At 49.9% G+C, this 64276-nt stretch overlaps 7 protein-coding genes and 1 pseudogene across 13 annotated transcripts; 3 read left to right on the top strand and 5 right to left on the bottom strand.

The window, feature by feature from the left end:
- Positions 1 to 789: 789 nt before the first annotated feature.
- LOC114431271 (phosphatidylinositol 4,5-bisphosphate 3-kinase catalytic subunit alpha isoform) lies at positions 790 to 11774 on the bottom strand. Of its 4 annotated transcripts, none has more exons than XM_028398854.1 (28): positions 11500 to 11774; positions 10211 to 10332; positions 9066 to 9169; positions 8828 to 8879; positions 8516 to 8725; positions 8291 to 8358; positions 7812 to 7940; positions 7691 to 7744; positions 7467 to 7576; positions 7245 to 7386; positions 6970 to 7055; positions 6786 to 6891; positions 6486 to 6638; positions 6268 to 6399; positions 6043 to 6167; positions 5862 to 5943; positions 5616 to 5780; positions 5152 to 5255; positions 4724 to 4823; positions 4585 to 4656; positions 4395 to 4501; positions 3857 to 3978; positions 3680 to 3758; positions 3413 to 3583; positions 3222 to 3339; positions 2620 to 2771; positions 2383 to 2531; positions 790 to 2279 (listed from the first exon to the last, which is right to left on the bottom strand). In XM_028398854.1, exons 2-28 carry the CDS (start codon positions 10293 to 10295, stop codon positions 2155 to 2157), a joined length of 3102 nt encoding a protein of 1033 aa, XP_028254655.1. In that variant the 5' UTR covers positions 10296 to 10332; positions 11500 to 11774; the 3' UTR covers positions 790 to 2154. The 4 variants fall into 4 exon arrangements, with proteins under 4 accessions (XP_028254655.1, XP_028254653.1, XP_028254654.1 ...); XM_028398852.1 differs by having other exon boundaries at positions 8828 to 8990; XM_028398853.1 differs by having other exon boundaries at positions 8828 to 8990; positions 10211 to 10380.
- Positions 11775 to 14315: 2541 nt separating this feature from the next.
- Positions 14316 to 24092, bottom strand: LOC114431261 (TSC22 domain family protein 4-like). 3 transcript variants are annotated; one of them, XM_028398837.1, is made up of 9 exons: positions 23782 to 24090; positions 20763 to 20838; positions 20482 to 20672; positions 18203 to 18780; positions 17217 to 17467; positions 16325 to 16986; positions 16124 to 16200; positions 14921 to 14972; positions 14316 to 14796 (listed from the first exon to the last, which is right to left on the bottom strand). In XM_028398837.1, exons 6-9 carry the CDS (start codon positions 16973 to 16975, stop codon positions 14641 to 14643), a joined length of 936 nt encoding a protein of 311 aa, XP_028254638.1. In that variant the 5' UTR covers positions 16976 to 16986; positions 17217 to 17467; positions 18203 to 18780; positions 20482 to 20672; positions 20763 to 20838; positions 23782 to 24090; the 3' UTR covers positions 14316 to 14640. The 3 variants fall into 3 exon arrangements, with proteins under 3 accessions (XP_028254638.1, XP_028254639.1, XP_028254641.1); XM_028398840.1 differs by lacking the exons at positions 14316 to 14796; positions 14921 to 14972 and adding an exon at positions 15468 to 15697 and having other exon boundaries at positions 18203 to 20672; positions 23782 to 24092; XM_028398838.1 differs by lacking the exons at positions 18203 to 18780; positions 20482 to 20672; positions 20763 to 20838; positions 23782 to 24090 and having other exon boundaries at positions 17217 to 17649.
- On the top strand, positions 22949 to 26567 carry LOC114431262 (high mobility group protein B3-like). The gene is made up of 5 exons (XM_028398841.1): positions 22949 to 23105; positions 24460 to 24618; positions 24996 to 25147; positions 25441 to 25615; positions 25688 to 26567. Exons 2-5 carry the CDS (start codon positions 24469 to 24471, stop codon positions 25811 to 25813), a joined length of 603 nt encoding a protein of 200 aa, XP_028254642.1. The 5' UTR covers positions 22949 to 23105; positions 24460 to 24468; the 3' UTR covers positions 25814 to 26567.
- Positions 26568 to 28136: 1569 nt separating this feature from the next.
- On the bottom strand, positions 28137 to 34562 carry atp1b2a (ATPase Na+/K+ transporting subunit beta 2a). Its single transcript, XM_028398857.1, has 8 exons — positions 34243 to 34562; positions 32222 to 32350; positions 32031 to 32135; positions 30194 to 30273; positions 29998 to 30123; positions 29768 to 29827; positions 29416 to 29511; positions 28137 to 29338 (listed from the first exon to the last, which is right to left on the bottom strand). Exons 1-8 carry the CDS (start codon positions 34346 to 34348, stop codon positions 29177 to 29179), a joined length of 864 nt encoding a protein of 287 aa, XP_028254658.1. The 5' UTR covers positions 34349 to 34562; the 3' UTR covers positions 28137 to 29176.
- A 549-nt stretch (positions 34563 to 35111) lies between these two features.
- LOC114431278 (uncharacterized) lies at positions 35112 to 40118 on the bottom strand. 2 transcript variants are annotated; one of them, XM_028398859.1, is made up of 7 exons: positions 39928 to 40118; positions 38351 to 38803; positions 37760 to 38272; positions 37281 to 37680; positions 37139 to 37213; positions 36623 to 36697; positions 35112 to 36528 (listed from the first exon to the last, which is right to left on the bottom strand). In XM_028398859.1, exons 2-7 carry the CDS (start codon positions 38795 to 38797, stop codon positions 35633 to 35635), a joined length of 2406 nt encoding a protein of 801 aa, XP_028254660.1. In that variant the 5' UTR covers positions 38798 to 38803; positions 39928 to 40118; the 3' UTR covers positions 35112 to 35632. The 2 variants fall into 2 exon arrangements, with proteins under 2 accessions (XP_028254660.1, XP_028254659.1); XM_028398858.1 differs by having other exon boundaries at positions 38351 to 38846; positions 39928 to 40117.
- A 10226-nt stretch (positions 40119 to 50344) lies between these two features.
- On the top strand, positions 50345 to 53450 carry LOC114431256 (uncharacterized). Its single transcript, XM_028398834.1, has 7 exons — positions 50345 to 50768; positions 50843 to 50938; positions 51036 to 51362; positions 51539 to 51871; positions 52551 to 52880; positions 52984 to 53307; positions 53383 to 53450. Exons 1-7 carry the CDS (start codon positions 50345 to 50347, stop codon positions 53448 to 53450), a joined length of 1902 nt encoding a protein of 633 aa, XP_028254635.1.
- Positions 53451 to 53794: 344 nt separating this feature from the next.
- On the top strand, positions 53795 to 56246 carry LOC114431257 (uncharacterized). The gene is made up of 8 exons (XM_028398835.1): positions 53795 to 54261; positions 54357 to 54410; positions 54527 to 54619; positions 54699 to 54740; positions 54937 to 54966; positions 55109 to 55216; positions 55386 to 55666; positions 56174 to 56246. The coding sequence occupies exons 1-8, from the start codon at positions 54208 to 54210 to the stop codon at positions 56244 to 56246; spliced, it is 735 nt and encodes a 244-aa protein (XP_028254636.1). The 5' UTR covers positions 53795 to 54207.
- Positions 56247 to 57647: 1401 nt separating this feature from the next.
- LOC114431258 (7SK snRNA methylphosphate capping enzyme-like) lies at positions 57648 to 63284 on the bottom strand (annotated as a pseudogene).
- Positions 63285 to 64276: the final 992 nt, after the last annotated feature.

Genomic DNA, 64276 nt, shown 5'->3' on the forward strand with positions numbered 1-64276 from the left:
GGAGCGTCCCGGAGCCTCCCGGAGCGTCCCGGAGCCTGGACGGAGCGTCCCGGAGCGTCCCGGAGCGTCCTGGAGCCTCCCGGAGCGTCCTGGAGCCTCGTACGGCTCTTCAGAAACAAACAGGTGACGTCACGGAAGCTTTGTCCATAGTTTTTACTGTCAATGGGCGGAACTAAAAATCAGAAATCCCAAATTTCCCTGAGGGACCTTCCCAAAGGGATTAATAAAGTATATTCTAACTACACTTGTTTTTACAAGGGGCCCATATACTAATAAAGCATTCTGTTTCTCCACCCTGGTACATAAGGAACATGCCTTCATGACAACAACCCAGATGCATCTGTGTCTTTGATGAAACTGAAATAAATATTGATTCAGCAATATAATTACATCAGTGAGTCAAAGCTAAGCTGGTCCTGATGGTACACATTAGACTGCCAGACAAAGCTCCACTAGCACATGATGCGAGTGAAATGATTTATTAAAATGATTTATCCTGTATTTTAACTCATGACTAGCTGACAGCATGCAGCTTTCCTTCTTTAGTTCAATGATAATCAGCCCCTCGTTGATGGACTGATGTTAGCGGACCGAAGCTAACTGGTTACTTCACTTATGTGAAACTCATGATTGAAGAACATGATGAAGAACATGATGAAGAGTGGGAACCACCATCAGACCGGCAGCATGCAGCTGTCTGTCCAGTTTGTTGTTACTAACTACGAGGCTCTCATGGACATCAGACACCTTTTAAAATAAAACCAGACAGGTAAGATACTAGAACACACCACAGTTTGAGCTTTTATTTTGAAATAATATTCCATGACAACACTGACAGTTAGAGATCAATAAGTGCTTTTCCACCTGTATTTGTGGTATTAAGAACACACATCAGACTGCTCTTCTTGGGTGGTGTGTCTGGGCCCTCTGATTGGCTGGGCCAGCCGTAGGTAAGCACAGACTTTGTAGAGTCAGTATCACATGTGAATATTCATCATTAATCATCACCTTGCCTGGTAAATACAATAATCAATGGCTATAAATAAGGTTAGAAAACAATCAATAATACTGGTTACCTGGAAAGAGGATACATCATATCTGTTCACTTTATGGTCAAAATGGCAACACAACTGATGATGTCATAAATCAACGAGTGATCAACATGCAGGAGAGATCGCCTCACCTGCTGACGACTAGCAGCCAATGACAAACTGCCACAAATGCTACATTACACAAGCTAGACCTACCCACAATTCATTGTTCCAGTGCAACAGCTGAGCTACAGGCTAAAAATGCTAACTACCCTACTGGTCCTACGCAGTGCACCGAAGGCCATCAAGCCTTGATTCAGCTAACAGCTACCAGGCAGCTGTTCCGATTGTCTTAAGGACTTTAATCCCTGATAAAACGGATGATATGTGGACTCAGCAGAAATCAGTTCAACTGACTTTAGATCACTTCATAAATCTCACTGCAGCACTCAACAAACCTCTGAAATACTAACGGCAGCACTCTGAAATATCACAGAATTCTAGAATAACGGACAGATACGGCAGATGCTTACTCTTTACAGATGTTTACAGTATCAAGAACACCACAAGCATGTAAACATCTGTGATTTTAATGACAGATGTCAGTCCATTGGCTCCGCCCACAGCTGGTCAGGACTGCCTTCTTCATTTTGGTCAGGATTCCTGATTGTCATAATAAAAGTATTGATTGTTTCTTGGAGGTTTTATTGCTCTCACAGTGACTACTGTTCACTCTGCTGGTTTCAGTAAAGCTGGTTTGATTCAAATTCTTCCCACAAATAACAGTTCATAAACTCACAGCTGCTTCTCAATAACCTTCAAATCAATCAAGTCTGATTCCTTGCTAACAACCTCACTCTTTCAGCAGCTAGCAGGGCTAACAGGCTAACAGTAGCACAGATTGGAAGACATTTACAACATCACACCACATCATCACCCTATCATATCCCAGCATGCCTTTGGCACGTTTACATTTTCTTCTGATATTATGACCCTGAGATCCTTTGTGCTGTGACCACTGGCCCACCATCTTAACAACATTAGAAGACATCATCATCGTCATCATCAAAGTAGTGCAGTAAACATACACACGTGATATACTGTGTGCGTTTGTCAGTGTGTGTCAGTGTTCGTTGGGCATGTGTCTGATGGTGTGGAAGATCCAGTCCATCTTGGTACTCCAGCCTCCATGATGAGCGTCGTTCATCTGTTTAGTGAAATACTCCAACGCCTCCTGCTGGCTCTTCTCTGCAACACAGACGATGAATGTTTTATTTGTAATAGTTTCATACTTTAGATATATTTAAGTATAAGATGGATATTCTCTGCTCTTTATGAGTATCTCTCTCACCCAGAGCCAGTGTCTTTCTCAGATAGGCAATGTCATCAAAGCTCTGCAGTTCGGGCATGCCACAGCCCAGCAGGAGGGAGAAGAGGTTGATGAAGAGGCTGGCATGCTGTCGAATTGCCAAGTAGGCTTTATAACACATCTCCTGGAACCTGGAAGAAAGTGAGCAGAGAGTGAGAAAGGCAGAGAGCCGAACAACAACAGGACAGCAGCTTTAGATAAGGAGGGTGCAGCGGAGACCTCTCAAACTCTTTCGTCTTTGTGGACTCCTGGATGCCTTTACTGATGACAATGAGGAAGTCCTGAGTCAGGACAAAAGGCACTCGCTCCCTCTTGTACCCAAACTTCTTCTTCTTGTGATCCAGGAAGTGACCAAAGTCGATGTGGAACAGCTGGAGGAACAGTAAAGGTCATTACGTACATCATGAAAACACAGAAATGAAATCCCTCTCTCAGCGACCCCAGAAGAAAATGACATCGCTTTCTTCTCGGAGCGCTGGTTTGGAAGGTTTTGCAGCTTGTTTTCAACACGTCTGAACAGAACTTTTTTCTTCATCGTATCTGACAGCTATTGTGTGACTGGTCAGAATTTTGGAGTGGGCTTGGGGAATTAAGAAAAGCTGAAGAGCTTCTCCACTAGTGCCAGAATCCACACAGGTCACATATGTTTCTCATGACGTATGAAAAGTCCTGGCCAAAACAAAAGTTGTTTTTGTTCTTGCCCCCTCCTGAACACGTCCAGCTTGATCTGTTCTACCTATACCTGCGGAGTATGTAACCAGGTTAAGAGTAAGGAGGGGTCTGGAAGAGGACTCGCCCGGAGGGCAGGGTTAACAGCTCACCTGTCCATTCTCTTTCACCATAATGTTGGAATTGTGTCGGTCTCCGATTCCTAAGATGAACGTTGCAACACAGTAGCCAGCACACGACCGGGTGAACAGGTCTATGGCTCGGTCGTACCTGAGAGACAGGCGAGTGGTGAGACAGGCAGAGAGTCACAGACAGACAGACGGACAGACAGACAGGTACTGACGCCTCTCCGCGGTTCTTGTCTTTGAGCCAGTGGTGCAGAGTGTTGGAGTTGAACTGCAGTGCCCCCTTCAGGCCTCCTTTGCACTGAATCTGCATGATGGTGAAACTGTTCTTCACTACCTCGATCAGACCCACACAGTCTCCGATGGATAAGCAGCCATATGGCAGCATGCTGACACACACACACATTCATGCTCTGTTAGCCAGGTGTGACATAATGTTTCAGCCCCAGTCCGACATGATGTTACTGGTTCTCATCAGGTCTTACCGCAGGTCCAGGCCCTGGTTCTGCCAAATATTCTCCATGATCCTAATTATCTGCAGTGTCAGCATGTCCTGACGCAGGTCTGCAATGCACATGCAGATGCCACATTACCCACAATCCCCCAGCACAGCTCTACAATTCTCAACTGATCCTCATGCTGTGGATAGCGCTCATATTTACCATCCCCGTTCTTGAAGATGATCTCATTGTTGGTGAAGAGCAGCTCAGACATGATATCAGGGTTTTCCCAGTTCAACCACAGGGGGCGCTTTGCTGATGACATGATTCTGCACTCCTCCAGTCTAAAAAACACACGATTTTGGGAATATGAATGTTTATTATTTCCTTTTCACCGTATGTGTGAAACATACAGAGGAATCAAAATTCTCTCTCATCTTAGTTTAATAGAGCATGCAGTGAAATCAAAGTGAAGAAACACAGTAGTCTAAAATAGAGTGAGTGAGAGAACTCAGACAAACATGTCTGCAACAGCAGCAGCAGTGTACAAGGTGAAAATGTATGTACACACCAGCATTTAAGTTAATTAACTTAAACACGCTGCACTTTACAAGAAGGGCCAAAACAGACTCCACCTCCTGAGGAGACTCAGGTCCTTTGGAGTACTGAGGACTGTTTATGACTCTGTGGTGGTATCTTATCTTATCTTATCTTATCTTAGTTTATCTTATCTTATCTAGTTATCTAGTTAATTACTCACCGCAGGTTTCCCAGTTGATGAACTGGGTTGAGAGGAGAGACAAATCCTTGCAGAGCCTCCATATAATCTGGACGAGACATGTGTTCCACCAGGAATTTCATCTGAGTCTGACAACCAATCACAACAATGCAATACATCACCATCAACCAATCACAGTGCAGGATCAGTTGTGTCAAATTTGTTTTCATACTTTCTGGGTCTCATCCTTCTTCTCCTGCTTGAGTGTGTCGGTCAGGTTCACCAGTTTATCCATGGCCTCCACCTGCACACACATTCACACAGTTTTCAGTCAGTCAATGGGTGTGACTGACAAGTCATCAGGTACTCACCTGTCTGTTCAGGTGCTTCAGATACATGCCACAGGCTCTGCAGAAAGCTTCCAGCAAAAGACCAAACCGCCGGGAGACTGTCTTGTTGTGCATCTCTGACCTGTAGAAACAGGGTTTTAGAACCGATAGGTGGTACACGACCTATGAGAGGTGGTAGCCAAGAAGACAAGATGGCAGCACGAGCACATTCCAAGGCTCAGCATCATACTGGCTCTGAGCAGCAAAGTAAGAATTTCATTGTACAGGGAAACCAGTTTCCTTACTGTGCACATGACAATAGCTTTGAATCTTGAATCTTTGGGCTTATTGCATTTCTGGTTAGATGCCAAACTGCATCTGTTGCTGTGTGCTGCTACATGTGTAATGACAACAGAGTTGAATCTATATATGACAGATACACACACATTAAGTATAGAATTTACACTCACTTTAAATGCCAGAAAAAGAAGTGTCCTATTCGCTGATTGGTCAAAGATTTTTTGATCAGGAAACGGGCCAGAGGATTGTCCAGGTACATTTCATACTTCAACACCTGTAAAGACACAGTGCAGCGTCTCACACACAGAATATATGTGCTCAAATAAACATTAAACAGAGTGAAAAAGACATTCTCCTTTTTGTCTCAAAAAACACTTGACATGGAAGACTGATACAAAAAGTAACAGACATGGGAGCATGTGCTTCATTTATCAGTAAGACCATAATAATGGTTTATTTAAATGAAATTTGTGTCATGTGACCTGTTTGTGTGTGTAAAGAAAGCTGAAACATAACCCATTAACTGCTGCTGATCAAATGGTGGACAATCTCCTCATGTATTTGTAAATCTGATTCTAATGGAGTCAGGGCCTCACCAGCCATGAACCTCACCGCACGTCACTGGTTCACACACCTGTACCAGCTGCAGCAGGTACTGCGATAGCTTGTCATCCGTCAACCCTTGTACCAGGCAGCGCAGGGCGAACTCTCTGACCATAGGATCAGGGAAGTTACAGTCCAACAGCTCCAAAGCTGACTCTGGCTCCATCAGAGGCCACTCCTTCAACAAACAGTACATCTGCCACAGAGGAAGCAGACAGATGAGCCACACTGAAACGTTACTGAAGCCATCTGCAAGCTGTGACGACAACTTCTGTACCTGTGACACTTCGTCTCGGGAGTTCCATTTGACAGACAGAAGCAGCTTGGGGAGAGACTCTGGCATGTTCACACAGTAATGTCTGCAGGGGGACAGAAGAGACGAAACATGAACACTTACAGTTAAGCATGCAGTGACACTATAGGCCACTAAAAGTTTGTTCATTTGTGTGGCCACTCACCTATGTCTCCAGAGGAAGTCCTTCTCCTGCTCTGAGAGCTCATACAGAGGATCTCTGGAGCAGAGAGACCGAAGCTGCTCTGCATCTCCTGCAGAAACACTGCTGTCACAGGCCAGGCGGCTGCTCTGAGGGGGAGACAGGTCAGTGCCTCATGTTTACATGTAACCACAGACTGTGGACAGCTTCTGTCCATTTCAAAATGATAAGCAATCAGGATTATGTTACCAGTCCATGGCAGTAGTTGTAGCCCAACTCTCTGCTGATGGTCCAGTTGGCATGTTCTTCGATCTGCTGCTCATCAGGAAACACAACAGTCTGGTTGAACCAAGAGAACTCCAGCTCCACACAGGGCGTCTCCTACAAGCCATCAAGACACCGTCAGTGTCAGTCATTGACTGACCACTAAACTAAGATCAATAACATGTCTTCGGGGAGACAAGTACCTTGTTGGGATTTGAACCAGCAACGCCAATGGGATTGAGCAGGTCCTCAAGGCCATGAGGGACAGGCCACAGACTGAGAGCCACTTTTCCAGAGACCAGAATGTCCTTATAGTCAAAGAGGTTCACATTTCCCCAGGCCAGAGGACAGTGCTCCTGATGAACAGGTGGAGAGGGACACAGGAACAGAGACAGACTCAGTCCAACATTCTCTTATTGAGCCCCGTGTTGCAGATTCTCTTCATCTAAGGACTTTTCTTTGCCATCATGTCCCTTGTGTATGTCCTCGACTGTATTTCTCACCTCTTTGGCTCCTTTCCTTCCCTTCACAGAGCATATAGACAAGCAAAGTCTGGCTGAGCGAGGGAGATCTGCCAGGTAGATGTCATAGGTCAGCCACTCGTTCCACCTGCAGACAGAGGGACAGCAAGGTGCTCAGTGTGTGTGATTGTGTGTGTTTGTGCAGGCATGCGTCTGTGCACAGTACCTGGGGTTGGAGCAGGGAACTCTCTGTGTGTTGACATTGTCGCAGAGTGGCTCTCCTCCATGATAGATTCCCGTCCTTACATAAATCTACACACACACAAACATGTACGTGGTGACACACAGAGAAGTATTCAGACAGCTGAAGGTTTGGTCAAAGAAACACAGCCCACAAGAAGAATAAAAGCAGAAGCTGTCTGCATGAGACAGAAAACACTGTGAAGGACACAGACAGAGGACGAAACATGGTGTGTCCACAGGGCAGAGATGGACTCAGACCTTGTCAATGTCCCTGATGTTGACGTTGACATAGGTTGCACAGAGCAATCGGACCCTGAGCAAAGTGTTGAAGGCCCACAGGGAGCGAGGAGGAGAACCATCACCTCCTCCCGGACAAGGAGACGGCTGAGGAGTCCGACGACTGAAATACAAACAACAGATGTCACCTGTGTGCCCAAAGTGGACCCGAACATCTTGGATGTGAACGAGCTGCTGCTGCACCTGTAGGAAGGCGTGACAAAACCCGAGCCAGGAAGCTGAGAATAGAGACTGTCTTTGGACACAAGCATCAGGTGAGGAAGACGTCCCACTGTGATACAGGAGCGGATGTACTGTCAACAGATGATGAAAGAGACAAGCAAAAAAGGGGTGCAGACAGATGGGTGAGACAGGTAAAAGCAGTGAGACAGGGGGCATCTGAATCTAATCGGAATCAGAATTGTTACCTTGTACTGACTGAGAGGAAACTTCTCCAGCAGGTACTCATCACAGCCACACACCTGAGAGACAGACATGTGAGTCAGATGGACAGGTAAGACAGACAGACAGAGAGACAGACAGGTGTACCTTCAGAATGTACTGGCCCTGGTACTCCTGGACACAGAGGCGGAGCTGCTGAGGTGAAAGGTGCATTGATCTGCTTTTCTTCCTGATGGACTCTGCAATCAGCTGCTCGGGTAAACTGTCATGATTCACCTACACACACACAGACACACACAGACACACACAGACACACACACAGAGATGCATGATAAACAGTCACAGCAATATGTCACTAATGCCACTGGAAAACTGGATGGGACACAGACTAGTTGGGACAGAGAAGGGACAGATGCTCAAAGAGAAAGAGATTTGATAGGACACCGACTAGAAGTGACTTATGGTACATAGAACCGAGACTTCATGGGACAGAGCCCCTCCCATGAAATGAAAGTTGAAATGAATGATTGGGTTAGTCCTATTTTGTGTCCCACAACTTGGACCCATTCATACTGTGTCATTCCACAGGATGGAGCTGAGACAGACCAACCCTTGTCCAGGTTTACCTTCAAAGTGTACTTCTGTTTGGAGTTAGATGGAGACACAATCACCCAGATGGTCACAATCAGCCGCCCTGTAGACAGACACACAGACAGGTATAGACAGGCACACAAAGAGATGGGTACGGAGACAGACAGGTACAAAGACAGACAAGTGGACAGAGAGAGAGAGTCAGGTAGAGTCAGAAAGCATCGGGTTGATACAGGACTGGACAGAGGACTTTTTCATACCTTTGTCCAGCTTGCTGTAGATGTGCTGTGGGAGCTGTGGACTGGACTCCACGTTGGGGGGGTAAACATAGAGCGCCTGGCTGTGGGCTCCGCCCCCCTCTCTCTCCTCCATGGCCTCTCTGCACACGCTCAGTATGGAGCGGCGAAAGTCCTGGATTTCTGGATCCTTCATCATCTCAAACTCACAGACCGGCATCCCAATGGCAAACCCTGCAGGAGGGACACTCTTGACCTGAGTCTGGAAGACCTGAGATCATTCATGAACACACGGACCATCATGTGATGACATCAGGTCCAGAAGGCGCATCTCACCTATCTCCCGGTTCAGGATCTTCTCCTCCCGGTTCCCCAGTGGCTCAATGACCTTCAGGATTGGGTGAAACAGTCGCAGATCACACAGCCTCCTCGTCTCATCATAAAACTCCTCCCTCTCCGCCTCTTGAGTCACACCCACAAAAATGTAACACGACTCCTCCTGGCCGTCAAAAGCAGACTTTGAAGCTGCAGCTAGTGACTGGGGAAGCTGGCTTTAAGACTAAACAGGATTTACCTGGAGCAGGTGGTACAGTGGGTACTTCCTGGCTTCAGTGAAGAGCTGCTGCTTGATGTTGATGAGAGGAGTTTCCCTGAGACATTCCAGACTCACCATCATCCCTGAAACACAGAGGAAACAGAAGAACAGAAAATACTACAGAACAGAACGGACAGAACGGACAGGACAGAAGAAGAAAGGAAAGAACAGGACAGGACAGAACAGAACAGAACAGAACAGGACAGGACAGGACTGGACAGGACAGGGGAGAACAGGACAGGACAGAAGAGGAAAGGAAAGGAAAGAACAGGACAGGACAGAAGAGGAAAGGAAAGAACAGGACAGGACAGGACAGGACAGAGGAGGAAAGAACAGAACAGGACAGAACAGAACAGAACAGAACAGGACAGGACTGGACAGGACAGAAGAGGAAAGGAAAGAACAGGACAGGACAGGACAGGACAGGACAGGACAGGACAGGACAGGACAGGACAGGACTGGACAGGACAGGGGAGAACAGGACAGAACAGAACAGAACTGAAGAGAACAGGACAGGACAGGACTGGACTGGACAGGGGAGAACAGGACAGAACAGAACAGAACAGAACAGAACAGAACAGAACAGAACAGAACAGGACTGGACTGGACAGGGGAGAACAGGACAGAACAGAACAGAACAGGACAGGACAGGACAGGACAGGACAGGACAGAACAGAACAGAAAAGAACAGAACTGAACAGAACAGGACAGGACAGAACAGAACAGAACAGAACAGAACAGAACAGAACAGAACAGAACAGGACTGGACAGAACAGAACAGAACAGAACAGAACAGGACTGGACAGGACAGAGGAGAACAGAACAGAACAGGACTGAACAGAACAGGACAGAACAGAACAGAACAGAACAGAACAGAACAGAACAGAACAGAACAGAACAGAACAGAACAGAACAGAACAGGACTGGACAGAACAGAACAGAACAGAACAGAACAGGACTGTTCAGGACAGAGGAGAACAGAACAGAACTGAAGAGAACAGGACACAACAGAATAGAATAGAATAGAATAGAATAGAATAGAATAGAATAGAATAGAATAGAATAGGACATGACAGGACAGAGGAGAACAGAACAGAACTGAAGAGAACAGGACAGGACAGAACCATTGGGGAGGCAACAGTCCACCAGGATCCGGGGGGGCATCAGATGGAGTCCCCATAGTTCCCCTGATGATGGCCTGGGTGCCATGGTAACCTCTGATTACAAGGTGCCAGCACCGGGCTACCTGTTGGGACAGATCGACATCTCTTGAATGATAGCTGGGTTGTCAACACTGTATAAAGGTGAAAGAATGCATTAATCAATATGATAATCAATATTACAAACTCGGATCCATTCATGCAAACATGTGGTGATAAAACATCAATACATTTAATCTGCTAAATAAAACATTTGACTGTAAGTCATTAACAGGGTTAAACTGCAGGTCATGTGATCCACCATCTACACGTGATGAATGTGATGCACATGTAACTGATCTTTACATGGATCTACTCCCTTCATGTCTGACCACATGTTTTCAGGCTCACACGTCTTATTGTCTGTGTTCCTCCAATGAAGCCGTCAAACAAAGAAAGTAGGACACACACACACACACACACACACACAGTCACCGCGCTGCTGCTTTGTCTGTCCCTGTGTGTGTGTGTGTTTCCTGTGTGAGGAAGCTGACTTCCTTCAGTTATTTTCATGGTGACCTGCTGATTTAAAGGACCAGTCTGTGTTTTCATTGTCTGCACAAGCTGTTAATTAATAAGTTAATGATAAATTAAAATTTTCTTTCTTATTGCTGTTATTATTCAGGACCACAGATGAACAGAGTAGATGACGATGTGATGAAGGTCAGTAAACTTCCTGTACTAACAAAAGTTACAAAAAGACAATTGCGAAAACAAAACGGTTCCAGGTCTCAGACTGAGCCTCTGTGTCGGAACAGGAAGCGATGTGGGGCTATCCAGCTTAATTCAGAGAGGTTCTTCTAATGGAGGTAGGTTCATCCGAGGTTCAGAAACCCGTCATCAACCTGCACACCCGTCCGTCCCCCCTTTCCCTGTTTGCCAGCCTCCTGTTCACACACTGATGTGGTCATCAAGCTCGGAGGCTGCTACCTGTCATGCAGCTCCATCCATCATCCTCCTCTTTCATAAATAATAATGATCCCTGGCTAGTGGAATGTGTATTGATTAATTATGACATCACCCAGGTAAACAGGAAAGGTGTTTGTTACAGAGCTGAACCTTCAGCAGCTGAGGAATACATCAATAATATATGTATACTCCTCCTTCTCATGACTTCAGACTATGATATGGTTGCCATGACAACAGGAGACAGAGCATCAGTTAAAGATGGAAAGAAAGCCGGGCTCTCTTTGTTCTGCTGGCATGTCACCCACCTGAGCTTGTGCCAGCCGCTTGGTCCTCCAGTCATCACGTCTGTCCGTCTGACTTCCTACCCGTCCTCCCCACTGTCCTCCTGTCTGTCCTGTCCTGCCTTTGTTCACATATCGGCCGGTGGATCCGTCACATCACCCTCCACCATTCTGTTCCACACAAACAGATACAGTCCTGCTACAATCCGTTACTGCCGGAGACCCGTCTGTCAGGCCGTCTGTCACGGTCTGTCAGAATCAGTGTGAGCAGCAGCAAGAGGAGGAAAACTGCTGTTTGCCGGGAGCCACAGAACAATGTGTTGGAGGAGGGGGGAGGAAAAGGAGGAGCATGGAGGAAGGGGGGCTGTTAGGTGTCGGTTCATCCTGTCCTCTTCTTCTCTTAAAGGGCCAGCAGCCTCACCAGATCCAAAGGAATCCTGCTCTATAGAGAAAAGGTTCTGATTCTTTTTGTCTGTGATCATGCCCTACCCATAATCCCCTGCTGTTGTTTCCTTAGACACACTGTATGGAAAAAGCACTGAGATACCTGACCATACACCAGCAGGGACTTTGACATGACTTTATATTCAAACACATAACCTTTAATATGGAGTTAGTCCCCCTTTTGGGGGGAGGGTTTCACTCATTCTCTAGAGTAGTTATGAGGTGGGCACTGATGTTGTATGAGAAGGCCTGCCGCGCAATCATTCCAGGTCATCCTAAAGCAGCTCGATGGGGTCTGGGTTCTGTGAGGTCCATGTTCTGGCATGCTGAAGAATTGTCCTTCACTCAGACTCTTACCATTATTCATCCTCTACAAACCTCTGGATCAACATAATCAGGAAGACGACGCTCTACTGCTTCAGCAGCTTCATGTTAAACTTCCTCTGAGTTCTGCTGTGTTGCAGTCTGAAGGGTTAAACCTTCCTTTAAACCTTTTGTTTTGCTGTGTTTTATTAAAAAACAGCTTGCAACGAATCATGGGATGTTTTAGGGCATCCACCTGCTCCAGAGAGAAAACGGATCATTTAAAAGAGGCTATGAGATATCAAATCATGTTTTCTATACAGCCAGCAGACACACAGTTAATGAATCATCACCTGCAGCACGTTCATTTCAGTCTCTGAAACAAACTCACATGTTCCCGTTTCAAGAACCAGCCTGAGCTGCTGTGCTCCATCAGGGTGAATACAGCATCTGTCCTGTTGATATGGTCATTTGCTCTGTTAGCCAATCGGAAACCAGAATTTTAAAAATAACAAAATACACACGCTAATCTTAATCCTGTTTTTGTTTCTGGCTTCTATGCAGTTTAAGGGGCGGAGCTGGTGGGCACGGGGTCAATGTGAGCTGTGGCAGGAAGGTTTGCTGTGTCTTTCAGCACAGTGTCCAGAGCATGGAGGAGATACCAGGAGACAGACCAGTCCACCAGGAGACAGATCAGTCCACCAGGAGACAGGCCAGTCCACCAGGAGACAGGCCAGTCCACCAGGAGACAGATCAGTCCACCAGGAGACAGGCCAGTCCACCAGAAGACAGAGCAGCACACCAGGAGACAGGCCAGTCCACCAGGAGACAGACCAGTCCACCAGAAGACAGAGCAGCACACCAGGAGACAGACCAGTCCACCAGGAGACAGACCAGTCCACCAGGAGACAGAGCAGCACACCAGGAGACAGACCAGTCCACCAGGAGACAGACCAGTCCACCAGGAGACAGAGCAGCACACCAGGAGACAGACCAGTCCACCAGGAGACAGGCCAGTCCACCAGGAGACAGGCCAGTCCACCAGGAGACAGACCAGCACACCAGGAGACAGACCAGTCCACCAGGAGACAAGCCAGTCCACCAGGAGACGTGGAGGGGGCCGTAGGAGGGCAACAACCCAGCAGCAGGACCGCTACCTCCTCCTTTGTGCAAGGAGGAGCAGGAGGAGCACTGTCAGAGCCCTGCAACATGACCTCCAGCAGGCCACTGATATGCACACAAGTGGGGCTTGTTCCTATGGCGCAACAACATAAAAAGTGAGGGAGTGGGTCAGTGATGGCGTGGGGAGGTACCCTGACTGCCATCAGGTACCAGGATCAGCTCCTCAGACCCACTGTGAGACCACATGCTGGTGCAGTGAAGTGATTTTACACTTTTATCTTGAGTATGGTTCCAAATCCAGACCTCCATGGGTTAAAATGTTTGAATACATTGATCATTTATTCTTTATAGTCTTTATTTCATTGGTTATTTTTGCATACTCAGGATGCTGCTCCAACTAAAAATGAGTGCGCTGCTATCCTCACAACTGCTCTATGTCTCCATGGTAACGGGATGCACCAACATATGGAACACAGAGTAACTGGACATTACCGCCCTATCCTCGGCTATCTCAGCTATCTACAGGTGAGAGGCGGGGTACACCCTGGACAGGTCACCGGTCCATCACAGGGCAAAATACAGACAAACAACCATTCACACGTATGTGGATTTTCAAAATAAAAGCCCCTAAATAACAGAGTTTTAATAAAAACACTTTAATCACATTTTAACATATAAAGTGTTTCCTAACTTGACCCGATGGCGATTCCTCTGTTCAGATATAAGAAGCCTGAGGTCTATTAAACCTTATATTAAACCAATCAGAAACACAGTAAAACCATAAAGGCGGAACTTGGTGCTGGTGCTGATCCATGGGGTCGTAGAGTCCCGGTGAGTGCGCATCAGCCCACTCAAATTTTCTGTGGAAAATGATCCAGTTTTTATTTAGTATTCTACAATGTCCCCCTGCTGGATCAATAAAGTATATCTATTTATGAGAGTGTAGGGTGATTATTGTATGTAATGTTTAAATCATGTTTGTTTGTGTGGTACAAAGAATGAAAGTTATGTGATGGCAGCCTCTGAATCAAACACATCCACATCTTAAATGAATCATTTAAAGACCGATCAGTTCGTCTGTCAGCTGCATTGATCCGTGTGTCAAAAACAAAGAGGCCGTCTACAAACTGCGTTAGTTTATTAGACTCTTCATCATCTTCATCATCATCACACAGAACATCTAGACCATAAAGGAGTCAGAGCTTACACAAACAGTCCTGTTCTCATGGTGACGAGGGTCTGTTACCACCCTCAGGTTAAGTTGTGTTACGTTGTGTTACCGCGTTGCATGCTGTGTTATGTGTTATGCTGTGTTACGTTGTGTGTCAGGGCTCTCAGGATGTGGTTCTCTCTCTCCAGCTGCTGGTTTTTCTCCTGCAGCTCTTTGATTTGCTCCTTCAGAAGCTCCACCTCCTCCCTCACCGCCAGCATCAGGTGACTCTTCACCAGGTCCTACACACAGACACAGACAGTGTTTCCTAAGATCCTATAGAAATCCTATAGGGTGCAGTCACGATCAATCAATCACAGAGTGTTCTGATGGAATGATTTATCAGGTTTTCTGCAGAGGACTCACCATAGCCTGTTCAATTTTATTGTCGATAGCGATCAGACTAGAGCTGGAAGTACTGCAAGACACAGAGACAGATGGGTAAGACTCTAGGTGCTCTGGGAAGTCCAGCAAGTTCCAGGAAGTCCAGTCGCCCTGGTTTAAAATCTTGAATGAAAAATAACCTGGACCACAGTATTCTTTATATTTACCAACACAGGATCAATGAGTACTCTGTCGGGTCACCTGGGAATGGAGGAGGAGCCCTTTTCTACAAAGTTGTCATGGTTACCTGTGGAAAAATAGCAGCAGTGACGTCAAGTTGGTCTCCGAGCCCCACCCTGGAGCTCTAGGCCTGACTTCTGTGACTGGCTGAGCTCTGGTAGGTGGGGTCAGTGACCTCAGAGTCATCCTGGGTTTGTATTCAGGGGTCATCATCCTGGAACCCGGCCAAGACTCCCTGACATTTGAACTCTGACCTTTGACCTTTCTATGCTCCCGTAACACAACAGGTGTCTCTAGTTGCTTAGCAACAAGCTGCAGAGTCCTGGGAGGAAGAGGCGGCGTCGATGGAGGACGTCGTTGATGTCGAGGATGGCTGGAGGAGTCGGAGACAGGAGAGGACTGCTGCTGTCGCCCCGGGATCATTTTAATCTCTAATCAAGCCTGACAAACGACATCCTGCCCAATCACTTCAGATTGAAGTGTGCTGTTCAGGCCGGTTTCACCTGCTGTCCCTCTTTCCAGAGTGTCTCTGCTCTTGTGTTCGGGGAGCAGTCAGTCCATCCAGTCCACTTTCTGGTGCTACATGTCAGAAAATCGTCCAATCAGCGGCTGCCTCGAGATGTCCAGATGCTGAGTTCAAGCTTGGTTTGAGATATCAGGGTTTCATGCAGCCCCGCCCTCTCTCTCCCACACATGCTCTCACGCTCTGCTCTCTGATTGGCTACTGCCCCATTTCAATTTCCACCCACTTCTGTCTCAGCCAATAGGAGAGATTCAGTTGAATTCTCCCCGACCCACTCGCAGACAAAGCCCCATTCATTCACATCTGAACTGTGTGGTTTACTCAGCTGACAGAAACAATGAGATTATAAATCAGATTCTTGTACTGATCAATAATCACAGAGCAGTAAAAACAATCGGCTGATAACACAAATACAGGAAATGCCTCAGTGTCTCACTGATCAGGTTATTGATCCTGGTTATTACCGAGTATAAACCACTAACCTAGAGTCTCCAGGCAGGCTGAAGATGGCCTGGTCCAGACTGAAGGGGGCCTGGTCCAGACTGAAGGTAGCAGGAGTCTGAGAGCAGTTACGTCCAGACAGAGACAGAGGGACAGAAAGACAGACAAGCGCTCGTGTCTCAGATGTTCAGACACATTAGCATACTTCATGTAAACTTGGTAGGTACGTGTGGCTGGCCTACCTGTCCTGCAGTGACCAATCGTATGGGAGGCGGGACCTGTCGTTGCCTTGGTGAAAGTGGGGCTTTCTTTGCCTCCTCGTGGTCCAGGAGCTGACTGTTGATTGGCTCTTGGGGTGTAGGGGAGGGCGGTCCGCTGTGTGACGCAGGCCTTGCCCCCTCTCTGCCTTTTATTGGCAGAGTCAGCAGGTGTGCAGTGTCTCCTCTGATTCTAGAGAAATACCCTCGTCCTCTGTCTTTGTCCTGGCCAATCATTTCCAGGGACTCCAGAGAGTGGGCGTGTCTCATGCTGTCCATCACCCGCCTAAACCCCATCCCTTCCTGTCGTTCAGTAAAGTCCATACACATCCATCGGCCACGGCGGTAAGACTCGCCCCGCCCTCTGCCACCTGAACCACCCGCTGCCAGCCTGACCACCCTGAACCTAGAGGACGACCCTGCCCCTTGCCCTGGGGCATCATGGGAGATGTGCTTCCTCTTCAGAGAGGGCGAGGTTGGCTGGGAGGAGCTTCCATGACGGCTGTAAGAGGAGGAAGCTTCTGATTGGAAGGTGGTCAGAAGCACGCTGGGAGATGATCGGCTGGCTGGAGCTTGGTTTAAATCTGAGGTCACACTGGTGATCTGAAAGCCACTCCTCTTTTTACCAGTATTCATCCTCACACACGCTGCAAAGTCACCGACACACACACACACACACACACACACACACAGGACAAAGGGACGGTTACCTGCTCAGTCCGTCCAGACGTTTACAGATAAGCACTAAACCACCACCAGCCTGAGGTCAGCTCTGTCCCTAAACATGACACCTCATATGTGCTTAGCAGTGGGTCCCTCTAATCCAGATCAACACACACACTCAGAGTCAGCATGTAAACTGCATTGAGCTTCTCACCTCTCTCCTGGTCAGCAGGTCAGCTCGCCCTGCAGCTTTCACCTCAGACTCATGTTCGTCTGTACTTCCTGTTTCCTCTGACTTGTTCTGTTGACGGTTGCTTCAGTCCGCTGCCTCTTGCACAACATGGATTACTGTGTGTGTGTGTGTGTGTGTGTGTGTGTGTGCTGGACTTTAGCTGTTCAGACCACAGTGTATGCACAACAGTGGTGATTTAAATCTGTCCACATACTTTTGGTCAGGAGTCCTCTCTGTACAAAAGGACATAGACATGTCAGTCAATTCTCTCATCTGTGTGATCACTGAACTGTAGAGTACACAGAGACACACAGAGACACAGAGACACACACACACAGACACACACAGAGAGACACACACACAGAGACAGAGACACACAGAGACACACAGAGACACACAGAGACACACAGAGACACACAGAGACACACACAGACAGACACACACAGAGAGACACACACAGAGACAGAGAGACACACACACACAGAGACACACACACACAGAGACACACACACAGAGACAGAGACACACACACAGACACACACAGAGACACACACACAGAGACACACACACACAGACACACACACACAGACACACACAGAGACACACACACACACAGACACACACACAGAGACAGAGACACACACACACACACACAGACACACACACAGAGACACACAGACACACACACAGACACACACACAAGAGACACACACACAGACACACACAGAGACACACACAGACACACACACACAGAGACACACACACAGAGACACACACAGACACACACACAGAGAGACAGAGACACACACACAGAGACACACACAGACACACACACACAGAGACAGAGACACACACAGACACACACACACAGAGACAGAGACACACACAGAGACACACACACAGAGACACACACAGACAGACACACACAGAGAGACACACACAGAGACACATTGCAGAAAGTTGATGACCTTTCTGACACTAGTCACGTGACTTCTCCTGGTATCAGCCCGTCAGGTCAGCCTGGTAAACACTCACACGTTCAGGCGCTGAGCCGAGGCGCGCTCCCGCTGCTCATGGTCATGATCCAGATCAGAAGCCGGTGACGTCACCACCGAGTCCAGGGACACAATCGGTCCATTATACACAACATGGGGGAAAATGTGCAAAGCGCGTGCGCGTCTGTGCCTGTGAGGAGCCACGGGCAGAAGGAGCGCGCACAGAGTTCACGAGTAAAAGTTTAGAAACTTTTCTTTACAGTTTGGCTCGGTCCAGCGCCGCAGGGGTCCGGGTCGCTTCTTCTTCTTCTTCTTCCCCTCTTAAAGCGCTCTTCCTCCGTCACCCTCTCCTCACCCTCTCCTCACCCTTTGCGTCCCAAACTGCACGAGTTTCTGAACACTGCAGCCAATGAACGCGCAGTAAACACCTTCATCCTCCTCGTCCTCCTCCCTCTCGGATCCGGGTCTGATCCGGATCATCGCTCTGTAGGTTCCGAATTCAGTCAGGGACTGCACGGACGTGCGCGTGCGACAGCACGGACGAGAGGCGCCTGCGCAGTGAGGACAGAGGAGGAGTCGCTGTGCTGTGGTTTGTATTGGAATGAAACGAACACACACATAACACATGTGACGTATTATAATGACGTAAAGCCAAAGTGACCTGCGGCCGCTCCCCCGTCCTGTGAGGACCATGATGCCTGTGTGAAAATAGTTCATAAAGTTTGTTGAAGACTCATCATCCTTCTTGGTTCTACAAGAAGTTTAAGAATCAGAACCAGAAGCACACCGGAAGTTGGTTCAGTCACTCTAACATCTAGTACAATAGGTTTACTAGAGGGACAATGTTCTGGCTGAGCTGTAAGTACTAGTGTATACATCTCTGTGCGTTTATTTCCTGACATGAAGCTGCAGCTCCTAGTGGTTCAGTGAAGTTACTGCACTGACAGTGTGTGACGGCTCACCTCTGAGATGAAGCTGCAGCTCCTAGTGGTTCAGTGATGTTACTGCACTCTGACAGTGTGTGTGTGTGACGGCTCACCTCTGACCTGAAGCTGCAGCTCCTAGTGGTTCAGTGAAGTTACTGCACGCTGACAGTGTGTGACGGCTCACCTCTGACATGAAGCTGCAGCTCCTAGTGGTTCAGTGATGTTACTGCACGCTGACAGTGTGTGACGGCTCACCTCTGACATGAAGCTGCAGCTCCTAGTGGTTCAGTGAAGTTACTGCACTGACAGTGTGTGTGTGACGGCTCACCTCTGACATGAAGCTGCAGCTCCTAGTGGTTCAGTGATGTTACTGCACTCTGACAGTGTGTGTGTGACGGCTCACCTCTGACCTGAAGCTGCAGCTCCTAGTGGTTCAGTGAAGTTACTGCACTCTGACAGTGTGTGACGGCTCACCTCTGACATGAAGCTGCAGCTCCTAGTGGTTCAGTGAAGTTACTGCACTCTGACATTGTGTGACGGCTCACCTCTGAGATGAAGCTGCAGCTCCTAGTGGTTCAGTGAAGTTACTGCACTCTGACAGTGTGTGACGGCTCACCTCTGACATGAAGCTGCAGCTCCTAGTGGTTCAGTGAAGTTACTGCACTCTGACAGTGTGTGACGGCTCACCTCTGACATGAAGCTGCAGCTCCTAGTGGTTCAGTGAAGTTACTGCACTCTGACAGTGTGTGACGGCTCACCTCTGACCTGAAGCTGCAGCTCCTAGTGGTTCAGTGAAGTTACTGCACGCTGACAGTGTGTGACGGCTCACCTCTGACCTGAAGCTGCAGCTCCTAGTGGTTCAGTGATGTTACTGCACTCTGACAGTGTGTGACGGCTCACCTCTGACATGAAGCTGCAGCTCCTAGTGGTTCAGTGATGTTACTGCACTCTGACAGTGTGTGTGTGACGGCTCACCTCTGAGATGAAGCTGCAGCTCCTAGTGGTTCAGTGAAGTAACTGCACTGACAGTGTGTGATGGCTCACCTCTGAGATGAAGCTGCAGCTCCTAGTGGTTCAGTGAAGTAACTGCACTGACAGTGTGTGATGGCTCACCTCTGAGATGAAGCTGCAGCTCCTAGTGGTTCAGTGAAGTTACTGCACTCTGACAGTGTGTGATGGCTCACCTCTGACCTGAAGCTGCAGCTCCTAGTGGTTCAGTGAAGTTACTGCACGCTGACAGTGTGTGACGGCTCACCTCTGACATGAAGCTGCAGCTCCTAGTGGTTCAGTGAAGTTACTGCACGCTGACAGTGTGTGACGGCTCACCTCTGACATGAAGCTGCAGCTGTCCTCATCAGATCCTGTCAGACATGCTGAGGATTATGAAGTCATCACCACACACACCTTTGAAGAAACGCTGCTGATCAGTGCCCCTCACACAGGCCCGTAGCCAGTTCTAGAAATACCGGGGTCCAAAAGATCTCCAGGAAAACGGGCCAGAATAACCACAGATCCTCCTAAAATTACACACAGTGAAAACACATTGAACCTGAGGCTCCCATAGTATAATTAAATGCTTACATGCTGATTTTGTTTGGACCACCTACTGTGAAGAAGGCTGTACTCCTCTTCATCAGTTATCTGTAGGTGTGGTTCATCACCCCTGTAATAAATCATCTGACCCTAACAAATGAAATGTAAACTTTTTTAATGTCAGCATATTCTCAAAGTAAGACAATAAAAGCAGAATCAAACCTGGAACAATAAAACTACTAATTAAATAACTTCAGAAAAGTGTGCACTAAAAACACTACAAACAATATAAATGTACAAATGTCACCTTCTCTTCTTAAAGTTCTCGTGGGAAGCTAAAGGCTTTGCTGTTATAGCATTAACACTTCCCAAATGTTCTTCAGCATTTATATTAGAATATACAAGGACGGGTCCAATACAGAACCATGTTCTGAAGATGGATCAGAACAAAGATTTGTAATCATTACACTGTTTCCCCTGAGGAGGACTAATAGAGGACTAATAGAGGACTAAGAGGATGGTGTTATCTTACAGACACAGTCACCTCCATCAGTGCAGCTTAGGACGGGCTGAATGCTACCATTTAGCATTCTTAGCTGGACACTGTTACCGTCAGCCTCAGACTGTCACATCAGGACCAGCCGAGCAGGACTCACTCACTGCTAAACTAACGACTCTACAGGTGCCAGTAAAAGGAGGAGGACATGGAAGAGGGGAAGGACCACAACGATGAAGAAGAGGCTGAACAGAGAGGAGGAAGAAGGGAAGGACCACAAAAATGAAGAAGAGGCTGAACAGAGAGGAGGAAGAAGGGAAGGACCACAAAGATGAAGAAGAGGCTGAACAGTGAGGAGGAAGAAGGGAAGGACCACAACGATGAAGAAGAGGCTGAACAGAGAGGAGGAAGAAGGGAAGGACCACAAAGATGAAGAAGAGGCTGTAAGGGTGAGGAGAAGAAGGGAAGGACCACAACGATGAAGAAGAGGCTGTAAGGGTGAGGAGAAGAAGGGAAGGACCACAACGATGAAGAAGAGGCTGAACAGTGAGGAGGAAGAAGGGAAGGACCACAAAGATGAAGAAGAGGCTGAACAGAGAGGAGGAAGAAGGGAAGGACCACAAAGATGAAGAAGAGGATGAACAGTGAGGAGGAAGAAGGGAAGGACCACAACGATGAAGAAGAGGCTGTAAGGGTGAGGAGAAGAAGGGAAGGACCACAAAGATGAAGAAGAGGCTGTAAGGGTGAGGAGGAAGAAGGGAAGGACCACAACGATGAAGAAGAGGCTGAACAGAGAGGAGGAAGAAGGGAAGGACCACAAAGATGAAGAAGAGGATGAACAGTGAGGAGGAAGAAGGGAAGGACCACAACGATGAAGAAGAGGCTGTAAGGGTGAGGAGGAAGAAGGGAAGGACCACAAAGATGAAGAAGAGGCTGTAAGGGTGAGGAGGAAGAAGGGAAGGACCACAAAGATGAAGAAGAGGCTGAACAGAGAGGAGGAAGAAGGGAAGGACCACAACGATGAAGAAGAGGCTGAACAGAGAGGAGGAAGAAGGGAAGGACCACAAAGATGAAGAAGAGGCTGAACAGAGAGGAGGAAGAAGGGAAGGACCACAACGATGAAGAAGAGGCTGAACAGAGAGGAGGAAGAAGGGAAGGACCACAAGATGAAGAAGAGGCTGAACAGAGAGGAGGAAGAAGGGAAGGACCACAACGATGAAGAAGAGGCTGAACAGAGAGGAGGAAGAAGGGAAGGACCACAACGATGAAGAAGAGGCTGAACAGAGAGGAGGAAGAAGGAAGGACCACAACGATGAAGAAGAGGCTGAACAGAGAGGAGGAAGAAGGGAAGGACCACAAAGATGAAGAAGAGGCTGAACAGTGAGGAGGAAGAAGGGAAGGACCACAAAGATGAAGAAGAGGCTGAACAGTGAGGAGGAAGAAGGGAAGGACCACAACGATGAAGAAGAGGCTGAACAGAGAGGAGGACATGGAGGACACGGAGGAGATGGGGGAGATGGGGAGGTGGAGGACACGGAGGAGATGGGGGAGATGGAGGAGATGGGGGAGATGGGGGAGAGCAGACACGGAGCAGAACTCCAGGATTCGCGCCCTGGTGGCGTCGCTAAAAGGGCGGAGTCACAGGGCGATGGGCTTAAAAACGCGGTCCCTCTGACCAATCAGACACGAGGGTTGGACTGCACCCCGCCCACCCTGGCCGGCGAAGCCCCGCCCTCTGAATAGAGTCGACCAACGGGGGCGTTACTGGTGGGCGGGGCCCGAGTCGAGCTCGACCCAGTTTGAAAGTGAACCAACGGCTCCAGTCGCTGCTTCAGCCCCCCAAACAACAACAACAACCCGAGACCCCCAAACCCGAGACCCGGTCCAAGCCTACTTCAGCCGTAGCCGGCCCTCCTGACGAGTGAGTACCGTCGCCCGAGCTCCCGCTGCGGGACCCGGGTCAGAGCGCTGTGTGTTGGGGATGTTGGCTGTGATTTGCCGGGTGTCTTTTACTGACGATCAGCGATAAAAGGTCCATGAAGGAGGCATAAAAGAGGAGTAAAATGGCCGCTCTGACGGTCACCGTGTGGCGCGGACACATCTGTCCGCCGCCCCGGGCCGTGCTGTGTTTACACTCCGACACCGACCGAGATGTGTTGTTGTAAACACGAAACGCCCATTTGGAGTCTCAATGCCAGGAATTACCCTGATCCCGTCCATGCAACGCTGACCTCCCCGAGCCATAGCCCGAGCCCTTATTGAAAATGCGCAGCTGGTGTACGGGGTCTGTGTTTCCGTTGCAGATGCGCCCGTTTCATACAAAACCGTTCGAGCTAAACGCGGCTCGGTACCAGAGAGCGCGGCGCGGTGCTTTCCGACGCCTCCGTACTTTCAACGTCTTTTTATGTTAGCCGTTAGCCTGCTGCTAGCAGAGGGGGATGGGGAGGCTAGCTCTGCAGAGGGCGGGAAGCAAATGGTGGCCCATTGTTCTGTCAGCTAGCCCGTTAGCACAGCTAGGCTAACTGCAGCAAACTCCGACCTCCGAAGAAGAGGCGGCTAACTGCGACTTCCTCCATCGGCTCGGCTCACCGACTCACAGGGGGGACCGGGCTCCAGCGGACAGGGGGACCGCGCTCCAGCGGGACAGTGCGACACGAGAGCGGGCAGAGGGAGCGTCCGATGCGGTCTGCGGGCCTCCGCACTCCCTGGCTGAGAAAATGGATCCCAGGCTGCTTCTTTGTTTTTCGCCATCACACTTAGGCCGTTAACCCAACAGATAAAGTCCGGCGGTCCGATGGGTCCGTCCCCCAGAACCCACCGCACAGATCACCGTTCACACATGTTCACATTATTTTACATTTCAGCAGTCATTAGCCCGCTGCCTGTATCGATGACCTCACCGAGGTTTAAGACTTTTGCTCCTCTATTGATCAGTAGTGGGCGTGTCAAAGGTCAGTGACCCCCCCCCCCCTGATACTGATCAGGTGTTTCCTATTGTTCACTGATGGAGACGCTGCACTGCTCCTTTAGGAGCCCCTGCTGTGACACAAGGTTCAGGGATGCCTGGCTGGACACATGAATCTCATTTAATTAAGAGTTATTTAATGCACAGTTGAACACCAGATTGATCCCTGCCAGGACATTAATGTTACTGATGTTTTCTCTAAAACTCCCCCAGCAGAATCAGCCCATGATGTGGCTCCAACAGATCCCACTGCAGCTCCTCCATGTGTTTGATTGACTGTTAAACCCCTTTCTGTGCCTCCTCCCTTCAGGCCGCCAGTATGATGCGTAAAGACGTCAACAAGCCAAAGGGGAAGACGTCGGCATACGCGTTCTTTGTCCAAACGTGTCGAGAAGAGCACAGGAAGAAGAACCCTGAGCAGTCTGTCAACTTTGCAGAGTTCTCTAAGAAGTGCTCTGAGAGATGGAAGGTGGGAGAGAGCACAATAAAGAGCATGTCACCAGCACACATGCAGCGTAAAGTCAGATGTAACTTACCAGAGTAAAGATTAATCGAGGGAACAGAGGGAGTCTGCTAGCATCCTACATTATATTGATGTACAGAGGCACTTAAGAATTAACACGCCGGCATGCTGCACACACCCACCGACACGGCCTGCCTGTTCAGACATCCTGTCCGTCACAGCACAGGTGAATACCTGTCTGCAGCTGCACTTCATGTTGTTATCAGCAGAGGGAGACAGGACGTCAGCTGCAGCCTCCTGTGTGAACATGTAGGGAGTAGCCACACAGACTGTATCTGTCAGGGTTATGACACCAAGGAGTCTGAGCGTCTCTGTGATTTCAGGCTCTGTCTCCCAGCGACAAGAAGTGTTTCGAGGACATGGCCAAGGCAGACAAGGTGCGCTACAACAGGGAGATGAAAGACTATGTGCCACCTAAGGGCTTTGGGAAGAGAGGCCGCAAGAGGAAAGACCCCAACGCTCCCAAAAGACCCCCGTAAGTGTCCAAACACAGTTTATATTTGTACTGAGAAAAACACGAGGTCCATTATATGGCTGATTTTTGGATAAGTAAAAGATAATGAGTATAAAAAATAAGATATGAGGGATGCTATAAGATGCACTTAATAAAGCCAGCGTGTCGGCTGCTGGAATTGGCATCGATCCATTGGTTAGATTTCCACAGTCTGTAAAACCTCTGTTCCTGTTGCACTACACAGGGATTTGGACCCTGGTTTTCAACATAACGCTGCTACTCATCAGGCCATAACACTTTCACTGTGTGTGCAGGTCCGCCTTCTTCGTGTTTTGCAGCGAGTACCGTCCCAGCGTGAAGCAACAGTACCCTGGACTGTCCATAGGAGACTGTGCTAAAAAGCTGGGAGAGATGTGGAGCAAACTGTCCCAGTCTGAGAAGCAGCCGTACGAAGAGAAAGCCCAGAAACTACGAGAGAAATATGACCGGGTGAGCGCTGTGTGTTGACAGGTGGTGTAACTGACGGGAACCTGCTTTATTGATCCTTTTTCTGTCTGTCAGGACATGGTGGCATACCGTGGCGGCGGCACGTATGCCAGGAACCCCAGCTCTTCAGCTCAGGGAGGAGAGGAAGAGGAGGATGATGAGGGGGAGGAAGAAGACGATGAAGAGGAAGACGACGAGTAGAAACAACAAGCTGCGGCTGAGAGAGAGAGACTGTGTTAGAGAGAAGTGTGTGTGTGTGTTTGTGTGTGTTTCGGAGGTCAGACAGTTCAGAGTGATAAAGGGGTGGAGCCTCATGACAGACCGGCCTGAGCAGAGTGTGCATCAGATGTGTGTTCACAGCAGAATCTTTACCACAGGTCACTGCTGTTCAAAGCTGAAAACACCTCAGCATTCATCACGTCTTCTTCTTTCATGCTGATGGTGATGGAGGTCTCCACCCTAATCAATAATCAGTGTCTGATGTGGACTCAAAGCTCCAACATGTGCAGTCAGAGATGGTTCTTCAGTCTGTAGGAAGACCTAGAAAGAGGCCACCACTGACCTGGTCACATGACCCAGCAGGTCAGCAGTGCTCAAACAGATCATGTGACGATGTTCATCTGAAGTCAGGTTGCTCTGAAGCACACTGTGTGTGTGTGTGCGCGTAACGTGTGCGTGTTTGCTTTCAGTACTGTGTGTGTGTGTGTTGGAATTCGTCAGATGTTAAACTGTCCGACACGTAGGGATAGTAGAATAAACCCACCCTCACTGTTACCATGGTTACCCCTGCACCCTCCCCTCCCTACCATCAACACTGTGTTTCCATGGACCCCCCCCCCCATCTTGTTGTTTTTATTTTCTTACTGGAGGTTTATTGGAGTGTTTCTGTTCCTCATTCACTGTCAGAGTAGAAATGTCAACTTTTATAATAAAACGACCAACTGAGGGGAAAAAACTGCGTCCTGTAGTCTGTTCCTACACACACGTACACAAAGACACACTGTTACTGCATGGATACCAGAGGCAGCTCCTGATCCACCTCACAGAGGATACACCTCACTGTTCTGTTACTGCATGGATACCAGAGGCAGCTCCTGATCCACCTCACAGAGGATACACCTCACTGTTACTGCATGCATACCAGAGGCAGCTCCTGATCCACCTCACAGAGGACACACTTCACAGAGAGGATCCACCTCACTGTTCTGTTACTGCATGGATACCAGAGGCAGCTCCTGATCCACCTCACTGGGAGGATCCACCTCTCTTGATGGTGGAGAAACATCTTTTAGCTACAGCCGTTGTCATGGGAGCAGTCTTTAGGATGTTCACAGTGCAGCCGTCTCAGAAAGGTCTCCTGGAGGTTGGACTGCAGAAGGACCGGGTACAGGGCTCCACAGCAGCGCCTGGACTCATGGACGAGGGCTTCATCACATGTGAAGTCAAGGCGACTGGTCAGTGTGTACTTGGGCACAGGAACAACAGCTTCTTCTCCAAAGTACTGTGATCAGGCGAATCAGCAGTAATAAAAACGCCTTCTATCAGTCTATTAGACATATGTGATCGCTGTATGGGAGAAACGTCCATGATACACCAACACACACGCTGTGCTTCATTCCTGCCGAGCAGCCTGAGACAAGAGGCCCCTTGTGTTAAAAATGGCAGTTCACACCACGGCCACTAGGGGCTGGCTGCAAAACTGAGTCATGTCAATGATCAGGGCCGCGTATGTTAAAGTGCTTACAGGGGGTTCAAGGTACAAGTTCATACATGACAATAAACACTTATGGCTTCTGCACAACACACCTGATAATACCAGGTTTTACTGTCTGTGAGCGTTCATAGCGCCCTCTCCTGGAGGTTTGGGTGGAGAAGCCGACACACACCACAGGCAGTCATCAAGGAGGGAAAATACAGGAGCAAGTAAAACACACAGAGACACAGGAAGGAGCAGAGCTTATCAGAATAAAGCAGGAAACATGAAACCCTAAATACTGTCCTACCAGGTACAGGTAGAGCCGACTACAAAAACCCTGAGCACAAGTACAAGGAACAGCCAAGAACTCAGGGCAGCAAACAAGAGAACAGCTAGAACCATAATATCCGAGAGACAGCAGGTCAGTAGGTGTGACCCAAACCCAGCCGGACCATCATGTGAACACAGGTAACCCTACATGGTACCTAGTGACATGGTGGCAGCATTGTGCGGATGCCTGTTATTCAGCCCGGTTGTGATACACCTATGTGACCAGCAGAGGTCTCACTCTTTCTAAATTCCTGCTCTTATCTGACTGACTGCCAGCTGATGGACGTAATCCTCCATCAGTCTGCATCAAACATCTGTTTATCTGAAGGACAAGGCGATGTCCCAAAGCACGTTCAGCAGTCCAAATAAAACCTCCAGACAGGAAGTACGTTTGTAGTTCTAAAATCAGGAAGTGACCATTTGTAGTCCTAAAAGTTGGACATTTGTATCATGGCACAGGTGTTGGTTTTTAAATGAGTTTATTCTTTGTTCGTTTTGTTACACAAGGACATTTCAGGCAGGAAAAACCATCAAGTAACAGTATATAGACAGCATACAGCAGGATCGTCTGATTGGCTGGCCACTCTTTAAAGGAAGACCATTAGTGAAGAGCAGTACAGGGGAGGGAGCGTGTCCACGTGGCACGACAGCGATCAACAGTTGAGACTGTGTGTGTGTGTGTGTTGTCATGCTCAGCCCCTGGAGGACAACAGTAAACAAAAGTGACACATCAACAGAAAATTAAAATAAATGTGGCTCATCAACTAACCTGTCCGCTAACTCTACACTAACTCATCACTGTATTCAACAACTAACGACTGTAGAGCCACGACAAAAGAGGAACACAACGAAACGCCACAAAGACAAATGTCGCCATGAGTACTAAAGCTACGGCTGGCTGTGGACACAGCTGCTTCAGGCGATGAGGGGTAAACATGGCCGACTGGACACCAACCCACGGAGTGCGTGGAGATGTTTTTGTTGTCGGTGGGTTCTGCTCCGGTAATATTAAACATGATAAACCCTACAGTTTCTTGTGTGAACCCAGCTGCTGAGGGACCGGTGTGGTTTGTAGTCTGGACTGGACCAGTTTCTGTCAGTTTTTATTGTAACAGTAGTGTTGTCATAAATAAAGATAAATACACAAACATAAATAAATACAGACATGGATAAATAAGCAAACTAAAGGTCGTCATGAAACGAGTTTTCTGTGTGATCAGTAATTTGTTTTTGATTCATGCAGTTTCATCAGAGATGGACGTGACGACTGTTGTGTTGTCTGTCCACTCTGCGACACAGGAACATGTGTGTGTGCTGATTGGTTGGTTGTAGGTGGGTGTGTTTGAGTTAAAGCTGCAGTAAGGAACAGATATGGAGCATCCAAACAAATAAAATACAAAATGATGTGTGTACACAGCGGCTCGGAGACAACGAACACGGCATTCATCTGAAACCAACACAGCTGTTTGAGGCAGGGACAGGGAGGCGTGTGGGAGCGTCTGACTGCAGCTTTAATGTGTGTGTTTGTGTGTGTGTATCTATTTGTCAATTCGTAGTTTGAAGGAAACCCGTCCGGCGAACTTGTCCCTCTCACTGCCGGCAGCAAGAGTGTTAGAGTTGACTTTACACTCCACGTTGATGTCGGTGTTCAGAGAGGCGTTCAGGAACTTCACGGCCACCAGCGGCTGAGTGTAGTTCACCTGAGGTCAACACAGTGCTCGTCAGTGTACCAAGTACACCCTGTATGTAAAGTGTGCTTATGTTGTGTGTGTGTTACCTGGGCCTTCTTTCCATAGTATGGGTAGTACATAAGGTTAAAGGTTCCATTAGGAGGGTAGTAAGCCAGGGGTCCAATCTTCTCACTGTCCTCCCTCTGCACACACACACACACATTGATTAGTACCTCTGATCACTCATCCATAACCTTCAGTAACCTTCTGTAACTATTTACATTCACTACACTGTATCTGCACTATGGTCCTCCTGTTCTACGGATCTTACCCACTCATCTTTCCCCACTTTGTAACTCTGAGGATGGAGACACACCACATGTGATGAAGACAAGGTGCACACACATTCAGAGACACACAGACTCACACACAGACAGATTATATATCACAGATACAGACCTTGGCCCCACAGGTGACATACGGAGACTGACCGTCCTTTCCTGGTAACACACCGATCACCTGGACAGATGGCAGAAGAGGCCGGTTGTTGTCACACTGTTGTCAGTGTAGTATTAACACACTGCTGCAGCTGCTCTTTGTGTTCATTAGCACACACCACAATGCTGTGAGTCCAGCTGCAGTAATGCTACCTTACCACACAGCACCACAGGGGTCAAAGGTCAACCTACTCGGTTTAGTTTGATGAGAATGCACGGCTGTCCACTGCTGTAACCATAGAAACGATCAATAAGCCCAGAACACTCCTCCAGCATCGTCCGATTGAACTGACAGGAACGTTTAGGGTTGTTCCTCACCTGCAGAACGACAGACGGGTTAGAGACGGGACACATGCAAGGGAGACAGGTGTCAGACAGACAGGTTTACCTCTCCACTGTCCTCTTGAATAAAGTATTGATCAGGAGGGCAGTTATCATTAGCCTGGGCCTGATAGCTGTCGTTATATGCTGCAATCAGACAGGCAGAGACAGAGACAGACAAGCACAGGCAGAGACAGAGACAGACAGGGACAGACAGAGACAGAGACAGACAGGCACAGACAGAGACAGACAGGTACACGCAGAGACAGGTACAGGCAGAGACAGGTACAGGCAGGTACAGACAGAGACAGACAGGTACAGACAGAGAAAGACAGGTAGAGACAGAGACAGACAGGTACAGACAGTGACAGAGACAGACAGGTACAGACAGGTACAGACAGAGAAAGACAGGTAGAGACAGACAGGTACAGACAGTGACAGAGACAGACAGGTACAGACAGAGACAGACAGGTACAGACAGAGACAGACAGGTACAGACAGTGACAGAGACAGACAGGTACAGACAGAGAAAGACAGGTAGAGACAGAGACAGACGGGTACAGAGACAGAGACAGACAGGTACAGACAGAGAAAGACAGGTAGAGACAGACAGGTACAGACAGTGACAGAGACAGACAGGTACAGACAGAGACAGACAGGTACAGACAGGTACAGACAGAGAAAGACAGGTAGAGACAGAGACAGACGGGTACAGACAGAGACAGAGACAGACAGGTACAGGCAGAGACAGAGAGGTACAGACAGGCAGAGACAGACAGGTACAGGCAGAAAAAGACAGGTACAGACAGTGACAGAGACAGACAGGTACAGACAGAGAAAGACAGGTAGAGACAGAGAGGTACAGACAGGCAGAGACAGACAGGTACAGGCAGAGACAGAGAGGTACAGACAGGCAGAGACAGACAGGTACAGACAGAGACAGAGACAGACAGGTACAGACAGAGACAGACAGGTACAGGCAGAGACAGAGAGGTACAGACAGGCAGAGACAGACAGGTACAGGCAGAGACAGAGACAGACAGGTACAGACAGAGACAGACAAGTACAGGCAGAGACAGGTACAGACAAAGACAGAGACAGGTACAGAGACAGGTACAGGCAGAGACAGACAGAGACAGACGGGTACAGGCAGAGACAGAAAAAGAGACAGGCAGGTACAGACAGAGACAGACGGGTACAGGCAGAGACAGACAGGTACAGGCAGAGACAGACAGAGACATAGACAGACAGGTACAGACAGAGACAGACAGGTACAAACAGAGACAGGTACAGGTAGAGACAGAGACAGGAACAGACAGATACAGACAGAAACAGAGACAGGTACAAACAGAGACAGGTACAGGTAGAGACAGAGACAGGAACAGACAGAGACAGACAGAGACAGACAGGTACAGGCAGATACAGACAGAAACAGAGACAGGTACAAACAGAGACAGACAGACAGGCAGGTACAGGTAGAGAGAGAGAGGCACAGACAGAGACAGACAGGTACAAACAGAGACAGGTACAGGTACAGACAGACAGAGACAGGTACAGGTGAAACAGAGAGGCACAGGCAGGGACAGGTACAGGTAGAGACAGACAGAAACGGAGACAGAGACAGGCAGGTACAGGTAGAGACAGAGACAGAGACAGGTACAGACAGAGACAGACAGGTACAGGCAGAGACAGACAGACACACAGGTACAGGCAGAGACAGAGACAGGTACAGACAGAGACAGGCAGGTACAGGTAGAGACAGACAGACATGGACAGACAGGGACATGTTGGGGTCAGGACGTTGAGATAAGAGAGTTTTATTTTAGCCAGAATCAAACATCAAACTGTGCAAATGACTGAACGTTTTTCATCCTAAATAACTGATCAATAATCGATCATCTTACGGGACAGGAAGGTGTTGATGTTGAGGACAAAGCCGTCCCAGCTCTCAGTGTCTGACACAGAGAAGCTGATGTCCAGCTGATCACCCTTAGGACGAATCATCATGCCTGCAACATGAAGAAACATTTTCACCAATCACAGCCTCGTCCCGACACTGGGACACAGGACACTCAGGCGGGTCAGGTCGTCTCACCTGGAGTGGCCAGCCGGTCCTGCCAGGTGGGTTTGTAATCGTCAAGCGTCAGCAGCATGATGTACATGGTGAGAGCAAACATTCCCGCCAGAAACAGGTAGAAGATCAGGTAGAAGAGCAGGATCAGGCCTGTGGGGGGAGGTACTCTGATTACATTGCATCCTGTCCTCCCCCCTCTTCATGTCATCTTCATAATCCTCTTGTGTTTGACTACGCCCACTACGGATGACCTACATTTATGACTGGGGGGTGGGGGCGTAATCTGCTCAGTGCTTTCTCTCTCCTCCTTTCTCTCTTCCCTTGTTATTGATCATCCCAGGTTCAGCAGTTCGACCAGCGCTAAGCAATAACAAGGAGTCACACTCTAACAGATAGGAAGTGATGCCATGACGGGACCTCCGTTACCTCCGGAACAAAGACTGGCTGGATTTATTCTGTCCACGAAACACCTCTAAGAATCCCTAAATTTGGACTTAACCGCGTTATGTCTTTAGAACCTTCCCTCCCTGACTCATCCAGAATCACTTGAGCTACCGTCTTGTTTGAAGGATTGCAGGAACGAGACCCCTGAAGGAGGCCTCGTCGAGGTTTGTGACCCCTCACAGGTCACACACCCTGCTCCCCTGATGACCATGTGACCTGGTCTGACACTTGAACCTGTTAAAGGTTTGCTCCTGCAGAGTTAATGTCATCAAACGTGTCCTGAGCCACAGATTAAACTAACAGGATCACACCTGTGTGTTAGTGGGTCTGCAGTGTATGAGGATTGTGTTATTCTGTGCGTTGGTTTTTCTCTCAGTGCAGTGAACACACACATTCAACATTAGTAAAATGTCGTACTGTCCCTTTAAGAAGCTTGCTGTCCTCACCAGTGTGTGTGTGTTCAGATTATTGTCCAATCAAACTCGTCTGTCTGCTTAATCCAGATTAACACACTCTTCAGTTTATTGTGTGTACATGAGTGTGTGCCCTTCACTCTTATCAAGGCCAAACATTCAGAGCACCGGTGCATGATGGGAGGTATGACATCATCAGAGAGTTATGTAAAGCCTGAGTCAGACCAGTCGGGATGGTTTTGTACCAGTGTGACACAGACTGCACAGGATATGGAAGCAGAACGCCTCCATCACTGTCTGCATGTCCCAGCACTGTCTGTCCCAGCACTGTCTGTCCCAGCACTGTCTGTCCCAGTCTGCACAGACCTGTGATCCCCTTTAAAGAACAAGCTCAGAACAACTAGAGCGCCCCCTGGGTTCACTGTGAGAACCGCATCACAAACTGTTGTATCCTCCATTATCTCGGCCCAGTGGTCCGGATGAATACTCCGTATTGGCTGCAGTGAAACCAGGTGACCACATGTTCACACCGGCACACTTGCTGTTTAATGCACCGGGTCTCCTTTAAGAGAGCCACAGATTATAAATAGAGAAATAGAGAGTGACCTTCATGGCTGACAGGATGAGCCAGCATCACGGAGACATCATGACATCATCGGTTCTTAAAGACGTCTGTCAATAAAGTCTCAGCTTAAATATCAATATGTTCAGTCTGCTGCTGTCAGCGTGTCCACCTGAGACAAACACCTGTGTGGGGTCCCCCAGCTCTGCCAGCAGTCATGTGACTCAAACAGAAATCAGCATGGTGGAGGACACGGCCGACCCCGTCCAACACCAAGGACACCCCAGATGTCCTCTGACAGACAGAAGACCCCAGCTGTCCTCTCAAACGGCCCATCATGGGACAGCACTTCGAGACAGACTGTGGACCTGCAGGCCTGACAGTCAGGGACAGTGGACACCAGAGAGGACACCACCCAAAGCTGAAGGACGCAGGACATCTTCAACCAATCAGAGCCAGGCTGAGGACCAACAGCCCGATCAGGAGCTATTGATCATTGATGGTAACTGAGAGGTCCTGTTGATCAATCACTCCAATCAGCTGTTTAAGCCTGACACTACTCAGCAATAATCACAACAATCAATCACAGCGTCGTTCAGTGACCACGCGGGACACACACTCACCCCAACTTGTGGCGGTTCGGCCCAATAGCTCGTGCGTTCGCGGGTTCCAGAAGAATTCCCGCCACTCGCTCGAGCCTTTGCGGTCCTCCTCCTTAGTGCCGGACATGATGGTGATGGTGGCGGTGAGGATGAAGAGGATGAAGATGGAGGTCTGTCCGTGTGCTCAAACGCACGCGATAATCTCGATATGACAGCACGAGACTGCGGTCACGCGCGCGGCTGCACTCCCCGATTTACAATCGATCCGCGGCGGAGAATCGATCCGAGGATCGATGATGACGGCGGAGAGGTGGAGAGAGGCAGACGGACGGAGAGACAGGACGGTGTCACTGCAGTAGCCCGCCCCCCCGAGGACGGTGTGACGTCACTGCTGCTCCACCAGGCCAATCGCAGAGGCGCTCCATCCGCCCGGCCCCGCCCCCTAAGTGTGTGTGTGTGTGTGTGTGTGTGTGAGATGACCAAAGAAGACATTTTACATTTTTACACACGAGATACACGTGAGGATGACGTCATGCACGTGTCTCACAGCAGCACCGTTTAATATTCTGATCAAACTGTTCATCTGAAGAGCAGCATGTCCGACTCTGAGCAGTGGACACACAGAAATGAGACATGAGGACTCATCAGAAGCTGTGGTCTGGACCTGATCCAGACCCTAGCTACACAGCCTTTGTGTCCAGGGTTCCGGCTCTCTATCAGCCATTTCAATACAAACCACCAGAGCTGGACTCAGAACTGTAACGGACCCACAGAACCCTTCATCAGGGTGAGGCGACCCTGACCCAGCACTGACAGCCACAGAGCGGACAGGGCCCACTCTGAGGGGCAGGATGTGGTTCAGGTCGGGTCAATAAATGTGAGATGAAATGTGATCAGAAAAACAAGCTACTTTTATACAAACGCATCAGAACCTGACAGAACACGAAGCCAAGGACAGGACGGTTACTATGACGACAACATTAACACTGAATGGTGATCTGTTTAATACAGGAGTAAATTAAAGAGCAGACCCATCACTGGACATTTTGTTTACAGCTGAGGACATGGACCGCTGGCTGGTTCTGCTGTGTTTCAGTTCATTTCCAGAACAGAACCTCTGACATCCACATCCTGCTTTGTTTACAATACTGAAATACTCGAAGCCCTCATCGTATGTCAGCCCGGGTTTGTTCAGCAGAGCAGGTTCAGGAAACAAAGGAGAACTAGGACAGTTCTGACCTGAAAGTCTAACCCAACCGGGTCAGAACCGCCCTGAAATGAACCGATTTTATTTGTATATTATCTTTAAAGTCAACGTTCTGTAAGCTTCCTGATAGTCAGGAGTGCTCAGGGGCTGTTACAGGAGGGCATGTCCAACATCAGTGAGCTTCTGTAAGACCGGACCTGTCTATCAGAAGGACACATGTCCAGAGAGTGGATCAGGTGGTGGTCCTCCTGACGGGACGTCTTGAAGCATGTTACGGCCTAGCTGTCTGCTGAGTGGGTAGTTCGGGGCCAAAGACTCTTCTGTCCACTCTGCTCTGGAAATCAGCTGGTCCATGTGGTGCCCGGGGGGCCGGTGCAGGAGAGGGTACGGACTGACTGTGGGTTCTCGCTCTAGCAGAGAGTGTCCAGGACCTCGATGAGGTCCTTCATGTACATAGGGTGTAATTGTCATTATTGAACTGTCCTGGTCCAGGGTCTGCAGGTCCTGCGTCTGCTGGTCCATTTGGTACAGGTCCTTTTTATGGACCTGGCTATGATCTGGGTGGTCTGGTTTAGAGTGGCACAGCTTCTTCTTGAGAATGTGAACGTTGTCCTGGTGGTCCAACTGCATGTGCTCATACAGTTTCTTCGGATTTTGGTTGTTGTCCTGGTCTTGGTGGTCCATCTGGATGTGGTACTGTTGTCTCTTTTGATTTTGAGGATTGTCCTGTTCATGCTGGTCCATCTGAGAGTGGTAATGCTGTTTCTTCTGGTTCTGAATGTGGTCTTTTTCCTGCTGACCTATTTGAGCCTGATACTGCTCCTTTTTCTGGATTTGCTCTTGGTGGTCCAGGTTCTCCTCAAGATCCATCTGGGCATGGAACTGTTGCTTCTTTTGGCTTTGGATCTGGTTGTGGACCTGGTTCTTGATGTCTTTCCAGTGTCGCCCCCTGAGGGCTGGCTCCAAGTCTAAACAGCGTTGACAGACCTCCTTCCCTGGTACTGACTGGACCAGCACATGGACTCCTAACTGCCTCCAGATGGCCTCCTTCTCCGCAGATGACCATGGACGGCGTCGGACCTTCCTTGGAGACAAAGGAACTAAAAAACAGGGCAGATCAAGACCATAGAGAGGAGAGTATTAGTCTGACCTGCAGAAATCACCTGATGGACTTGCAAACCGAGGAGACCTCACCTGTAACAGGAGGCTGCAGTCTGGACTCTGGTGGGACCGCTGAGGTCACAGGTCTGTTGGTGGTCTTGGACAGAGCTACAATGACGAAAGAAGGTTAAACAGCACCATCTAGTGCTCCACTTGGGTTTGTGCATGTTCACAACAATAGAGTTCATATTCTGATCCAGTTCTCATGACTTAAGTAAAAATGTGACGTATTATTGATCCACACGTGGAATTTATCGGTTTCACTGGATGTATTTATTGATTTCTGAACTATTTACAAACTACCAACAGTGCTAGCAGGACACACAAATCTAAGCTAATGGAGGATTGTGTAATGTTAGCATTACATTCAAAAGCTAGCTGCTAGTGCTAATGCTCAGAGTCTGAACTAGTTTTACAGAATACTGTAACCACGGTAACCACACACAAATGTGCAGACTGAAAACATGTTAAAACACAACAGAGACATGGAGTGTGACTGACTTTAGGAGGGTGTGATCAGCACGGACAGGACCGTGGGTCAGGACTCACCCTCTGGTCTTAGGTCCTTCTCGTCCATCAGCTGGACTGGTCTCTTTTTCAGTTTAGCGTCTCTTTCTGGAGCAGCTACAGAAACAGGTGATGTGAACAATGAAGACCTCCTGACACACGATGGCAATAAACATTGTGTTACCTGCGTCTGGACCAGGACTTTGCAGCCCCAGGGTGTCCCACTCTCTCCCCAGCATGTGGTAGAAGTCGGTGGTCTTAGCTGCAGTCTCCCAGTCTCCGTCCTGCAGACTCTCTCCAATGGCAATCTCACAGACTGTCTTCAGAGTCGTCTTCACTGCCAGCGGGGGCCGGCTCCAACGGTACCCAGAGGCCTTTCTGGCAGCAGCCAGCGCCAGGCTGAGGTGACCTGGAGCCAGAAGGTCTTGCAAGGTCTGAACACCAGAGTCTAGAGATTTAGCTGCCAGGAGCAACCTGCCAAGCTCCCGCAATTTCTGGCTGATGTAATCATACCGCTTCTGACAGGCATCTTGGTTTCCCATCAGCTTGTTTCCATATTTACAGATCAACCAATCAGATTTCACCTGGACAAAGTGAGGAGAAGCAGAGCTTACACACAGATCGATGGACAGAAGAGACAGACAAGTACACAGGAGCACGGACCTGGTGTGACACGTTGTCCTGGTTCATGCGATGCAGGATTTCACTGCAGCTCTCAGACGCTCCACTAGAAATAGGAAGGAGGCGTGACGCTGCAGCCTGGACCCGGGTGCGTTTCCTTGGTGGATTCATTGCCGGATCAGTAGTCAAGTTCTGATCTACCCCAGCGTCAGAGGTGAGGGACCGCTTCGTCCCAGTTTCAGACATCCCTGTTGGATCTGTGCTGGCCATGTCTGTTGTGGGATCAGGGGGCGTGTCCTCTACCATGATGTTCTGTAGCTGATCACATGCCGACTCACCTGTAGAATCTGAGGCGACGACGCTCACAGGGTCAGACGTTGTCTTTGCTGCAGAGGGATCTATGGCCAGCTTCTTACGGCAGGAGACCTGATGTTTCCAGAGATCAGCTCGAAGGAAAAACCCCAGACAGAGCGGACAGGGCAGGTAGTTCCTCGCATCAACTTCCTCTGAAGGCTGACGCCATGGGACAATCTCTCCGCTGCCCTGTCTGATCACCTGGGGACAGAGAGACAGATGGACTCAAGACAGGTTCAGCTGGTTCCTGCATTAACGGGGCGGCACAGGTAAACAAACCTCGATGTTGTGCAGGTAGTTTCCCCTGCAGCGCAGATGTTCCAGCAGCAGATGGCGTTGTTTGGAGCCCGTGGGTAAGGCACTGGCAGCCAACACTTCCTGCTCGTCAGCGTGTTTTCTCAGCAGGTGTCGGGCGATCTTCACCTGCGGCCGCCTGCAGAACACGCAGTAATGTTTCTTATCCCACCGCCGCTTCCCGCCACTCCATGTCCTCTTCACCGTCACGCCCTCCTTCTTCTCCTCCTGACCCCTCCTCTTCTGCTTCGGACCACGCCTCTTTTCACCAGAGCCTCTAAGTTTCTCTGCAGGGCCACGCCTCTTCCCCCTCTGAGCTCGCCTCCCTACCGCTCGTCTGCAGGGCTGGCGAGCAGAGGACTTCAGCAGATCTTTCTTTCCATCCTCCGTCTTGGCGTCAGCGCTGTCCTCTACAGTAACGGCAATCTCCATGGCGACCTGATGATCACATGGACACAGGGGTTGCTTCTGACAGGGCTGACTGTAAACAGCAAACACAGAATCCTCCTGAGTCACAGACAGTATGCTGCAGGGGGCACTGCAGACTCCACAGAGGAAGCAGTCATTGTGTCCTCACACAGTTCTGTTAATTCAAACAGTCTTCATCACTTTCAGGAATGACCCTTTATAACCCCCAAAACACTCATGCAGGTCCCCAGCCATGATGCTGGCCCAAAATGCTTCACCCTGAAAGGGTGTGAAAAAGGTTTTTTACAAGCCTGCCCAGGTGGACAGGTTTTTAAAAGGAACAGCCAGGAGGACTCAGGTGATGGACCAGGGTCAGACCAAGTGATGGACCAGGGTCAGACCAAGTGATGGACCAGGTTCAGACCATGTGACTTCCACCCCAACAGTCCCAACCAGCTGTGAGGAACACACAACTCTCCAGCCCTGAGTTTCACTCAGTACAATGTATTTGTGTAGGATTGTCAGTGCCAAGGGAGAGAGGTGGAGAAGGAGGGGGAGAGAGGTGAAGGAGGGGGAGAGAACCGGGTGAGGAAACGACGACGACAACAGCAACAACAACAACAACAACAACAACAACAACAACTCTTGAAGTGAGGCGACAGCTTCCCCTAAACAGAGGATTACATATAGTAGAGCCAACGGGGCTCAGGGGAAGCTGTTAAAATATCTAAAATAGATAAAACTCCTGTCTTTGAATCAAACAGGGTGAGGCGGAGGTCGGGCTCACTCAGTGCTCAGACCCCTAGACTACGATCCTAGAATGGCCCTGTCCACAGCCGAGCGCTCGCTCCAAGCCGGGCCCCACGTCTCGCTGCACCGGACTAAACCCAGTAAAGGACCGCAGCCAGGACCACCTGTGATGAGGCCGCTTCTGGAGGCCACACGAGCCTGTGTCCGATAATGGAAGCTTATTTACCGCCACCCTGAAAGCTAGCGGCTAGCTGGACTGGGGCTAACTGCAGCGTCCCTGTTGTTAGCATGTCAGGACAAAGTCTACAGCTAGCTGGACAGTTACACCGGCACACAGAACCGGAAGTGGACCGAACACACAGACCCACACAGAAATCCACCCGAAAACCCCGAAGTATGCTCACCCTGCTAACTCCTCTTCTTCTTCTTCTTCTTCTTCTTCTTCTTCGGTTCAGTTGCAGAACTTTGAAATGGCGCGTTACCGCCACCAGTCGGCAAAGGAGGATAATGCCACAGACATGGCTGAAGAGGAGTGGCCTGATGGAGAGCCGAGGTTTAACATGACTGGACCCGGAGCAAAGCAACCAACAGAGGCTGAATAAATCCACCGCACACAGCACCACAACCTCTGGAACTCAATTCAATTTATACCTTTCTACAAGGTGCTTCACACAGACCCAGAGCCTGAACCTCTTTAAGAGCAACAGTGTCAGGAAGGCTGCCTTTAACAGGGAGAGAGAGAGAGTGGGGGAGAGAGGGGGGGAGAGAGGGAGAGAGGGAGTGGGGGAGAGAGGGGGAGAAAGAGAGGGGGAGAGAGAGAGGGAGGGGGGGAGAGAGGGAGGGAGAGAGAGAGGGAAAGAGAGGGGGGAGAGAGGGAGGGAGAGAGAGAGGGAGGGGGGAGAGGGAGAGGGGGAGGGGATAGAGGGAAAGAGAGGGGGAGAGAGAGAGGGAGGGAGAGAGGGGGGGGAGAGAGAGGGGATAGAGGGAAAGAGAGGGGGAGAGAAAGGGGGAGGGGGGAGGGAGGGGGGAGGGAGGGAGAGAGAGAGGGGATAGAGGGAAAGAGAGGAGGAGAGAAAGGGGTAGGGGGGAGGGAGGGAGGGAGAGAGAGAGAGAGAGAGAGGGAGGGGGGGGGGGAGGGAGAGGGGGGGTGGAGAGAGGGAGGAAGAGAGAGAGGGGAGAGAGAGAGGGAGAGAGAGAGGGGGGAGAGAGAGGGAGAGAGAGAGAGGGAGGGAGAGAGAGGGGGGAGAGAGAGAGGGAGGGGGGGGAGAGGGAGAGGGGGGGGTGGAGAGAGGGAGGGAGAGAGAGAGGGAAAGAGAGAGGGGGGAGAGGGAGAGGGGGGGTGGAGAGAGGGAGGGAGAGAGAGGGGGGAGAGAGAGAGGGTGGAGAGAGGGAGGGAGAGAGAGAGGGAGAGAGAGAGTGGGAGGGAGAGAGAGAGGGAAAGAGAGGGGGAGAGAAAGGGGGAGGGGGGAGGGAGGGAAAGAGAGAGAGGGGGGGAGAGAGAGGGGGAGAGAGAGGGAGGGGGGGGGGGGGGGGGAGAGGGGGGGGGGAGAGAGGGAGAGAGAGGGGGGAGAGAGAGAGGGAGGGGGGGAGAGGGAGAGGGGGGGTGGAGAGGGAGAGGGAGGGAGAGAGAGAGGGAAAGAGAGGGGGGAGAGAGAGGGAGAGAGAGAGGGGGGAGAGAGAGAGGGAGAGAGAGAGAGGGAGGGAGAGAGAGGGGGGAGAGAGAGAGGGAGGGGGGGAGAGGGAGAGGGGGGGGGGAGAGAGGGAGGGAGAGAGAGGGGGGAGAGAGAGGGTGGAGAGAGGGAGGGAGAGAGAGAGGGAGAGAGAGAGGGGGGGTGGAGAGTGGGAGGGAGAGAGAGAGGGAAAGAGAGGGGGAGAGAAAGGGGGAGGGGGGAGGGAGGGAAAGAGAGAGAGGGGGGAGAGAGAGAGGGAGGGGGGGTGGAGAGAGGGAGGGAGAGAGAGAGGGGGGATAGAGGGAAAGAGAGGCGGGAGAGAGAGAGAGGGGGAGAGAAAGGGGGAGGAGGGAGAGGGGGGGGGTGGAGTGAGGGAAAGAGAGGGGGGGTGGAGAGAGGGAGGGAGAGAGAGAGAGGGAGGGAGAAGGGGAGAGAGGGAGAGGGAGAGAGAGAGGGGGGAGAGAAAGGGAGAGAGAGAGAGGGAGGGTGGAGAGAGAGAGAGAGAGGGAGTGGGGGAGAGAGGCGGAAAAAGAGAGAGAGGGAGGGAGAGAGAGATTAGTAGTAGTCCATGAAGAGCCTTGTAGGTGAGGAGAAGGATCTAGAAGTGTATGCTTCTGTTCTTTCAGGGGTTAAACTCAGTCAGGTCCTCAGCTCACCTGTTGGGACTCGTTTAGTTATTTTCAGCTGCAGACAAACAGGTCTGACAAACATCAGGTTTCATCAGGGATTCAGGTTATAAGCTGCTCTTTTGTGACCTGTATGCTGTGATTAGTGGTTATAGTTAGTAGAATTAGTAGTATTAGTAGAATTGGTAGTATTAGTAGCATTAGTAGTATTAGTAATTGGTAGTATTAGTAGTTTAGTAGTATTAGTAGTATTAGTAGTATTGGTAGTTTAGTAGTATTAGTAGTATTAATAGTATCAGTAGTATTTACAGGACGTCCGGTCAGGACTACTACCCTCTGAGGTTTGGTAGCGATCGGACAAACGGTGTTTGAAGAAATCCAGAAAAACTGCGACCGACCCTCCCCACAGGCATCAAATCACTGTCAAACACTAAAACCATGAAATGTCATCAGTAGCGTCGCTGAGATGTGGCAGTGATGGCGGTGGCGCCCCCATACATTTATAGGGGGCAGGCGGGCGGCAGAGTGTGGGCGAGCGCGCATTGGCCCACTCCAAATTTCTTGTGAAATTTTCTAGTTTATACTGTTATTGATCACTGATCATCATTAGTGATCAATGAATCATAAACAGTAAACAATGCCAATACCAGAGGTGCATCATGGGAGGAAGGAAGCTCCTCCAGGAGGACCATGTTCCCTCTGCAGCTGTAAGCGTCAGACGGCAGGTTCAGACAGGTCCAGGTGTGGCAGACACACACAAGCTTTGGCCCGCCCACTGCTGCTGACACCAGACTGGTGACGCCATGGTGACTCCTCCCCCTCAGCTCGTACAGGGTTACCGGTAAAGGTGGGCGGCTTGTGGCGTTAAAAGCCTCCGTGGTCTCCTCCTGTCACCAATTGATCTGTGTGAGCGTGAGGACATCATGGACAGACTGCATGTGAGTGAAGTGTGTGTGTGTGTGGATCAGACTGGACTTTAAACAGCTGTCAGGTAGATAATCTGGTTTGAAGGTTTGACTGTTTTTGTCAGGAGGCAGAAATCTGAAAACATTTTGAACTTTAAGGATCTGTGACACATGTTATAGAAGTTAAGACTCAAATTGTTCCTCTGGGTCCAGGTTTTAGAGGTCAGCTTAGTTCGGTGTATGTGAGGTAAAAGGTGTGCTGACAGTTGTGTGTGCACTGTGCAGAGGGGGCGGGGCATCCTCAGGTATGCAGTTGACAGGTTTCAGTGTACTGCAGTTGCTAGGAGACAGAAACAAACAGAGAGCGATGACGAAACCGGCACGGTTCAAAGAGTGTTTAGAGTTCAGAGCAGCAGGAACTAGGACCAGAAGCCACGGGCTGACCTGACTGACTGTGTTCCAGGTGAGCGTCGTGTGCCTGCTGCTGGAGATGACCGCCGAGCCGACCAGAGCGCTGGCAGACTGCCCACCGTGTGCGGAAGGTGACATCATCATTAACAGTAGACGTGTCTTGATGGTGAAACAGCATGGCAGCTTCAGAGTTTGTGTGTTTCATCCTCAGGGTACTTCTTGGTGAAGACCTGCTCCGTCAGTAATGGGCGGCGAGTGTCTGTCCAGTGTCAGCCGTGCACCAACTGCTCTGGTAAGAACTGCTTCCTGCCAGCAGGTGGAACCACAGAGCTGCTGCGGCATTGATCACTGTGTATTGATCCTAATGAATTTCAGTGTCATTTTGATATATTAGTAGGATTATTATATGTAAGGGTGTTTGATTCAGATTGATTGATCGATTGATTGATTGATTCTCCAGCGGTCTATCAGGAAACTCTGGTTCCATGCTCCTCTTTGACCGACGCTGTGTGTGGAAATATTACCACGACCAGTCCAACAGCGACCTCTGCTGGTGCGCCAGGTAAAGCAGCTGACTGTGCATCATCACAGGAATTACCTCATATCTTTGCAGCACCTCATAATTCTTCATCTTGTTCTCCTCCTCTTCCTCCTCTTCCTCCTGCTTCTCCTCCACAGTTCCTTCTGGATCACTGTTCCTCCTCCCTGTGATGTAAGCATCAGCTGCCATTCCTGACTGGGTGAAAGTAGAGTGTGGAGGGTCTCTGGGTGTCAGTTGGCTGTGTGCATGCCTGCTAATGTTGTTGATGTGTGAGTCTGTGTGCGACGCAGAGGTTGACCGTGTGTGTCTTTGCAGATCTGCGTCCGTGTTGACGGTCATCCTGCTCAGCCTGTTCCTCGCCTTCCTGTCCTGCAGGAAACCGCAGAGTTACAAAGGTAACAAGCTCCTCCCACCCATCACCAAACGTCAGGAGAAGCCCCTCCCCTCCGGTGACACACCTGTTTTCTCTGCAGGTCTGCCCTGATTCACGTGAAAATGAGAACTGAATCAGGTGTGGATGCCCTCAGGACAAACACACATCGGGACCTCTTCAGAACCAGAGAGCCAGCAGAGCTGCCCGCTGAGCCCGGGTGCAGCTCAGGGTTAGGTTAGGTTAGGTTAGGGTTAGAGGTTTAGGTCAGGATAGTTCAGATCTTTCCCCTCTGTTAGCCAAGCAGATGTAGGAGCAGCTCCTTCCCTGTGTGACATCACTTCCTGTTTAGCTTTAGCATGTATTAGGGCAGTGTTTCCCTACCAGTGTGCCGCGGCACATCAGTGTGATCATCAGGAGTGGGATACTGTTCACTGAGATGGTCTGAGTGGTTCTTAATGTATGGACACAGCCTCTGTGTCAGCGCTGCATTGTGTAGGTCTGGCAGCGCGACCGCTAACTTAGTGCACTCAGTGTGTGTGTGGGCAAACTCCACCGTGCACACAGAGAGCAGAGAAGACCCACGACCATGCAGAGACAGAAAAGACGGAAGAGACGGAAGAGACGGAAGAGACGGACAAGACGGACGAGACGGACAAGACGGACGAGACAGACGAGACAGAAGAGACGGACGAGACGGACGAGACAGACGAGACAGATGAGACGGCAGAGACAGAAGAGACGGACGAGACAGACGAGACAGATGAGACGGCAGAGACAGAAGAGACGGACGAGACGGACGAGGGTTTAAAGAGGGTTTAAATGTAAAACGTGCCGTGGCTCAGTGAATGTTGGGAAACACTCCATAATGTGGAGAGATGAGCGACATGGTGTCTCCTCTGCTGGTGGACTCTGGTACTGCAGATGTCCACATGTTAGAATGCAGACTCGCCATCTACAGGCTCCTCCTACACTGGCCAATCAGCTCAGTCATAGTCGGAACCATCCCGGTTCAGTGTACTGACCTGTAAACCACGTACAGTATTGATTATGGATCAGAACTGAAACAGATGTCCTTTGGTCTTATTGGACCTGAAGCTGATTTTATGATGTCACTGCTGTAAACAACCTAGAATAGAACTATGTATTCTGAACATGATGGAAACAGAGTTACTGTAGGAACCTTTGGATCCTCCGCCTCTGAATCTGGAAGGTCTGCAGAGCGCCCCCTAGAGGACAGGAGGCTCAGACAGGGGACTTCTTTGAATGCCAGTTTCTTGGTGTTTGAACTGCAGCCTGATGCTCCAGATGTTTATTCCACAGAATGTTGTTAACCCTTCGGTGATGTCACTTCCTGTTGGTAGTTCCTCAAAGTAGCCGATTGGTCAGAAGCTGTTTGTAGTGGAACAGCTGAAAAGACGTTAGTTGTGTTGGGACATTGGTTACCATGGTAACAGCAGTCAACAGGTTTTTGTGTTCAGCATGTTTTTGTTTTGTGACACAGCTCTGTGCTGCCCTCTGGTGGAAGACAGCGAAGTTGTTTGTATAATCATCAGAATTTGGATAATAAATAAATAAATAGATAAATGTGTCTGTGTTTTTGATAGTTTTCATGTTTAGTAACCAAAGAAGGTTTACCTGAAAACACACACAGTGACACACAGCAGCAGAGGTGTGGAAAATCAGTTCTTTCACCTGAGAGGAGGAGACAGGGGACAAGGAGGCAGGGGACAAAGAGACAGGAGACAAGCACATGAGGACGAGGACCAGTGGGCAGGCTGTGTCTGAAATCACTCCCTCCCACATGTGAGGTCAGTGTGGGGCAGCATACAGTGAACTCATTGTGAAAGCACCGGACTCGACTCACAATGACGTCGCTGACGACGTGGAAAATAAACGAGCCGATCTCTGCCGGCTAAACACTCAGCAGTTATAATTTGTGATCAATAAAGGTTTTATTAAAGATGAATAAAACACGCTACATTCTTTAAACCATCATTATATTTATAAGACAGGTGACGTCACTTCTGCTCCAGATCTTCTCTCCGGTCTACACAATGCATGATGGGACATATCTCTAAAAGTAGAGACCATCTGATGGACTGTACGCCTCATGATGCATTGTGGGATACATAGAGGGGGGGGGGTCTATAACGTCTCACGAAGAATTTGGACAGCTCTACACATTGTTGGAGGCTCTATACAGGACCATATACAGTGATCAGGGTCCTCTAGTCTTTGTCTGTCCAAACATGTCCATCATCCAGGAGCTGCTCTCCGGGGACTCGCGCTGCAGCTCGCAGCTTCCTGTTGACACATACAAGGACACACACCACTGATTTAAATGTGAAATGTTCTCCACACACCTCCATGAGAACCAGAACCCACCTCACTGATCCACTTCCTGTGTGGTGACCTCAGTGTAGCTCACATGTGTTGAAGGAGGCGGAGCTTCTAAAGGGCAACAAAACATTTTAACAGAACAAAATCAAACTGAACAACAGCGCTGATGTTTGGTCGGTGTGAACCTGCAGAGTGTGTCCTCAGACCGGAGTACACAACCTCAGAGAAAGAACCGCGTTTATCTGAGAGAGGAACAGAGACCGGTGAATGCACACACACAGACACACACACACAGACACACACACACAGTACACACACACCTACCTCTCCGATTGGCTGAGTGTTTGTTGATGACAATGGCGTAGGTGAGGTCACATGGCGGAGATGAAGGCGTCCTTCCTGCAGAGCATCTTCCCGCTACGAGATGTTGAACAAAGAATGAGGGGCGGAGCAGGACCACTGACCTCAGAGGACACCTGAGTCTTGGTTACCATGGAAACCACTCCTACCCTATCTACCTCTGAATCACAGTCTCAGACGGAGACTCTGTAGTCCTCTCTGTATCTGAAGACCCAGATGAGGCTGTTTAGTCCCTCTGCTTTATACAGACAGTAACCTGGAGCTGGACTTCTGGTCTAACCTCAGGAGTCCTCTGTGGAGGATCTGGACCAAGTAATTAATCTATCTGGGACAACCAGGGACACTCAGATGGTAGGAGGTCCAGAACACTCCTGCTGGACCTGCTGCCACTGAGATGCCAGTAGTGGCAGTGGGCGGTAATGGAAGCTGGGACCCAGAGGTCCACAAAAAACCAGCAGAAGACACTGAAGGCCTCATACCTGCTTGTTTCCTCAGCAGCAGAACAACAACTACAACCAGAAGAAGAAGAACCAGAGAACCCACTGCTGCTGTAACAAAGACAAGGAACCGGTGGTGTGGAGGAGCAGGAGGAGCAGGAGAGGAAACAGAGGAGGGAGGGGAAGGAGGGTGGGAGGAAGGAGGCGCTGCAGAGGACGTTGTTGCAGGAGACGCTGCAGGAGAGATGACAGAAGCTGGTTTAGTAGTTATCACATTAGATCTTAACAGGAAGTGATGTCACTGTCCTGACCTCTGACCCTCAGCCTGCTCTGAGGGGATTCTCCAAACTCATCAGTAGCACACCAGTAGACCCCTTCATCATCCTGCTGGACGTCTCTGATGAAGAGCTCTGGTCGAGGTTCATTTTTATCAGGATGTCCATTAATGAAGAAATAAGCTGGCACTGTGCTCCCAGCTTGCTGTCTGCAATGCAGAGTGACATCACTTCCTGTCAGCACAGGAAGTGCAGGGATCTCCAAGATGACTGGATTATCTGGGACAGAGACAGAGTCATGTGAGGACAGATGAGTCTACTCTGATGGGACTGGAAGACGGATGTGTCTCTACCTGACATGGTGATGTTGATCTGGTCAGTCATCTCTCTGCCGTCTCCACACCAGTAAACTCCAGTGTTCACATCATCAAGGAAACAGAGCGAACCAGTAAACCTCCCGAAGTCTGCACCACATCGCTCAGTCCCACTTCCTGTGTCCCTCTGCACCACCCATTCATCCGAGACATCCAAACCCTCACAGCTGAGAGACACTGCAGAGTTTCTGAAGAACTGCTGAAGGTCTGGTGTGACATTCAGAGAGACTGGAGGACAGAGAGACAGACAGAGAGACAGATACAGAGACAGACAGACAGACAGACAGACGGAGAGAGAGAGACAGACAGATACAGACAGAGACAGACAGAAAGACAGACAGACAGAGAGAGAAACAGACAGAGAGAGAGACAGACAGAGAGACAGACAGAGACAGACAGAGAGAGAGACAGAAAGACAGATACAGACAGAGACAGGCAGAGAGACAGAGACAGACAGACAGGTTAAATGTCTGTGTATTATTAGTGGAGCATCTGTGATTGTTTTCACTTCCATTAACTCACCTGCAGAAACAGTCAGTACAGACAGCAGCAGCACAGACACACCTGCAGGAGGACAGAGGACAGAGGACAGTGAAGGATAGAGGTCAATGAAGGACAGAGGTCAGTGAAGGACAGAGGTCAATGAAGGACAGAGGACAGTGAAGGACAAAGGACAGAGGTCAATGAAGCACAGAGGACAGTGAAGGACAGAGGACAGAGGTCAATGAAGGACAGATGACAGTGAAGGACAGAGGACAGTGAAGGACAGAGGACAGAGGTCAGTGAAGGACAGAGGTCAGAGGTCAGTGAATGACAGAGGACAGTGAAGGACAGAGGACAGTGAAGGACAGAGGACAGTGAAGGACAAAGGTCAGAGGTCAGTGAAGGACAGAGGACAGTGAAGGACAGAGGACAGTGAAGGACAGTGAAGGACAGAGGTCAGAGGACAGTGAAGGACAGAGGTCAGTGAAGGACAGAGGTCAGTGAAGGACAGAGGACAGTGACGGACAGAGGACAGAGGTCAATGAAGGACAAAGGACAGTGAAGGACAGAGGACAGTGAAGGACAAAGGACAGAGGTCAATGAAGGACAGAGGACAGTGAAGGACAAAGGACAGTGAAGGACAGAGGACAGTGAAGGACAGAGGTCAGTGAAGGACAGAGGTCAGAGGTCAGTGAAGGACAGAGGACAGTGAAGGACAGAGGTCAGAGATCACAACAGGTGGAGTCAATGAAGAGACTCATCAGTCGACCTAAAATCTGAGCAGCCAGCAGAGGAAGTGGAGACCAGAGAGGAAGTCGGCTCAGTCGGAGCAGCGTGTGGTTTCCTGAGTCAAAGGATGTTTGTAAGGGGGTCGCTGGTTCCTCTGTGCGGCTTCATGTGACGGCGCTGTGGTCCACAAACAGGACTCTGTTGGACTGTTAGTCCACCTCTAATGTTCTGAACAGGCTGGCAGCGTGTGAGCAGCACCACACACACTGATCCACACACCACCAGCCTCCATCAGCCTGGTTCATCATCAGCAGCGCCGCCTTCTTTCCGTCTGGCCTCACAGCTTCATAACACAAAACTCTTCCTGTCAGACACAGACGCTGCAGACCGCCGGTCTAAGGAGGTCATTCTGAGGTTCAGTCAGCGCTCCGGGTCAGCTGTGTGTGTAGTCAATGTGTGGATGAAGACGTGTTGGACTCACCGAGCTGCAGACACACTGACGGAGTCTTCATGATCTTTCTGGTTGAGTGGCAGCTTCATCACTTCCTGTTGAAACCGCCTCGGGGCGTCATGACGACTACGCGGTAACGCGAAGAGGCGCTTCCACTTCGTCACAGAGGCAGTGACATCACTGTCAGCTGATCTGCACATTGTTATGTCACATCTGGATGTTTATGGATAAATGTTGTAAGATCCAGCTGTTAACATACACACGCTGTTGTTAACCTTCTATGAGTGACATCCCAATCAGAGCTGTGTGAGCAGCTACCATGGCGACGCTGTATGTGGGAGGCCACAGACCTGCCTCTGACTCCACCTTCCTGAATTTGTTTCTACTTCCTGAATGCAGCACGGACGTTCAGACGGAAAAGTAAAGGTGTGTGTGTGTGTGAGAAGAGCAGCTAGTTAACACCTGTGGATTCATTATTAATTAATTAATATTGATCAGTCAGAAGCTGATTGAAGGAGACTGTGGCTGTTCGAAGATGTTTGTGCTGTTTATGATTCTCGGTAGGAACACACACACACACACACACACACACACACACACACACACACACACACACACACACACACACACACACACACACACACACACACACACACACACACACACACACACACACACACACACACACACACACACACACACCATGTTCCTGTCAGACTGGTTGGGGTGAGTTCCTCAGACAGGTGAGGCAACGCTGAGCTGCCTGAGTTTCACTGCACTTGTGAGGACCTGTCATGGATCCACAGGTGTCAGATATGAGCCTGGCGGTGGAGGAGCTGCAGACAGATGATCACACGATCCTCATCCAAAGACCCCAAACCTGTCCAGCACCAGAACATCTGTGTTTTTAACTCCACAGTTTCCCATTATGCCTCGGGTGTGGAGGTGTGGGAAGGGACGACGTCTGTTCTGCTGCCCTGCAACTTTAAGACTTTGGACGTGAACCACCTCACAGTGGTGTGGAGTCGCCATGACCTGAACCCCAGCACAGTTCACCTGCGCAGACAGCAAGGCGATGGCCTGCAGAACCAAAACCAGCATTACAGCGGCCGAACATCCATGAACATGGACGCTCTGGAGTCTGGAGACCTGGCCCTCACCCTGAGGGCACCCAGCACCTTTGACAGCAGCACCTTCACCTGCACCGTCCTCAGGTTTGGAGTTAAACTGAGCCGGACTGAAGTACAGCTGCAGGTCCAGAGGGTTGGAGGTTAGTCCAGACCTCCTTGAGGTAAAATCCTCAGACAGAGGTGTTGTAGCATTATGTGATGTTTGTGTTTCCAGTCCCCGCCTGGGTCACAGTTCTGCTGGTTCTTCTTTTCCTCACTGTTGGTGTCATCGTGGGCTCTGCTGTGTATTTCAGGCCCTATTTTATGAAAGGTACGCCCCCTGTGACCCGCAGTCTGCAGGTCAAAGTACAGCACAGAACTCGGTGCTGGTGACTGTGCAGCTCATGTTGGTCTTTGTTGTCTCTCAGTCTACCAGGTTGCGGTGGATTCAGGGGTGGAGTCTGTCCAGCTGCCCTGCAAAACCATAGCCCACCTGTATGAAGTCGCTAAAGTGCAGTGGAAGGACAGTAAAGACAGGCCGGTCCACGTGTATGAGAGCGGCTCTGACCGACCTGCAGACCAGCACTGGTTTTACAGAGGCCGAACAAAGATGATGAGGAAACTTCGGAAATCCGGAGACCTCAGTCTGACCCTGAAATACCCCACAGATGGAGACAACGACACCTACACCTGCACCGTGTACAACAGGGACGAAGACATCCTGATGGAGAAACAAGTGAAGCTGCATGTCAGAGGTCAGTGCTGCAGATACAGGTCTCAGTAGTATTTGGTAGACTTTCAGATGTTTTCAGTTCAAAATCTGACAGTAGGTACCATGTGACCATGGGACTAGTGACCAATGAGTCCCTGTCCTGCAGCTGAACACAAAGCAACAGAACATGTGCTCAGCTCAGTCTTTGTTGTCTCTCAGTCCCCCAGGTGGAGGTGGATTCAGGGGTGGAGTCTGTCCAGCTGCCCTGCAAAATCACAGTTCACCTGCCTGAAGGTGCCAGAGTGGAGTGGAGTTACATTTACATCTGGACCACGATGGTCCACGTGTTTGAGAACCACCCTGAAAAGACTGAAGACCAGGACCCGTTTTACAGAAACAGAACAAAGATGATTGAAGACCTGCTGAGGACTGGAGACCTCAGTCTGACCCTGAGACACCCCACAGACATAGACAACCACACCTACACCTGCACCGTCTACAGCAGGGACGGAAAGGTCCTGATGATGAAGCAGGTGAAGCTCAAAGTCAAAGGTCAGTAGCACAAAAAGTTTGAGCTTTCATGGTTATGTTGTCTTAGTCCCACTAGTCCCTGATGAGCTGAAACCTGCGGAGCACCGAGTGAGTTCTGATGTTTATGCACTATAACAAGGGTCCAGTTCAACCAAGTCAAGATCCCTGTAAAAGACAGGTTCTCTGTAGGAGATATCTGTATCAGTAAGTCAATAGGAAGGTGAGAGAAAAGAAGGTCCCACAGAACAGGACCGCCGAGCCGGTGGAGGTTAATAAGAGCAGGGACTCGTGATGGGACGCCCACTGGAGCAATACAGCAACTACTTGAAACAAAATGCAGGCAACAAGGACGAGGTTTGAATGTGTGCCTGGACAAGAACTTTAAGCCCATAAAACAGCCCTACCTCACCCAGTTCTTGAGGGAGCCCCCAAGGTCTTCTAAGATTATTTAAACTGTGCTGCCAGAAGTCACCACCAGGCACGTGTCTTCAGGTCTTCAGAAGTACTCCTCCCAAGTCCTCAAACAGAGTCACTATCCCTTCTTTCACCACAGTCAAGAATATTGCAGACCCCAACCAGCACTACTGACAGACACAGCGTCTGAGAATGTCAGGGACGGACTGGGTCAGTGTGGTGGCTGTTTACCAAGCCTGGGCCCCCTGCGGTCTGTGCAGCTCATGTTGTCTTTGCTGTCTCTCAGTCCACCAGGTGGCGGTGGAGGAGGGGGCAGAGTCTGTCCAGCTGCCGTTCCAAACCACCGCTGACCTGCCTGAAGGTGCTGAATTGGAATGGTGGCGCTATGAGCCTGAACCACCAATGACTGTCCACAAAAAACCCCAGGACCTGGACCAACCTGCAGAACAGAACCAGTTTTACAGAGACCGAACAGAGATGAAAAAAGACCCGCTGAAAACCGGAGACCTCAGTCTGACCCTGAAATACCCCACAGACAGAGACAGTGGACGATACATCTGCAGAGTCGACAGCAAGGGGATCAAGAGAAAGAAAACGGTGCTGCTGAAAGTCATCAGTGAGTCCAACTTCTGTCAGACATGTCTGTCTTGTTGGCTGCTGTGAGACAGCACAACCTGCTGCTGTCTGTACAGCTCATGTTGGTCTTTGTTGTCCTCCAGACTGCCAGGTGGAGGTGGACTCAGGGGTGGAGTCTGTCCAGCTGCCATTTAAAACCACCGCTGACCTGCCTGGAGACACCAGAGTGGAGTGGAGGGACAGAGACAGCAGGAAGGTCCACGTGTATGAGAACGGCTCTGACCGACCTGCAGACCAGCACCAGGTTTACAGAAACAGAACAGAGATGAATGAAGACCTGCTGAGGACTGGAGACCTCAGTCTGACCCTGAGACACCCCACAGACAGAGACAGTGGACAATACATCTGCAGAGTCAGGGCAGAGGGAGACGTCCTGCGAGAGACAACAATACTACTAAAGGTCAAAGGTCAGTGTAAAAACACAGCATTTTATCTGTCTCCTGTCTGTCTGTCTTACTGTCTCCTGTCTCCTCTGCAGACAGAGTTCAGGTCCAGGATCAAACAGGGGATATCAGGACCAGAAGGAGCTCCACTGATCCGACTCCTCTGATGGCCGATCAATCAGTTTGATGAGTCTGATTACTGACTTTGGACAAAATGTCCTGAAGGACCTAAAGGATGCAGAGGACACGTCAGAGTATTGATGAGAACTGCTGCAGTGATGTCACACTGTGACGTCACACAGCGACTGAACTCGAACCGTTTGTGAGAGCTGCTGAGCTGTGATTGGACAGTCAGTGTGTGTGGGCGGGGCTTAACATGCCGACAGTGTGAATGAGCAAACATTAAATACAAGTTTTAAATCCCTGGCTCTGTGTGGGCGTCTGAGAGAGAGAGAGAGAGAGTGTGTGTGAGTGTGTGTGTCTGTGTGTGTCTGACTGTCTGTGTGTCTCTGTGTGTGTCTGTCTGTGTGTGTCTGTGTGAGCAGTAAATCCTGCTGTTGTGAAATGTGTTTACTGTCAGCTGAATGTGTTGTTGGTTCACCACACAGATACGAGTCTCTCACACACCCACCCTATGTGGACATGAGTGTCTCCTGAGTGTACTTCAGTTTCTCCATGTTTGTCTCACACAGACTCTGTGGACAGGTTTAAAGGAGCATGGACAGACACACACACTGTCAGTGTAAATCAGCCTGTTGTTGTTGTGGTGGTTGTGGGCTGTCAGTAGGAGGGGGGCGGGGACAGACAGAGACATGATGACAGATCACTTCCTGTGAAGACTCACTATAAGAACGAAGAATCCGAGCCAGTCAGAACCTGCCGGACCCCTCGCAGACCTGAAGTGTCAGGACGGACCTGTTCAGGATGTGGACCATTCTACTGATCCTCAGTCTGCTGGACCAGAACCAGGCTGCTCCTGTAAGAACGTGAGAACCTGATCAGCTGGTCAATATTTATGACTCTGAGTGTGCGTGTGTGTGTGTGTGTGTGTGTGTGTGTGTGTGTGTGTGTAGTTGCCAGGAGAACAGGACATCCTTCAACGTCAAGAACAGCTGGACCAGACAGCAGTGAGTCAAATGAACACATGACTGTATCAGCGGCATTACCTGTGTCCTGTGTCTTCACCTTCCGGTGCTTTGTTTACCGTTGTTGTGTGTTGTTGTGTGTTGTTGTGTGTCTGCAGGTTTCTGCCACCCCTGGTGTCCCTCAGCCAGACACTTCTTCTTCCTCTTCATCGTCCTCATCGTCTTCCTCCGAGTCCAGCCACAGTTCAGAGGTCACCTGAGTATTTCCTTATTTTGATGAAAATATGAGTGACAGAAGATCATCAGAGCACCATGTGACCATCTTTACAGGGTCGTCAAGAAGTGAGGGCACGGCCGAACCTGGAGAACACGGTAACACACACACACAGATACACAGATACACACATATAGACACACAGATACATAAAGATACACACACACACAGATACACACATATAGACACACACACACACACACAGATACACACATATAGACACACACACACACAGACACACACACACACAGACACAGAGTATTGCCTGTTGATGTGTGATGTCACGTCCTGCAGGCGGTGGAGCAGCTGGACTCCTCTCAGGAGGTGAGTCCTCACACAAATTTAAATAAACTTTATTTTTATCATTTAAAGGTTTCACTACAATCATGGCTGTGTGTGTGTGTACATGTACGTGTGCGTGTGTGTGCGTGCGTGTGTGTGTGTGTGTGTGTGTGTGTGTGTCCAGAGCTCAGAGGGCTCTCCCAGTAACGTCACTCTGTGGCTCAGTGAACTGGTTTTACTGGGGAGGACAGCGGGGAAGAGAGACGAAGGGGAAGACACCGCAGACGACAGCGTGGGAGACCAGGACACAGGGTGACATCATCATGACATCACCACATTTAAACAATGTTAACACATGGTGTCACCGCGGCCCTCTGGGGCCCTCAGCACAGATCCAGATTCTAATTAATCAAAGTTTACAACAGAACAGACTCAGATTAAGCTCCGCCCCCTCCCCACAGGCCCTGCTGTTGACCTTCCACCACCTCCTGAGTCGCCCTCGACACAGAGACGATGGCAGACGTCCCGGAGTGGGCGGGGCCAGACGATGGAGGGGGGCGTGGCTGATGGAGAAGACATGTGATCGGGGGCAGCGGGTGGAGAAGGCGGAGCTGGACAGAACCACGAGTTCCCACGACTGTCAGACGACCAGCATGGAGGGGCGGCTGACCTTTGACCTGCCAGGCCTCGGTCACCATGGAGACGAGGTGGAGCTGGAACTGGGGCTGCTGACAGTCCACCCGTCAATCAATGAATTATTACTGAGTGATGTCATTTTTAGGCACCTGTTTGTTTATCACCCTGTTTAAACACAACGACCAATCAGCGCCATGTTTCTGTCAACAAAGTCCAGGAGGCGTGGCCTGATTAGAGCAGAACCAGAACCTGTTCTGATCACTGAAAGCACCTGTTACAGAGGGCCAGAACAGCGCCTCCATGTGGTCGCGTCACAAACAGATAATATTACACACAGCTGGCGCTCTGTATTCACCGTGTGACCTCATGTAGTCTCTTTGTAACTAAACTCAATCAGTTATGAGATTAAAACATAATAAATAAAAACCCTGCAGATCAGCCGGTGTTCTACAGTTCTACAAATACAGACAGATCCATGTGGCCAGGTCCATGTCTATGATACCACACCGAGGACCAAACACTGAGACCTGCCTGGACATAGAGTCCCCCAGGAGGGGAGGAAGCACACTTCAAACACCACTGTCCACTGGGACAACGGTCCATGTCTCTGCAGGAACGCAGCAGAGGACCTGAAGGGACTGTGTGGTCTGTCCTCCGCCGCTGGACAGGAACTACTGGACCCGTGACCCACTGTAGCGAAGCAAACAGCAAGAACACAGGACTCAAAGTTCAGAGCCAAAGGGAGCAGAGGTGAGGGCTCTACTGAACACAGTTCATCGTCTTTAATGAAGGACAGGAAGTGAGGACAGTGTAAGTCCTCACTGTACTGTGTGTTACACCTGTATTGGTCTAAGAGTTATCAGTGCTGTTACTGTCAGTGAAGGGCCTCACTGCAGTTAAGAGGACCAGATCAAGAACCATGATCCTGCAAGGAAGCTGTTTCCTCCAGCCTGACCTCCTCCTGTGGACGGCCTGGCCGAATGTGGAAAGATTCAGTCTGAGAGCTGGTCCTCTGAACATGGACCGGCTCACACTGCAGCACTGGTCCCTTTAAAGACCATTAAACATCCTGTAGCTCGTCTCAGGAAAGACGTCATAAACAGACATCAATACCTCGACTGTTCTGTTCGTGCTTTATAAACCTCAATAACATCATACAGTAACAAATTCACCCTCTGCAGTGGGGACTCCCCACAGACAGTCCTCCAAGTGTCTCAGTCGTCCACAGCATGAAGTCCTGGACTCTGTGCAGCGTCTGGTGGAATTTAAATTGACACATTTAACCGTTGATGCACCATGGAGCTGGATTCACACCAGCCGCACAGCTCCACCTTTCTGAAGCGTCCTTGAAGCGCAGTGTGTTGAGGGATTAACAGGTTTGAGTTACTGCTGTGAGCCGGCCTGATGCATGTGGAGGACATGAGGTGACCAGGCAGACTACAGCGTGACGGGGACTCTCAGGACACACACGGACACACCACGCTTCAGAAACACGTCTGGTGGGGACTGATGTCGCTCTGGACACTCGATCAAAATGCAGCGCCTCTTTAAAACTCCATTTCTAAGCAGGACCAGCATGCATCACTCCAGGTCTCATCATTAAACGACGGCAGCCTCGATTTAAACAAACTGAATCTTTATTCTCAAAGACAAAACTCGAAAAAAGAAATAATTTGACTCAACAGACACTTCCTGTCTGCCACCGTCCAATCAGGCGTCAGGTCTATCCTGCCCCTGAGGCGGACTGTGTTCCTGTTTCATGTCCAGCTGCTCTCAGGTTGGATCATGTGATGTCAACAGGACCGGAGCGTGTCCTCCATGTTTGAACGTCATCACACAGTTTACAGTCTGTGATCAATCTGATCAATATCCACCGATTCCCTGCATCTGAGCCATGACATCACTTCCTCTTTCAGCCTGACCTTCATGTGACTGCGTTGTAATGGCGAGCACAAACACCCACAATCCTTTGCATTGGCACATCGGGCCTGTGCCAGCCAATCACATCCACAGAAGGAGCCTGCTGTCCAATCAGGTGCAGTCTTTGTGCTGTGAATCAGTCTGAGGTTCACATCATCAACGTCCTGTCAGGCTGTTACCGTGGTAACCAGAGGACAGCAGGAGGCCTCCGAGGCGTCACACCCGTCACTTCCTCTGTCCGGGGCCTTTGTGGAACAGGTAGAGGGACGCTGGTTACCTGGACGACGAGAACACACAGCTCAGACCACACACAAAATCACAGGGAGTGAGTGTGTGTGGTGTTGTCTGTCTGTGTGTCTGTCTGTGTGTGTGTGAACCTGTGTGTGTGTGTGGTGTGTGTGTGTCTGTCTGTGTGTGTGTCTGTGTGTGTGTGTGTGAACCTGTGTGTGTGTGTGTCTGTTGTGTGTGTCTGTCTGTGTGTGTGTGAACCTGTGTGTGTCTGTCTGTCTGTGTGTGTGTGTGTGTGTGTACCTGTGTGTGTGTGTGTCTGTGTGTGTGTGTGAACCTGTGTGTGTGTGTGTCTGTCTGTGTGTGTGTCTGTCTGTGTGTGTGTGAACCTGTGTGTGTGTCTGTCTGTCTGTGTGTGTGTGTGTGTGTGTACCTGTGTGTGTGTACCTGTGTGTGTGTGTCTGTCTGTGTGTGTGTGTGTCTGTCTGTCTGTGTGTGTGTGTGTGTGTGTCTGTGTGTGTCTGTCTGTGTGTGTCTGTGTGTGTGTGAACCTGTGTGTGTGTGTGTGTGTGTGTGTACCTGTGTGAGTGTGTGTGTGTGAACCTGTGTGAGTGTGTGTGTCTGTGTGTGTGTGTGTCTGTGTGTGTCTGTCTGTGTGTGTGTGTGTGTGTGTGTGTGTGTGTCTGTCTGTGTGTGTCTGTCTGTGTGTGTCTGTGTGTGTGTGAACCTGTGTGTGTGTGTGTGTGTACCTGTGTGTGTGTGTGTGTGAACCTGTGTGAGTGTGTGTGTCTGTGTGTGTGTGAACCTGTGTGCGTCTGTGTGTGTGTGTGTGTGTACCTGTGTGTTTGATGAGCCTGTATGAGCTGAAGCCCACACTGTCAGTCAGGTAGGAGGTGAACTGTTCTGGTCTGAGCCTCAAAGTCCTGAAGTGACGAAACGTCGTCTCCTTAAAACAAAGTGACACCACATTAAGAAGATGTGCAGCAGCAGACATGTTGCACTGTGTCTGGTTAATAACATCACAGGTCCTGACTCATAGCTTTCACCATGGGGGGGGCAGCTGTTTGTAATAACTGAGAACTTCTCATCTCCAAACTGTCAGTTCAACCCCTGTAAAATGCTGTGGTGCCAGTAAGGTGTGTACACGCTAGGGTTGGGCAGTGTTAAGGTGTTAAGGTGTTAAGGTTTTAGAGTATTAAGGTAAAGTACTAAGGTGTACCGCGGGGCACACAGGCAGTGGTATCATCCACTTATACAGCAGAGAAGGATCAAATGTTAAACACATTTCACTTGATGCCGTGTGTGGTTGGACCTTCAGTTTCAGTAGTATGATATATTTTACTTTGACTCAGCCAACAGCTTGGTGCTGTCTGAGCCTGCATTTATCATTTCAGTTGTTTCCATTGGCAGCGGAAAACGATCAGAATTTATGGAGCTTAAAATGATCAATGACATGCCGTTCGTACCGTTCGGTAGTCGGTACACGCGTTTCTGTTCGGAGAGCGTGTTCTGTTCGGTTCTGGACATGCACATCAAGTAATGGCAACTTGGAGTCTCTCACTACATTTGGTGACTTTTCAAAACTTTTTTTTTAATCCAAAGCAACTAGTGACTCTCTGGTGACGTTTGGAGACTGATGTGAAATCATCCTGCAGTCAGCTACTGTCCTCGACAAGCAGCGGCCGTGAGCTCCTCCCCCGCCTCAAAACACTCAGCCGGTCAGTCTGTAGCTTCAGCAGCAGGTTCAGCTGCAGCAGAGACCCACAGCACTCTGAGTCCAACCGTTCAAAGCTGCAGCTGGTCCCGTCAGTGCTCACAGAGCGGGATGTAAATAATATTTCAATGGCAAACATACAATAAAAACACAGACATCAGTTGGTGTGTGTCTGTGTGTGTGTGTGTCTGTGTGTACATCGGGCCTCTGTGCGCAGACAGCAGCGCAGATCAATACCATGAGCTGTTCAGTGTTTAATACAGAACCAGGTGTAGACCTGTTCTATAGGAAAGGTTCTTAAATGCTTCTGTTATGATCTGGAGCTATATAGAAATGAAAAAGAAATGAATAGACCTGATATAATGATGGAAACACTGACCTGACTCTTAATATGTTGAATGTTGGATAAACAGGATATATATTTTATGCTCATCTGGTGTTTCCAGAGTGTTAAAGTAGAAAAAACCTCAACACTGTGAACCGAACCTAAAACCATGACCTCAGAACCGTGACACGAACCGAACCGTGGATTTAGTGACCCGCTCCACCCCTATAAGAATGTCACAGCTTCAATTACAATCTTTGTATTGGAAAGCAGAGGCTTGTGCCTGGCATGTCCGTATACCGGGACAATGTGAGGGACGTTTGATGGTTACCGCCCAGCCCGAGTACACGCTGTAACAGAATGACAAAGATCTGCATGCTTCACCTGTCGACCTGATTCCATTGTTCACGCTGAATATGACCTTATGCTAATTAGTAACAGTGTCTGATTACTGCTGTGCGTGGAAACCCAGGCTGTGTTTGAAATCACTCCCATATAGAGTTCAGTGTAGGCACCACACAGTGAACAACGCCACACAGTGTCAAAGCATCTTCAACGTTTCGGTCTCTACCTCCGTGATTGTCGTCGCCGTTAATGACGTCATTGCTGTCACAAATTAAAGGAGCCGATCTCTGCCGGCTAAACAATCACTGTTAGCAATAACTTGTGCCTTTAAACGTTTGCATGCATGATGGGACATATCTCTAAAAGCAGTGATGCTACTTTTCAAGAGGCACCGTCTCACGTCTGTGCCCTCGGTTTTACGTCCACCGTCTTACCGAGACTCTCTTGCTTCGGGTGTAGCTGGTCCACGGCTGGGACTCCAGGATGAACAGTCCGCCCGGCGACAGGCTCTGATAGGCCCGTCTGAAGAGTCTGACCACGCCTCCGTCACCTCCCTGCAGCTGCACCCACTTAGTCACACCCAGACACATGATGACATCATACTGACCGCACCCAGGCCACACCTCCTGCTCTGACACATAGTCGCCCTGTGGGAGGAGTCATGGTAACTATGGAGACATCCAGACCTACTCGGACAAGTTAAGGGTGACTCACCTGAAGGAAGGTGACGTTGTTTGGGAACCTGAGGAGGATGGAGGGGGTAGGAGGAGGGGGGAGCAGAGAGAGGACCCCGACTCACCCGGAAGGACAGGGGAAGGAGAGGAGGGAGAGAGCCTGCCGGAACTCCTCCATCACCTCCTCTCCTCCTCGTGGCCCTCCCCAACAGGAGCGGTCCTCTTTCTGTGTTCCACCATCAGGTCATGTGACAGGAAGTGCCTGATGTTCTGCTTGGCGGCATGGACCAGTTGTTTGTCTAGCTCCACCCCCAGGATGTGCGCGGGGTTAAATCTTCGGGCAACAGCCAGTGTCATGTGACCAGCACCACAGCCCACATCAAGCACAGTCTTGTCTCTGAACCAATCAGCTTCCAGGAACCGGAGCCGCAGGTCCTCCTCTGCACCGACCCGCCCCTCCCAGCCATCGCCGTAGAAACCATGGTAGCCGTAGTAACGGCTGCAGTTGCCGTACTGGTAGCGATGTTTGTCCTTCCTCTTCCTCGCTGGTGGCCAAGCAGAGCTGGGCTGAGGTCCTCCACACCTGCAGAGGGAGGCAGCTCAGACATCCAGTTCAACATAAGGGGGGTCTGAACTCAGCTAATGAGAATAGAGGAGAGGTGAGAGGGACAGCGAACTGCTCAGTGGGTCATGTGTGTGTCCTGACCTGCAGCAGGCTAAATGTTATTTAATTATTATACAGGTAACATCGGCCCTGTGCTGCCTGTGGCTGAGGCCATATCTACAAGTGACCTCTCTGCACACTACAGACGAGTTATACTAAACAGAAAGGTTCTAGTCTGGACTAAAGGTGGAGGCGGTCCCTGCCTCCAGAACTGGAAGCTGCTTCCATAGACACGTGCCTGGTCATCCAATCAGCTGACAGGGTTTTGACATCAGTGTACAACGCACCTGCTCAGTTTAGCCCCTCCCATCACTGGTGTCTGGAATTTGGTTGGCTGATGGGGACCCATGGGGACAGAATTCGCTCCACCTTCTGCTGATCTTGTTGAAGTGGTACGTCGCCGTCTCCGGTGGCGACCATCGCCTTGGTTCCCAGGCCTTTGGGCAGACCCAGGTGGGGGGTGGGTGTGTCTTCTAGGCAGGATGGGGGGTGGAGCTACATCATCTCGACAGGTAATAGCCGTGTTGAGCTCACAGGGGAGAGGAGACGCAGTAACGCTGCCCTCTCTGGTCAGAGAGGAACTGCACACATCGTCAGTATCATAAACCAACAGCCAGCAGGGTATTTAAGGGAACAGCGCCCTCTCGGGACAGCAGAGGAACTGCAGACTCACCTGTCAGTCCAGCTGTGGGAGGGAACAGTCGAGCTGGTATCACCTCCCTCTCTCCCTCTGATGCTCCCCCTCTCCCCATGGTGTCGGTTCCTGTGTCTCCTCCTGGACTTCAGAGGGGACAGCAGGACTCTCCCCTCGCCCTCCCCGTCCCCTCCCTCTCCTTTCAGGTTCAATGGGTCGGTGATGTCACGAGGAACAAGGATCTCTACAGGGTCTCCACCACGCCGGGGAAGGGGCGAACACTTTGGCGTCTCCTGATTGGTTGCCCTGAGGAGAGCGGAGGTTATTCAGTAAACCACCATCAGTTCACACAGGACGCTGATCATGTCTGACCATCAGCACGCCTCACCTGTTCACGTCTTCATCCAGGAGCGAGTTCAGGTTCAGTGGGTCAAAGATGTTCCCGCCCAACAGGAAATTACTCGGCAGGACAGGCTCTGATTGGCTGTCGCTGTTGGCACGGCGACGGCGCTTGGTGAGCCCCTTGAGGCTGACCCCCATAGAATACCGCCTCTTCCCGATACGTTGTGGAGGCAGAGGCGGGACAGGAAGCGTGGGCTGACTGCTGGCAGGGGGCTGAGGACCATTTTTTGGACGGGGGGGGGGCGGGCCTTAGCCAGTGGTGTGTGCTCTGATAGGCTGATAGAAGATGGGTAGGCGGGGCTGACTTTAATGGGCTCCTCGTGTGGAAGGAGAGTCTCTTTATCCAATGACATCTTGATCATTTTCAACCTGAGGCACAATCAGCCAATTATAGCAATCTGAAGGGAGAGGAGCCAATCAGATTCAAGGGCCTGTGACCAGACAGAAGACAACAGAACACAGAATAATCCATTTTCAACCTGCCACTCAAACAGACAATCTATTGAAAAGAGAAAATAAAGTCTTATTTCAGTGTTACAGGAAGTTTTACACAAATAAAAATCAGAGTGGGGTTCCCCACATGCAAGCTATATGCTTTTTTTGAAAGGTAACAGTTTAACCCACAGAGTGTGTGTGTGTGTGTGTGTGTGTCGTGGCTTACCCGTCCTATCTCCACCCTTGCTGCTCATTCCGCCAATCCCGGAGTGCCATCATGAATAATTTAACAAGCCACAAGCAGGTAAACAGTTAGCTTCTGCAGCTAGCCTCCTCTGTGCAGCTAACACGCACACGCTTCTCTAAACAAACTAAAACACAGCGTGAACCCGCTCTGTGCGCGATGACGAGCCCACGCCGCATCACTGTACACGTACACGCGTGTGTTAGTGTGTCCGCGGTTTCATGAGTTGTGGCTGCACCAAACTGTCACAGTCTAGCTGCCTCCACATGCTAACTGCTAGCTCCTCTCGCCCTGCTCTGGAACCAGAAGCACGGTTTATAAGCCACAAGTAAGGCCTGGTGAGTGACATCTAAACCAGCCAATCGCCTGCTAAGCTGAGCCACCGCCTCTGCTGAGCAGTGACCAATCAGAGGACATTAGTGGCAGTGCGGTCGTGTGATTGGTCTCTGCCTACAGAGGTGGGAGGACCTCCAAAGGAGAGAGGCGTCCGGAGCGCTGCCTGATTACAAAGCTAGCCACAGGCTACAAACTGCGGTTTAACGGTCAAACTACAGACTTCCTGCAGATATTAAACGACGACAGGCGCTACCGTACACCCAGAGCGTGCATTAAAGTTTTAATAAGAAACATTAAAGTTTAGCGCACTTTACCGTCGCAGGAAGTGTAATCTCTCCCGTGAGCCTCAGGGTGGTTTTACCCTGAATTCTGACTTGCAGTGAACAGAGAGTCACAGGTGATTGAGGATCATAGAGATGGTCACACATTCACTGCCGAGTCAGTGAACACAGATGTGTTTAATGTCCAAACATGTTTACACACTCAAGACGGACAATCGACCTGAGAGGTAAAACTGAGGGCTGGCTTACCCACAGGTCCCAACACAAATATAAGAAATAAGAAGTAAGTAAAGTCAAACTGACAGGAACGGTGAATGGTGGTGCTTTCACTGTGTTTCTGCTGGCATGATGAAGATGTGAGGATCTCATCATCATCATACAGCGCCTCTGCTCAGTGGTGACATCATCATGGTCTCTGTCCAATCCATGACCTCCATCATATGGTAGGTTAGGTCAGGAGCTTCTGTTCTTGTCGCAGGTCATGATGGTAAATGCTGCTGATGTAGTGACCATC

The sequence above is a fragment of the Parambassis ranga genome, unplaced genomic scaffold (genome assembly GCF_900634625.1).
Source record: "Parambassis ranga unplaced genomic scaffold, fParRan2.1 scaffold_65_arrow_ctg1, whole genome shotgun sequence".
Classification (NCBI taxonomy): Eukaryota; Metazoa; Chordata; class Actinopteri; family Ambassidae; genus Parambassis; species Parambassis ranga.

Bases quoted from the DNA above. Each gene is read 5' to 3' on its own strand.
- atp1b2a (XM_028398857.1), bottom strand. From the start codon at position 34,348: ATGTCCGGCACTAAGGAGGAGGACCGCAAAGGCTCGAGCGAGTGGCGG. The intron at 32,351-34,242 runs GTGAGTGTGTGT...CTCCCCCCACAG, and splicing joins CCGAACCGCCACAAGTTGGG to GCCTGATCCTGCTCTTCTAC. The intron at 30,274-32,030 runs GTAAGATGATCG...GTCTGATTGCAG, and splicing joins CATCAACACCTTCCTGTCCC to CATATAACGACAGCTATCAG.
- LOC114431256 (XM_028398834.1), top strand. From the start codon at position 50,345: ATGATCACACGATCCTCATCCAAAGACCCCAAACCTGTCCAGCACCAG. The intron at 50,769-50,842 runs GTTAGTCCAGAC...TTGTGTTTCCAG, and splicing joins GCAGGTCCAGAGGGTTGGAG to TCCCCGCCTGGGTCACAGTT. The intron at 51,872-52,550 runs GTCAGTAGCACA...GCTGTCTCTCAG, and splicing joins GGTGAAGCTCAAAGTCAAAG to TCCACCAGGTGGCGGTGGAG.
- LOC114431262 (XM_028398841.1), top strand. From the start codon at position 24,469: ATGATGCGTAAAGACGTCAACAAGCCAAAGGGGAAGACGTCGGCATAC. The intron at 24,619-24,995 runs GTGGGAGAGAGC...CTGTGATTTCAG, and splicing joins AGTGCTCTGAGAGATGGAAG to GCTCTGTCTCCCAGCGACAA. The intron at 25,616-25,687 runs GTGAGCGCTGTG...TCTGTCTGTCAG, and splicing joins TACGAGAGAAATATGACCGG to GACATGGTGGCATACCGTGG.
- LOC114431257 (XM_028398835.1), top strand. From the start codon at position 54,208: ATGTGGACCATTCTACTGATCCTCAGTCTGCTGGACCAGAACCAGGCT. The intron at 54,262-54,356 runs GTAAGAACGTGA...GTGTGTGTGTAG, and splicing joins ACCAGAACCAGGCTGCTCCT to TTGCCAGGAGAACAGGACAT. The intron at 55,667-56,173 runs GTCAATCAATGA...ATGTCTCTGCAG, and splicing joins GGGCTGCTGACAGTCCACCC to GAACGCAGCAGAGGACCTGA.
- LOC114431271 (XM_028398852.1), bottom strand. From the start codon at position 10,295: ATGGCACCCAGGCCATCATCAGGGGAACTATGGGGACTCCATCTGATG. The intron at 7,941-8,290 runs GTAAACCTGGAC...GTGTGTGTGTAG, and splicing joins AACAGAAGTACACTTTGAAG to GTGAATCATGACAGTTTACC. The intron at 3,584-3,679 runs GTAAGACCTGAT...TGTGTGTGTCAG, and splicing joins AACCAGGGCCTGGACCTGCG to CATGCTGCCATATGGCTGCT.
- LOC114431261 (XM_028398837.1), bottom strand. From the start codon at position 16,975: ATGAATACTGGTAAAAAGAGGAGTGGCTTTCAGATCACCAGTGTGACC. The intron at 16,201-16,324 runs GTAGGCCAGCCA...AACTGCTCTCAG, and splicing joins GATTGGTCACTGCAGGACAG to ACTCCTGCTACCTTCAGTCT. The intron at 14,973-16,123 runs GTTAGTGGTTTA...TGTGTCTTGCAG, and splicing joins AGCCTGCCTGGAGACTCTAG to TACTTCCAGCTCTAGTCTGA.
- LOC114431278 (XM_028398859.1), bottom strand. From the start codon at position 38,797: ATGGAGATTGCCGTTACTGTAGAGGACAGCGCTGACGCCAAGACGGAG. The intron at 38,273-38,350 runs GTTTGTTTACCT...CTCTGTCCCCAG, and splicing joins ACTACCTGCACAACATCGAG to GTGATCAGACAGGGCAGCGG. The intron at 36,529-36,622 runs GTGAGGTCTCCT...CCTGTTTTTTAG, and splicing joins ACTGCAGCCTCCTGTTACAG to TTCCTTTGTCTCCAAGGAAG.